General features: G+C 40.0%; 7 protein-coding genes across 7 annotated transcripts; 4 read left to right on the top strand and 3 right to left on the bottom strand.

Moving 5' to 3' along the window:
• Nucleotides 1-9,230: 9,230 nt before the first annotated feature.
• On the top strand, nt 9,231-11,134 carry K441DRAFT_661757 (pseudouridine synthase). The gene is made up of 2 exons (XM_067648923.1): nt 9,231-9,685; nt 9,742-11,134. The coding sequence occupies exons 1-2, from the start codon at nt 9,440-9,442 to the stop codon at nt 10,933-10,935; spliced, it is 1,440 nt and encodes a 479-aa protein (XP_067502914.1). The 5' UTR covers nt 9,231-9,439; the 3' UTR covers nt 10,936-11,134.
• K441DRAFT_565935 (NAD(P)-binding protein) lies at nt 10,946-12,250 on the bottom strand (the record flags this gene model as incomplete). The annotated part of the gene is made up of 4 exons (XM_067643722.1): nt 10,946-11,011; nt 11,065-11,797; nt 11,854-12,053; nt 12,212-12,250. 4 exons carry the CDS (start codon nt 12,248-12,250, stop codon nt 10,946-10,948), a joined length of 1,038 nt encoding a protein of 345 aa, XP_067502913.1.
• An 846-nt stretch (nt 12,251-13,096) lies between these two features.
• K441DRAFT_566138 (MFS general substrate transporter) lies at nt 13,097-14,663 on the bottom strand (the record flags this gene model as incomplete). Its single annotated transcript, XM_067643729.1, has 2 exons — nt 13,097-14,376; nt 14,471-14,663. The coding sequence occupies 2 exons, from the start codon at nt 14,661-14,663 to the stop codon at nt 13,097-13,099; spliced, it is 1,473 nt and encodes a 490-aa protein (XP_067502912.1).
• A 4,609-nt stretch (nt 14,664-19,272) lies between these two features.
• On the bottom strand, nt 19,273-22,302 carry K441DRAFT_687854 (MFS general substrate transporter; the record flags this gene model as incomplete). The annotated part of the gene is made up of 7 exons (XM_067652131.1): nt 19,273-19,527; nt 19,608-20,140; nt 20,226-20,527; nt 20,882-20,885; nt 21,439-21,581; nt 21,632-21,861; nt 22,249-22,302. 7 exons carry the CDS (start codon nt 22,300-22,302, stop codon nt 19,273-19,275), a joined length of 1,521 nt encoding a protein of 506 aa, XP_067502911.1.
• Nucleotides 22,303-43,341: 21,039 nt separating this feature from the next.
• Nucleotides 43,342-45,400, top strand: K441DRAFT_638462 (uncharacterized protein). Its single transcript, XM_067646541.1, has 3 exons — nt 43,342-43,584; nt 43,633-43,779; nt 43,886-45,400. Exons 1-3 carry the CDS (start codon nt 43,519-43,521, stop codon nt 44,966-44,968), a joined length of 1,296 nt encoding a protein of 431 aa, XP_067502910.1. The 5' UTR covers nt 43,342-43,518; the 3' UTR covers nt 44,969-45,400.
• A 3,003-nt stretch (nt 45,401-48,403) lies between these two features.
• K441DRAFT_697243 (uncharacterized protein) lies at nt 48,404-49,761 on the top strand (the record flags this gene model as incomplete). The annotated part of the gene is made up of 3 exons (XM_067652960.1): nt 48,404-48,586; nt 48,686-48,919; nt 49,364-49,761. The coding sequence occupies exons 2-3, from the start codon at nt 48,739-48,741 to the stop codon at nt 49,759-49,761; spliced, it is 579 nt and encodes a 192-aa protein (XP_067502909.1). The 5' UTR covers nt 48,404-48,586; nt 48,686-48,738.
• Nucleotides 49,762-50,508: 747 nt separating this feature from the next.
• Nucleotides 50,509-51,766, top strand: K441DRAFT_697242 (uncharacterized protein). Its single transcript, XM_067652959.1, has 2 exons — nt 50,509-51,379; nt 51,431-51,766. Exons 1-2 carry the CDS (start codon nt 50,823-50,825, stop codon nt 51,750-51,752), a joined length of 879 nt encoding a protein of 292 aa, XP_067502908.1. The 5' UTR covers nt 50,509-50,822; the 3' UTR covers nt 51,753-51,766.
• The last annotated feature ends 19,911 nt before the right edge of the window (nt 51,767-71,677 follow it).

Here is a 71,677-nt window from a genome sequence, read left to right as displayed (position 1 = left end):
ACCGCCAGATGATGAGTCCTCTTCCGGCCTATCCAGGGCTTTGGTCTTTCAGCAGACAGGCGGGACAGTAACAGCACGCCATCTACAGCGGTCTCGTTAGGTGTGGTGTGGGTGCAGGGGAGCTCTCCGAAGGAAAAGCAACACCAGACGCTCATGATTAGGCCTGCTCGCTTAAGTATGGGGGCCGAACGTGCCAGCCCAGCTACAAATGAGCCACCGACTAAGAGGGTGTTCGGTTGCAGCTCTAGATTGAATCTGGAGGCTTCAGAACCGAGTTGATCTGGAGGTGTCTGTTCAGTCAATCTGGCGACTTTCTGGTCTGGAGCTCCTCCAGATCGGTAACCGCGTTAAATTCGCACGCTTTACCGTATATAGTAGTTTAACTTGAGCTCTTGGCGTCAGATCAATCTGGAGCTTTTTTCTCCAGATCAATCGTCAAGTCGAATCTGGAGCTCTGCTCGTGCGTCCGATTGCCCACTAATGCACCAGCAGGCCCTATACGATGTCCTCTTCTTAATTCTTACTGTTGCCATTCAGATCCAACCGGGCAGGAGACATCGCTAATTTTAATCCTCATCCAAGGCCTTTTTATTAGAGTGATCAACCGAACAGTCGGCTTTATTTTAGATTGAGTACAACCACCAGATTAAGCGCCACTAATTATCTACTAATTGACGCCGGTGAAAGCACGGATCAACGTCAGATTGAAAAAGCTCCAGATTGCAACCGAACACCCCCTAAAATCTACTAACTTTAATCTTTTATAACTCTACTACTACTATAGCTATTTAGCTAGAATTTTAAATATAAACTTTTTAAAGTATATATAGTTAAAATATATTATAAAATTTAATTAATATCAAAACTAAAATTAATATTTCAAAAATTACTATATTAACTTAAATATATAAAATTAATTTTAAAAAATTATATAAATAAAAGGCTTTTATATATAGATAGCTACGTTTAAATTTTTATTTAAATATCCTTGATAGGGATGGAGTTATAAAAGGTTAAAGTCGGTACGTGTAAGGGATCTTTTGGCGGCTGCCAAGGCTAGCCCTTGGCACTTCCTTATAAGCTCCCTTGGGCTTACAGCCCTCTTGTCCTCCTCATCGGTTCGTCTCTGTACTTAGGCTATTGCCTACCCTCATTACCATATCGTCCTCTTCCATCGACTCTCCTTGTGACTCATGCTCGGCTTGCCTGCTCCCTACCGTACACCCTGGCAATATGCCTTACAGTACGTTTTGGTGTATTTTGGGGTGGCTCGTTCGGGTGGCTGTTACGTTATACGTACTATGGTATCCGGCCAAAGTTTTCATTTTTGTTGGTCCGCCAGGGGTTATTCGTCTAAACCCTATTAAGATAATACTTTTCCACCAGCAATACCGCCCTTTACCATTTCGTATACCCGCCTTGCGCATTAACTACATCCTGGCAGCGCTGCTGTATAGAATCTATCAGCTCTTGTAACTGCTCCACCGTAATAGAGTCCCAGGCCTGGCGTCACCTAGGTGCTACTAGTGCTGAGGGTGTTGCTGGAGGCATAGCTGAGCTGGATCTGGAGGTATGTCTGGAGGCAAAGGAACACGGTACGCGTGCCTCGCGCGTATACGAAATGGTAAAGGGCGGTATTGCTGGTGGAAAAGTATTATCTTAATAGGGTTTAGACGAATGGCCCCTGACGGACCCACAAAAAACATGCGGATAGTTGGCCCCCCAACTAAAATTTTGACCCGAGTTTGTAATTTAGAGCTTTATTATATAGACTTTAATTAATATATATAGAGATGAGGTTTTTCAGGGGGAGACCCCCTGGGACCCCCCTATATAGAGCTTTTGCTTAATTTAGAAGTAGTAGTAAGACTAAGGCGCCCTACTTAAACTAAGCTTAAAGGTTATATTAGTTACGAATCTAGTATATATTTAGACTACAGAGCTTTAATATAGAGCCCTTTACGTAGGATCTGATATAGTAGATTGTGATTCCAATTTAAAGCTTTATATACTAAATATTTTTAATGCCTAATAAATAAATCGCCGCATAGCTGGAATTAAAGTCTACTACCCCAACTTAATTAAATACGCATGTAAGAAGAGACATAACGGTATGCTGAGACCCCTCCCCCCAACGGGTAGAGGCGGTGCGGCTATAGTAGCGACGCCTAATATGATTGATTAACTACATCGTTGCCCACTAGTTCGGATGTACGACGACGTAATGGCTTGGCGATAATGCAATAGCTTAGCGCCGAGCAATAAGAGGGGGGGAGAGAGGGAGGGGAGGAGATTAGGGGTGGCTTGGCCACTGCAAGAAGGTCGTAATAATGGTGTGGTGTTAAACTTTAAAAATTGTGTCCCGGGAGCTTAATCGACGACCCCTATATAAACCGTTAATAACGTTTAATTATAGAGCTTTAAACCGGCAGATATTCTAGGAATGCCTATTATAAGCAGCTCCGAGTGCAAAATTTAGAATATTTAGTAGTGGTGGAGTACGGGACGGGGTATATATTTATATTTCTAAATGTCGTTATATGACGCAATCTTTAGGTAACGAAAACCAGCCGTTAATGTTGCTCGACTGATACCTACTAGAGGTTTCTCCGTCCTTCCTATCTTCTCCCTTGCCCGTCGTCTCCTTGTCTAATACTGTCTATATCGCCACGTTAACTAATAAATCCCTTAGTGGGGACTAGGGAGGAGTATTGGAGCACCTCTAGCTCCTATAAGGAAGAAGAAAAGAGAAGAGGAAAGTATAGAGGAGGGAGTATTTATAGACGGGAGGAGGCCTGCGAGTATAGGAGATTAGGCAGCTATAATATAGCCAGTAACGTTGCTTAACTAACACTTACCAGAGGCTCCCCTATTCTTCCTGTCCTCTCTCGCCCGTCTCGTCATCCGATGCTGTTTATATTGCCACGTCGACTAATAGATCCCTTAGTGGGGACTAGGGAGGGGTATTAGAGCACCTCTAGCTCTTATAGGGAAGAAGAAAAGAAGAGAGGAAGGTATAGAGGAGGGAGTATTTATAGATAGGAGGAGACCTACGAGTATAGGAGATTAGGCAGCTATAATATAGCTATTATTATTGCTCGACTAACACTTACCGGAGGCTCCTTTGTCCTTCCTATCTTCTCTCTCGCCCGTCTCCTCGTCCGATACTGTTTATATTACCACGTTAACTAATAAATCCCTTAGTGGGGACTAGGGAGGGGTATTAGAGCACCTCTAGCTACTATAAGGAAGATAAAAAGAAGAAAGGAAGGTATAGAGGAGGGAGTATTTATAGACAGGAGGCCCTGTGAGTACGTAATTTGGTAAGTACTAATAGTATAAGATTCTTGTATAGGATGGGCTTAATTGCTTACCAAAATACAGGGTGTCTCTGTTACTACAGTAGCTACTATAGTAGTAGAGACGCCTTAAATATTTAAGGTTAATTTTTAATTCGGTAGAGGTCGTCATTTTTAGAATTTAATAGGTCAGGAAGGGTCTAGGTTAGGGTCCAGCTAGCGTTTTAGTAGAACCTTATTTAGACGTTCAGAACTTTTAATTTAATTCGTTAGTTCGTTCGTCGGTTAGGTACATTTGTCAACTAGGGTCAATCGTCCATTCGTTTAATAGGTGAAGAAGCTTAAAATACTACAAAGGTGGTAGAAGTAGTTTAAGTAAGGCTATAAGGTTAGAAAGAGGGTTCTTAGTTAGGAATTATTACAATTATATATATATTCTCGGAGGTCACATGACTTCTTATATAAGCGACATTTCCGCCCTTTAAAAAAAATTGAAAAATTCTAAAAATCGATTAACGCTATAGACAGCAGCAATATTAATCCGGCAATGCTGTTAATTCTCCCTGTATACTATTGTATGTATATTTAACAGCTCTAGAAGTGGTAAGAAGGTAGGACGGATAGGGGGGTTAAAATTTAGAAAATTGGATTTCGCGATTAAGCTATTTAAAAGTTAGGAAACTAAGACGAATGCTATATTCTCCGCTTACCTCTAAGCTAGTATATAATTTCCTAATTAGGAAAAGTCGTTTATAAGTAGTTGCTACTACCTCCGTACAAAATCTTCCTATTATACCTCTTTAGTCTTACTCATAGATAACTAAAATCGTTTCTTATTAAATCTATATTTAAACATAAGCCCTAAAAGCTTCTTAACTCGTAAGATTGCTATATAGGTTAATCCGGCTATCTTATCCTTTTCCTTAACATTTAGAACTACCCGGTTAAGCGTTAGGCTTTGGCTTTTATATACGGTAAGAGCAAAAGCTAGAGTAATTGGAAATTAACGCCGTAAGTAAGAGCCTCTTATACCCTCCCACTTATAAAGCACAGAAAAGATAGGGACGACTTTCTTACTATTCTACCGAGTAAATAGGGCAGGTCCGTTATACCTATCTACTATAACAAGCAGTAACTAGGGCTGATCCTTTTTAATATCCGCGTGTTCCTTCTATACGACATCTTTAACTATACTAGTAGTACCGTTTACCAAGCCTAGTTCAACCCAGATATTCTATATTAGTATTACTTTCGCGCTAATACATAGGGCTAAATTCTCTATAGTACTGCACTAATTGAAAGTAGCTTTCCGCGCACCTACACTAGTGTTAACCGACTTAATAGCCACTACTGGCTATAAAAGGTCGCGAAGCCGAATAGTATTATACTTACCTATAGTAGCGCGTGTGCTATATAGCCGAATTACGTTGTCGAAGCCCGCAACCTTATTGGTAAATAGGCCCTGCTTATACCTAGTTAAAAGAAGCTTTTAGGTTGAATTACTTATAGAATTACTACGTAACTCCGTGAGGGCGGTCCTAAATATAGAGCTCTTAGCGTTATTACCGCCCTGCCGTATAACTTAATCTAGGACAGTAGTTCGGTTAATCGCCTTATAGGCTCCCTTTTTATAGCTGGCGAGCTCTAACGGCCTAGCGGGTAGATTACTGTATAAGGCTGCCTAACCTATAGGGGGAAGCTGATGGAAATCGCCTACTAGCAAGATATTTAAGCCTCTAAAGTAGTCGTTGTTACGCGTAGGGTAGATCTAACGGAGGCGGCGATTAATCTAGGCTAGATGTACTTGCCTGATTATAGATTTTTTATTAAGGATAAGATAGTAAATATCCTTAAAAGCTTGTTATAGAGGCGTAAGACTGGCAGCAGGTAATTCCTTAAAGGGGCGATTTACTGGCAACCTTAATAGTTCGTATATAGTTCTACCGTTAATATTAAAGGCAGCTACTCTAGTAGAGGCGGCTCGAACCAATGGCGACGGCTTGCTATTAGATATGGCTATATTATAAAGCGTAGTAGACAGAATAGTAATAAGATATAACTTGCCGGTTCCTGCCTCTCCATTAATATTAATCTATAGTGGGGGGGGGCCAAGGCCCACTTGGATCTGCCTATAGTGATTAACTACGATATTATAGATATAACGCTGACCTAGTTGTAAGGAGGACGGAGTTGCTGTTTGGGATAGGCGGCTCCACGGTAGAGGCTATAGCCGTACTTCCTGCTAATAAGTCCTCTTATTAAGCTGCGGGTACGTACCCTAATGCGTACTCCAGTTGTAGTTATAATTAAGCTCCCTATTACTAAGCTTGTTAGGATCCTTAATTTTAACTCCGTTGGTATTTTAAACGCGGGCATATAGGGCCTTAAAGAACTGGTATAGCTCTAAGTCATCTGCGAAATCGCCCTTAAACTTATTAATATTAGCAGTTTCGCGACCTTCCTCTAGTTTCCAATTACAGAAGTAGTTAGGCTGATGCTAATAAGAGTTAACGTAAGCCTAATAGGAAGCTATATAATTAGGAGCCCTAAATCTATTAGTATAAGTAGCCACTTCCTTATACTCCCTCTATGGGTGATAAAGAATAAGCTTTACGCGGTAGAACTTAGGATACTACGGATAGAAAGGATCGCCGTTGTATTGCGGAAAGTATAATATAACTTAAGGCCTTGCTCTTGGTCGACGCTTATAAGTAGAGTAATTAAAATAGAGGAGAAAGTTAAGGAAAGTAACGTCCTCTACCCCATCTGGGCGGCGCTTATATTTCTTATAGTTAGACAGTCTATGCCCTCTTAGTTGCCCATCTGTAAGCTTATATATAGCGCTCTAATTGTCCTCCTAGCGGTAGTTTAAAGTTACTATATTCCTAGAGCCTTTGTAAAGGGGAATGTTAAGAAATAAATAGTATACCTCCTGCGCTAACTAATCGCGTTTGGCAATAAGCTTGTTTATAAATCTAGCCACGACCGAACTAAAGGCATAAAGGCTATTGGCGTGCGGCTGTACTAATTAAAGTAACTCCTGGTAGGAAGTTGACTTCTTCTCTTCCTTACTGCAATATTTGCCTATGTAGTTAACTATTACTAATATGCTTATAGCGAGTGACGTATTAATATTCGCCATCCACGCCAATATTATAGCTGCATTGTAACTATTAAGAAGCTTATTGTTACGCTATAGACAGAATGTTTAATGATATGGATTTTGATCCTTTAATACAGCGGCCTTATTGTAGAGAGAGCGTGGAAAATAGAAGCGGTACTCCTTTACTCCAGTAGAACCTTTCTTTAGTCTTAAGCAGTAAGATTCAGTGTAATTACGGTGCCGTTAAAATCGATTAAGGTAGGCAGTAAGAAGCTTACTGGTGTTAAGCTGCTCTTTATAGCTAAGAGTAGAAGGATATTGGAGATTGGGAGGCCTAGATTAATTAGGATTAATTGTAGATATAAAAGTATTCCAGTACTTAGTAAAAGCCGCCCTTAACTTACTAGCTGACGGATCTGGCCTTGGGGCTGTTGAACTCCATAAGAAGCTATATATATAGCCGCTACCTTATACCTGCCACTTATATTAGGACTAAAAGTTAGTACTATTAAATAGGCCTATAAGCACGTGCTTTCTAAACAGATTAAAGCGGCGATGCAGCTAGTAAGCAGTAATATGCGGATTATTGTTAAGATTTTAAGAAGCAATCCGGTAGCGCTAAGCCTTATTAGTAGCCTTATATTCGTTAAATAGAGGCATATAAGAGTATAGATTATGCTAATGTAGATTAGTAGCGCTTAGTATAAAGAATAGAGACCCGCTTTTAATATTCTTAGTATAGGCCGTAAGCTCATTTCTCTTCTACCTCTAGTAAGGTCTAGTGCCCTTAAGGTTCCGTATATACCGTATAATCTTATTTACTAACTAGCTACCCCTATTGCCATTTATAAGATTACTAAGCTTATCTAAAGATAGACTATTCTTATTTAATTAGCCGCAAAGGAAGCGGGTAGCGCTAAGGGCTTGCTCTCTTATAATCCGATTAAACACGTAGTAGCGGAATAAGGGGTGGCGGCTAAACCGACCGTCCTGATACTTAAGCATATGCTTGGCGTACGCAGCTAGGGTAACTGTACGGCTTTATGGTATATTAAAATCGGCTTTGCTATAAGGAAATAGAGTAGGGAAGGCGCTGCGCATGATAAAACTAGCTGATTGCTTAGAGAGAGGCGTTTGCCGCATAGTAGGAACCTCTAGGCCCGCTCGTAGGTCTTGTTGGTGTTAAACCTCGCGACTTAAAAGCTCTAATTTATTAAGGCTAGGCACCAGATTAGGAACCAAAGTATCCAGTACGTCGTCATCAAATTCGCTATCTAGTATATCACTGCTAAGCTTAATAGGTAGAGGATTAACGATAGGAGGACGTTATATAGGAGCAGAATTGCTTATAGAAGCTAACGCAGCCTGTGACCTAGGAGTAAGCTGAGCCGTTAGGCCACTAGAATCTGACTCCGGCTTGTCGATATAAGGTAGCTAATCTAATATAGAGCCATTTTTGGGTAAGCTGGTAAGTCGGGTGCTACATATTTTAACGTCGCGATAATTAGGATGATTGACTTTTAGAAAGTAAAGCTATAGTGATATAGCAGAGCGCCTTATGGTATACCGTTTAGTGAACCGTTGACTTAAGTATTCGCCACCATCTACTGCCGTAGGCTTTACGACCAGTATATCGAGTTTAGTAGGTAGCCGTGGTAGCTGCGTCTAAGTCTTTGGTATGTTCTAGCTAAAGTAGCAGATATGGCTAGTATAGCGATGTTGCTGGCCGCGTACACGCACGACTTGTAGATAAACGTATACGCGCGTAATTAGAAGCTCCTCCACCGCGGTAAGTATAGGTAGGAAGCTAGAAACAGGCCCTGGATTGAGCCCGTTACTTTCACCAAATAAGGGAGGAAGGGTTGGATTCTTGAGACCATTGGCGTCCTTAATGCAGGCTTTGTATATACCTATATTATTACCCTCTATAGCTAGGCCCATTTGGAACCACCGCTCCTTATAACGACTGTACGTCTCTATACATTCAGCCTATAGTATACTCCTGAACTTCTTAACTCGCTCCCAATTAACAGCCAAAACAGGTAGTGGTGTGGCCGTAGTTGGAGTAGGTATTGGCGGTAGAGTAGGCATAGGAGCTAGTTCCGGAAAGGACGTATTTAGGCCATCTGGAGTGCCTCTTCTGCTGTATGGAGCTTTATCTATAGTATATAGCGGTAGAGTAGGCGAGTGAGCTTCACCCCGCCGATTAAGAATGCGGTGCTCCCGTTATATTGCCCTAATTATCTTCCGCCGTTAAGCTATTTTAGGGGTATCTTGGCTATTCTGGCCGCGAGGCAGGAAGGCGTTCTTAGTATCGTTTTTAGGTAGAGCAGTTCGCTGGCGCCTTGTAGGACGATTCTTAGTAGTAGAACCTAACTCTATAAGAGCTCTCCGCTTATTCAAACTATATTTGGAGGCCTAGAAAAGTAAGCAGAAGTAGAAGTAGTATATAGGGAATACGCGCCTTTGACCGACATAACTGGCATAGCTTTAAAAGCTTCTTTAAAGGGCCATCTTTAATAAAGTTAAGACGGGGCTTATAGATACAGCACTTGCTGCACTTAATTACAGTAAGGTCTGCTATATTTACGGCATATATAGTGGTATTAATAGAGATATCAACAAATACGTTAACAAAAAGGTACGTGTATAATATTTTAATGTTCCAATATTTTGAAGTTCGTCACGTGAATTCTGCCACGACTTACCGTCCGTAACTTTTTTTGAACCAATTAGAAGCAGGCTTGGCAAAGTTTGAAATCTAGGACCCGAATATATAGACCACTCGTACCTTGGGTCAATGAAAACTTTGGCCGGATACCATAGTCCGCTAATCTCAATCTCAAGCCTCGGCTCGGCACTGAACCCTCCGCTCCGATGCTACCAAAAAAAGTTCCCAAATTATCCTCACCACACCAACCCTTCCACCCCCATACAAAACCAGGTATAGCTCTATACCTCCCTTCCCCTCCCGCTGGCTCCCTCCCCCCGCATCCTCGCCTACCTGGTAAGCAAGGGCCGGATCCCAGCGCCCTCGATGGCTCTAATTCCCTCCCCGCGCGAAGCCTTCCCCGTCCCACCACCCGACACCTTCGCCGAGCCGCCCGCAGTTATAATCCCGCCGTGCGATCCCTGGCCGCGGCCGTACTACCTTAAAGACAGGCTACGGAAGGTGTACCCGTATCACTTCACATACAACACGTATTGCAAGGAGCGATGGCGCGGGCGGGAGATTCTAGATATTTTTGCCAGCGAGTTCAGGGACCGCTCGGTGGAATACTATGTAGACCTGCACTGCCTCCAAATTTCAAAGTGCTGGAGTTAACCTTGTTGGCATAGAAAAACACCATCCTGGCCGGCCGCGTCGTCCTGAACGGCAAGCCCATCACCTCGACGTCCACCATCGTGAAAAACGGAGACGTGATATCGCACACCCTACACCGCCACGAACCCCCCGTGACGGCCCAACCGATTGGCATCGTGCATGAGGATCACGACCTCATTGTCATCAACAAGCCCGCCGGCGTCCCTGTCCACCCGGCCGGCCGCTACAACTACAATTCTATCGTCGAGATCATGCGTGCGGACAGGGGGTACACGTTCAAACCTCTGCCATGCAACCGACTCGACCGTTTGACGAGCGGGATCATGTTCATTGGAAAGCACAAAGCGGCTGCGGAAGACATGAGCCAGCAGATCCGTGACAGGAGCGTGAAGAAAGAGTACATCACGCGGGTCGTGGGCGAGTTTCCAGAGGGAGAAGTAGTGTGCGAGCAGCCGATCCTGCAAATCAGCCCTAAGCTGGGCCTGAACCGCGTAAGGGCGAATGGGAAAGAGGCGAGGACGGTGTTTAAGCGCCTGGCGTATTATCCGCCGAAGGAAGGACAAGACAAGGAGGTGTCGACGACAGAAGCTGAGAAGGGGAAGGAAAATGGCATGGCGTGGAAGAGACTCAGGGGATATTCGATCGTGCGGTGCTTTCCGCTTACCGGACGGACCCACCAGCTCCGAGTGCACTTGCAGTATTTGGGACATCCGATTTCAAACGATCCGATCTATTGCAACCAGCGTGTTTTTGGCCCCTCATTAGGACAGGGCGAAGAAGATTCCGAGAACGATGAAGATATCATGACCAGGCTCGAGCGTATGGGCAAAGAAGACATCGCGGAGGCGGTGGCATACCACGATGAAATGGTTGATGAGTACAACAAGCGAAAAGCTGAGAAGATGACTGGAGAAGTTTGTAATGTCTGCCAAACGCCGCTGTACAGCGATCCTGGAACCCACGAACTAGGGATATATTTACACGCTAAGAGATATGCTTGTGAAGATGGCAAATGGGATTATGAGACGCCATTGCCAGAGTGGGCGCTACCTCCACCAGGAATGGAGGGACCTATGGAAGCAACGACAGAAACCGATCCCCTAGCTGTTAATCTAGAGCAGCTGAGCTTAGAAGGAAAGGGGAACGTATCCGGTATACCCAATGGGACTGATGATACTGCCACACCGGCTCTAGCTGCCGCTGGGTAACTTCATAGCCTCATATGGAGTACTTGAGGTCAATCGGTGCACCGTTCTGCTCTCCGCTCTTCAGCATGGCTTCCAGCTGTTGCACATAGTTAGTATCCCGAGCCAATCACCACACTCAGCAGAACTCACGATCTCCAAATCCGCTAAAGCCTCCTCAGGAGATTGTCTTGGGTTGGGTTTCCCAGCCACAAGACCTTCAGCCCACGCCTTGACTTCCGGCATCACTCCACTGCTGTCATCTTTAAACTCCGTGACTTCCTCTTTTCCGTCTTTGGTCACAGTAACCTTCCCCATAGTAGCCGAAACCGTTCCCTGTTCGCATGCCACATCAAGCTCCAGCCCGGTGAATGTCGTACCAAAAGAGACCGAAAAGCTACCGCTAACACCAGACCCGGTCTTCCACGTCGCCTCGAGGGTATCGACGGGCGGGAGGTACTCCTGCAACAAAGCCGAGTATGCACTCAGCCGAACCGGAGTATCAGTAGAGGGCAGCAAGAGCCGCGTACCAGCGACCAAATGCACGCCTCCATCCAGCAGGAATCCGCCCTGGTAGCCCGGCGTCTTGCGCCACGCCGTCTCGAAGTACTTCGAGCCAGGCTTGACCATCGTGCCCAAGCGCGTGCGGAACCCGAAGACCCGTCCGAGCCGCTTCACCTGCTCCGCCGCGTGCACGAACGAGTCCAGGAAGCGGATGTTCTCGGCGATGCCGAAGGTCACGTTCGCCGTGTCGACGTGCGTCCGGTACCACTCGAGCAGCTCGACGGCTGTGGCGATGTCTTTGGCCATAGGCTTCTCGGCCAGCACGTGCTTGCCGGCGGAGAGGGCCTGCTTGATGTAGGCAGGCTGGTTGGGGATGGGGAGGCTGTACGGGAGTAACGATCAGCATTGCGTCAGAACTTGAGGACGGGGCTATCGTACGCGATTATGACGGCGTTGGTGTCGTCGCGCTTCAGAAGGTCGGCATAACTCTTCCCCTCGCCTGCGTCTTCGCTGTAGAGCTCCACATTGTCGAGGTTTTCGGAAAGGGACTTGGCGGACGCAAGAGAGCGCGAGTAGATGGCTTTCAGACTGAGTTCCGGGGTGGCGAGGACGGCGGGCTGGTTTCCGTCAATTTCTGCCTGGGCATGGCAGATCAGGGGAGGTGGTCTAGGGATTGGGTTACCAGGTGCGCTTCTTTCGCAAAGATACCTGTAGAAGCGTGTTAGCATGGTTTCTGGAGTCTTCAGAATCCCCGTGAGGCCTAAAGAGGGGTTGTCGTGCATTAAGATCTCTTCACAAACATACCACTGCCTATTATCGCAATGCCAATGGTCATGGTGAAATCTATTCGGCTCAATTGTTTTGCTGTCAATGTTTGCGTGTGAGAGGTAACGCCGTGAGAGGTGGGCGTGGGGTAAGAAGAAATAGTTGACTGCCAGCTCGGCGGTGGGGTAAGAACCCCGAATGACGCCAATGGTTCAGCACCCGTAACGCGGCGCCCCAGCACATGTCACGAGGTAGCCTAGTCTGGTGTTAGGGATTTAACCCTAGGTATGGTTCCACAGCAATGGAATAAAGCAGAGGCCCCGGCGAACCTCAATGCCCGGGACGATGCTTATTGCGTGCATAAAGAGAAGGTCTTGTTCATATTGTCCTCATGGGACGTCTTCTCTCCACCGTTCTTCCTCAGGAGGACCGCAGTGGATTCCGCTGCCGTGGAAATGTTCCACGGCCTCAACATTGTGTGCCCGTCACAAGAGACGGAGCAGATCAGGTCGAGTTAAAATGGAATCACATAAGGCTTAGCGAAGTTAGCGGAAGGGTTGCCATATGGAGCAAATTCGAATTGGTAGGGGTAAGTACTTTGGTAAGGTAACGCTGGTTGTTGGGAAGAGTGCGCCTTGTTTTTGGAGGTGCTATGGAAAAGAAACTGCATCCTCTTTAAAGAAAATAGAGACGCGACCTCAGTCGCTGCCAAAAAAAATTTTATTGGCAATATACAGTGAAGGGAGCGCAATGCATAGGATCTATCTAACCCAGCAGGTCTTCTCTTGCGTAAATCCTGCTTCTATACCTGTATCCAGTGCCCAATTAACTCCGATCAAACCATGACTAACGAACGCCAGGATTTAAATAACCTGAATTTCGCCGGGCTGTACTCCAAACACATATACAACAGTTCTCATTTCGTTTGCGCTGCCGCTCGTCGTTTTGTAGTTAAAATGAATGTTCCAGCTATGAACACCCCAAGAGCGCCAAGGGCCACAGAAAACCAATATGCGGCTCTCAACCCTTCCAACCTCGCCGCAATAATCTGAGGAGCGGTAACAGACAGCGGAGATTGTCCTTTCAGCCCATGCTCGTTTGAGGCTCGTTCAATCGTGTAACGGTGGATCGATCCAGCGAATCCGAGGCCACAGCTGATCGAATAGTTCACCATGGTGCTGACGAGGCTGGCGGCGATGCCTTGTTTTTCCTTTGGAAGCGCTGAGGACAATAATATCGTCGCGGCCGGGAAGGAAAGATTCATGGCCCCAGGCATAAGCAGAACAGAAAGAAACGTTTGCGTCCAGTAGGTTTGGTGCAAGGGAGCAGTAGCCATCAATATCGAACCCATAGCAAAAAAGAGCATCGCAATTAACATGACATACGAGACAGGTATACGCCGCAGTAGCCAAACAGTTGAGAACGCAAACAATACGCCTGTAATAGCCACAGGCGATGTTTGCGCAGACGTGAGTAGGGCGCTGTGACCCCGCAGATGTTCAAGGAAAAGATAGAGGTAGTAGGCCCAGATGCCATGGCTGCCCCAGCCTGCGGCAATGCAAGCCAGAACAAAAACAGCATCAATTTGGAGCCCGCGAATAGGGATGAGAGGATGGGCAGTAAGATATAGTTCGACCCAAATGAAAGCAACAAGGAAGAGCAAGCCTAAACCTAGAAGGGTGGCAATGTAAGGCTCGTCCCAGCCTGTGAGGGGCGCTTGGTTGAGGGCGAAGTTAATGAGGATGAGGCCTGTGACACCAGTGATGCAACCAAGATAATCGAAGGTAGGCCGATCGGCTGATCGCTCTTGATACGAGACATCTTCGGGGATGAGGAGATAGGAAATTACCAACATGCAGGCACAAACAATGGATAAAATCCAGAAACACCATGGCCACCATGCCAGCTCAGCGATGAGGGCAGCGAATATGGCTCCAGATGCTGCTCCTGTAGGGCCAGCAGCACCAAAGCATGCGAATACGGTGTTTCGTTTCACGCCGAGAGGGAAATTCCTTCCAATAAGCGCGATGGCATTCGGAACAAGAAGTGCAGGGCCCATTCCTTGGAATGCTCTACATACCCCGAAAAGTATGACGCCGGATTTGCACGAAAAGCCGGAGATAAATGACCAGAGGGAGAACCAGGCCCAGCCTAGCAAAAATACCCTCTTATGGCCGTACATATCGCCCAGTCGACCTGATAACAGCGTTAGCATAGACCAATAGCAAATTCGGGGATATAAATTACTTCGATCCGGCCTTTGCTTCGGATCATATGTGGTGAGACTTACCAGCGGGAAGTATAAATGTCCCTACAGTCATGCTGTAGGCAGCTGAGAACCAGCTCAGCGTTCCGTAATCACGGATGTTGAAGTATTCAGCTAGAATCATGACGGGTGCGACTGTCTGGTTCATTCCACTGAGGGAAAGGAACTGGGCCAGACAGATGATCATGATGAAGGCGATCTCGTGTATTTGAGACATCCCCGGCTTCCTAGGTGGTCCATCTTCTGAGCCTGACGAGACCGACTCAGTTGACTCTGGAATCTTTGAGACATTATCGAGATCCTCCTTGGTGTCCGGTAAGGAAATTGGAGACTCCAATGTACTGCCACAGACATTCTTTTCCTCCTTGCTTGAAAGCGATGGATTGGAGTGGGCTACTTCAAGCGCTCTGGACTTTGCTAGCTCTGCGATCGTGGGAGCTCCAGTTTCTATCCACATANCATGGGGTTTTGAATCATTTGTTTCAATGAGAGGGACTGCTGTCGACGTTATCTGCACGTTCTCAAAGGGTTCTCTACGACTCAGAGATTCATCTGTACCGATGTTCGAAGGCATAACTTGCTACAAGCAAAGTCAGTCACTATTTCAACATGTATTCAGGTACATGCTAACGCTCACCTTCTTCGAGTTTAAGAAAAGCTTTAATAGTAAAATCAATGAAGGCAAGACAAGAGAAGGACCGAATGTCGATGAACCTGAGAGAGCTTGCAGTCCCTTACAGCGGACCGCCCGAAGGTACTTGAATCTCAACGCCTTGTAGGTTAAGGCGATAGATATCGAGTACCAATCAACAGATACACCTACATCATGGCAGAGCACGCGTCTGCTGCACGACAGTCTACTTTCCGCGCAGATGTGGGCCTTGTAGGTAACCTCCGGCCTATCATTTCTGCAACGTGATGGCGTCTGTTTCCTACGATGCTTGCAATAGCGGAGAGCCGAAGGGTCAGCATTAAGAGAGCTCATGGAACGAGAGCTTTGTTGGCGTTAAGATCCTTGCATGCCCTGCCAAGTTCGTTATCCGTCCGGTTCGGAGAAGGTGCATACGCCCACAGGCACGCCTCGCTGCAAGCTCGGTACAGAAAGTTTTAGCAGGCCTTTGGGGTTGATTTGAGTTTATTATGATGCTCTTAGTGTTTTCCAGATTGAGACTATCATTGTTGGATGGAGTCGAGTCAATAGAGGAATGATTGACATCAGACTATGACGCGCAGGGCGGCGAATTGGTTACTGTTTAGCGATTATTAAGCAAGGTATTCGACCGGGCAGCGGCAGAGACTTCGGGCCTTCAAGCATGGAGATAATCTTGCAGCTGGGCATCTGCGAGGACGGCACGAAGGCGTTAGCGGCGAGGTAGTCGTAGCGTGGTTCAGGGCGGGGAGTGATAGGAAACGATGCGCAACGGTGGCTTATCATGGTCGTCAGGTACGGTTTGGTTTCCTGCCGGCGCAAGCGGCAGCCTTCCGAGATAAGGCCTTTTTTGTCGTTGATCGCTCGGCAAAAAAGCCACCAGCATCGCCTCTACCGTCGGTGCAGACTGCCACGACCGCATGAGCCAACCCTCACACAGCGATTAATAACGCCCGAGAGACAACCTACGTTGAAGGCCCCGACAACACCAGGCCATGAGCAGGTGGCTTCATCAGAAGAGCAGACGTAACTGCCGGTTCATTATTGCTGGATGCGTGCAGGTAGTCGTTCGTGAGCCGCCGTGTGCCTCTGTACTCTGCACGACTCCTTCGAAGGCGCGCATGAGGTGAGTGGGATCATCTTCTTGGTTTTACTTGGCTTCTTCCGTTTGCATCCAATTCTCCTGGGCAGTGCAGAGGGCGGGGCGGGCTGCGGGCTGAGGGCTCCTGAGCTCCCCTTGCTCCGTGCCGTTGCCAGAAGCCAAGACTGCCCGGATATTGACCCCATGCCCAATTGGGTGGGAAGTGGAGGAGCTCTGACGCCAACCCGGACACAATGAAACCCGCTGTCAATTGTAATGACATCACGTGATCCCGCAGAGACGGGCCTGAGCCCCCAACGCCAAGGCCTTAGGCAAGCCCTCCTCTTACAAAGTCGGCGTCCCTGCGTCTTACCGCCGTCATCAAACACAATAACAGTCATTACACAGCTCGCTTACGACTCTGCCGGGTCCACCCAGCGATATTACGGGATAGCGCGATCCCTTCGAGGCCTCAGCTGTGGCACAGCTAGGTAGACCCCTGTGTCATCCGTCTGTAATTATGCCAAGCTGCACTTCGTCCTGTTATACTTTCCCCGCTAGCACCTCATCCTTCAAATATGGAACTACGTCTTTCTTCTCCTACAATACGAGACCTTATGCTATTCTCTTATATTGTAGTTCTTCCTTTCAGGTTTAGAGGAAATAATAGCGAATAGTAGCGAATCGTGCAAATTACAATGCTATCCCTTAACCCGTTGACTCTGGCGCAACGATATCGATAGGGATTAGCCCTTATTCGAACCTTTGTGATGAGAACTGTACATCTGATACCGGTGTTCATGCACGAGCCAGCTTAGCGTTGCGTCAACAAGTTAAGGGATACTCGCAATATCAAGCCGGGAGTCGGGAGCGACATGATTTTGTCACTTTCCTTCGTCTCGTAGATCCTTGTTCAATTCCACGGCATAGCTGAATATCTCTCATAATGTCTGCCACGCAAGCTATTCTTTACTTTAGGGGTCGTTCGGTTGCAAAAGCGTCAGATTGAATCTGAACTGAAAGTCCGGCAGAAAGAACGCGTTCCTTCCCGATTTGACACGCGTCTGTGGCTCTACGGGTTGCACGGATGTATGCAATTAAAATAGAATCTAAATATGGAGTTTTAAGCTCCATATTAAAATAACGCCAAGAGCTCTATTTTAGAAGCTAGGCGTATACGGTAAAGTTGCCAATGTTTTAGCGTACTATTCTGGCGTTTTGCGAACGGTGAGAGGAACATTAAACTTTTGAGGCCGTGCAGACAAAATCACTCCGAATCAACAGATTATGAACTGAATCTGAGGCCTCCATATTGCAACCGAACGACCCCTTATATGATACAGCAGTTTAGTATGTTCATCGCCATTACTAGATAACCGTAGGAGAGAATGCTCGCCCACCCGTTATCGGCTACGAACTGCAAAGTAGGTAATCAAGACCACTTCATGTCCGAGCTAACTGCGAAACTGTATTGAAGCCCTGGTACTAATCTGAGCGACCCTTCGAATAATTACTACGGCGGCTACCTGCGTCAGAACGGCACTTATTATGATGTGCGCTTGCCCGTCTCGTTATTAAAATCTTCACTATCATAATCTTCTCGGGTGCCACCTACGCCATCTCAACTCCCTATGTCTAACATCGCAAATCTCCCGCAGGTCGAACCCTGGAACCTCCGCGAAGACGTAATAAACCTCGCGCCGATCGAATTCACCCTTGCTCCAGGCGCATCGGCCGATCAGTACGAACTCCACAAATATAACCCCCAGCTCTTCCAGGCGACCCTGTTCAGAAACTCGCCTACGCCCCAGATTTTGCCGATGTGCCCAAAGATCTCCCCGCCGAAGCATCCTTTCTTCTAGTTTCATCATCCGATTCGCTACCGGTAGGATGGAATGTTGATTCCTGGACCGCAACAGCAGACTACTAGGGGTGTCAAATGCTCAGGGTGGGTAACTACATGTATCGCGATCTGTCCGTCGTAACTTCGCAGAATAAATGGGTCTTCGCGTGCCAGGCATGGAATAAATACACTTACTGGAACTCTGCGGATCCAAATGGATGCTTTGGAGGTATATGCTCTGCTGGAGTGGCTGACGGGAACCGCTTCCCAATTTGCGGGGATTGTTATCCCTTGACACGGCAATTTTGGTCCTTAGGTTATCGATAAGAATCAACTAATCGGAAAAGTTGGGTTAATATAAATATCTAATTGAATCCAGTCGCGAATATAAGCGACCTTGGTAAAGGACCCTACCGTGTCAAGGGATAGCATGCGGAATTATCAGTATTATAAGTCATCTTTTAGCTCCAACAAAACTTATAAAGACCAGGAGACCAAGAATGATGTATTTGGATGTAATTGGGAATCGAGACTAACTGAGTGTATATTTAATGGAGTGCTACGGCGTTCCAGTAGAGATTAAGGTTGCCGAAGTCCGGGATTGAATATGATTCATGAAATTCCTGGGAACAACACAGTTTTCGTCTACGAGGGTTAAGCATGGTTGCATTGGATAGAGCATTGGCATGACTACGATTGATATGAATCAACTATTGCGCCTTCTCTCTACCTTTTCAGTCATTAGGACATTCGTATTCATTCTTTTTCTTTATATTTAGAACGCTGATATTCGCTTTCCACACTTCGTTTAGTATTACATACGCACAGGTCGTGTGTGAAGGTTCATTTCAACATCGAACTTCCGGCATCTTTTACCATCAAATTCCAGCACCGGATTAAGCCCTACCAGGTCCTGATGACGGAAATGTCTAGACTAAGAGACTCAATGCATTCGCAGAGACCTGATTGAAATTTCAAACCCTTGTAAGTCAGCTATGCTAGGCTATCGAGCCCATTCCCTACCTACTAGTATATCATTTTCTAGCGCCACTAAAGCCCCCTGTGACCTTGAAATGAGGTTACGCAACAACAACCATCTATTCACGTTTTCGACCTTTTGCGCCCGCTTTTGGGAGCCCGGTATCTTAGTTTGCGTGACGGAGAGGACGGAAATCCCGAATATATTCGCCAACTCGCGCGAAAATAACTTCCGATCGAATCTGACGCAGCCGCGAAGCATCTATGCCCAGCGTCTACATTTTAATCTGGTACTTCGGGTTCGTCCTGATGCGCTCGCCGTACTTGTAGAAGAACCACGGCAAAGGGCACATTGCCAACGCCATGAATCCCAACAAGGAGTTGCCCCACCCCAACCCAATGGTAGAATACAAGCTACGGCCCGCGAGCGGAAGCAAGGCTCCGATCAGCGATCTCACGGCCGTAGACGCAGCAGTGGCGCTGGCCTCGTAGTAAGGGTATGCGTCGATGAAGTACGTCGCAACGCACATCTGATATACAAGTCAGTCGTGCCTCAGGATACTCAGCTCCAGTCGACTGAGCATCTTCGCTAGAACGGAACAACACTTACGAAAAGAACGGTCAGGCCAATCCCGATGAACATGGTCCCCAGAATCGGCACGATCCAGTGCGTGTGCGCTTGCGCCGACCAGCCGTACCAGAACAGGCCGATGGGGATGAAGAAGCACGCGGGGATCAGTGGCGGCAGGCGGTATTCTGGCTTCATGACGCCTTCGCGGGTGAGCTTCTTCAGCAGCCTGTCGGACACTGCGCCGGCTACTCCGAGCCCGATTAGAGAGCCGACGCCGATTCCAAGGTATGCGAGGCCAACTATCCCTTGGGAAAAGCCGTACTGGTATTGGAAGATCAGGGTAATGGTGGTGAATAGGAGGTACAGGTATCCGTAGATAATGCCCTGGTATATGGACAAAGTGGCCACAATGGGTGACCGGAAAAGGAGATTGATGGGACGGATGATGGAGCGTGCGAAGACGTGCGAGGCGCGGCGGTCGGTGTCCAGCACAGAGCGGAGTCGTGTGTTGCCTGTTTCCTTCTGCAGTCGTTTCGCTTTCTTCTGCAGGAGTACCGGAGGGTACGATTCGTCTTAGAAAATAAACGCAGCAACAGCGCCGACGCCAGACTGAACAGGTATGTTAGAGATCAAGAAAACCGGCATGTTTTGATCGACTTACGGCAATAGAAAGAAGCCATAATACCCATCGCCAGCCAGCGTTCTGGCCTAGAAAGCCACCGGCCACAGGACCGACCACGGGACCTAGCAGAGGACCAAGGGCCCAGATTGCAATGATTCCACCGCGGTGTTCTTGGGCAATCATGTCTCCGAACGACCCCGCGCCAATCGTGATGGGACATCCGCCAAACGTCCCTGCCAAAAAACGAAAGACCACCAGCGAACCAAGGCTATCCGACGCAGCACACGCAATGTTGAAGACCGTGAAAAGGACATTGCAGGTGAGATATACAGGCAGGCTTGCCAATCATTCAATTCAATTCAATCGATGCCTCGAGTTGGTTGAATTGAAAGCTTTGTAAGCAGAGGGCTTAATTGATTGAATTGATTGAATCAATATTGCAATGGTTGCAACTGAATTCAACTGACGTAGTAGTTAGTAACTATTACGAGTCTTGGCATGGTGTTAATGCAGGAGGACCTACCTAGATCGTTTTCTGCCGGCGTTCCTTTCGCCCCTGCCCTCAATATAGGCCTATCGCGAGTCTTGGTATGATGTTAAGTCACCTTCCTACCGTGTATGTCCTGTTCCTTCCTTCTGCGGGCGCTTTAACTGTCCATTTACTATATCAATTATGCCTTCCTTGTCCCACAATCCTACCGCCATTAAAGCTCCAATTATATTAGGTCGTAGTCGCTTCCAGTCAACATCTGCGTACTCATCTGGCTGGAAATCGGTGGTAGACGCGTCGGTATTACCGTCCAAGCTATAATCTGAGGCGCGTTGGAGGTTTGTAGGTTTGTAGGATCAGAACGAGCAGCAGAAAGAGTTGAGGCATTATCTAACGCGTTAGAAGCCATAGGGCGAATCTGGTAGTAAAACTCTGCTTTTTGTAAAGACTTTAACGCCAATATGATGGTGTAAATAACGGGTAATGCTCGGGTAACCCTTTTTTAGTGAGGAACACTAATAAAAATAAGGTTTAAGGCATTACTGCATATAAACTTTAGAATATTATATGATATCAAAGGCTTCAATATTTTTCAATCAATTCAATTCAATCAGGACCTCCAGATTGAATGCGTTGCCAAGACCGCGAGCTCTCAGTTGATTGAATTGATTGAGTCTTGGCATTCAATTCAATTCAATATTGAAGCCTCGTTGAATGATTGGCAAGCCTGTATACAGGCAGCCGGCCGTATAGTTCACTTAGAGGCGCGAGAAATAGCGGGCCGAAGAAGTATCCTAGAATAAATACAGACACGACAAATGATGCGAGTTGGGGGTTGCTGGAGTGATAGGTCGCCATGACCTCGCCAACGGCCGGTGCGAAGATGGTTGATCCCAGGGGTCTAATAGCGTCAGCATTGGAGCAAGAGGGTTTGAAGAGGGAGATGCGAACGTGAGGAATGTGCAGTAGCAGATCACTATGATGTTCTTGGCCTTCCTGCTGTTTTTCCAGTTCATAGGCTTCTTCGGGTCATTCGGCCCGTCCCAGTCAATGAGATCTTCATCGTTCACAGCTATGGTAGTTTCCGCTACCGCAGCGTCATCCTGCTGCTTCTCCAAGTCGTCCGGGAGATCTGATACGTTGGTTTGAGGTTCGGATAGCCCACGCGAAACAGGATCAGCCTTCACAATAGTTGGATCAGCTAAATCCTCCTCAATGTCTTTCAATGGTATTGATCGATTTGCCTCGTCTTTGGAGCCCGATTCTGAAGCTGTTAGACCAGTCACGATGCGGAGACTTTCTGGTGGTCTTTGTAGAGATAAAGAGAAAGTATAATTTTGAAATCCGAGAATGAACAGCGCGGATTTGGAAACCGTATACGAATGCTGGTGGATGCAAACTTGCCACAGTTATGAGCTCTCGTCTATAAAATCACAAAAAGATGGGCGCTGGAGCGAAGTGTCATTGCAATGCTGGAACGAACGGCGCAAGATACATATCGAAGTGAATTGTTAGGAGAGCTAGCTACAGTGCGGTTGTATATCTATCTCGTCCAGAAATTAGCAAACCTCAGAGATGGCGTCCCGGACGAAGAACGCATATTTGGGTCTGGGAATGGTCATGCGGAGAAGCCAGGCTAGCGGTACGCACCAGGCCAACTTTTGAACAGACTGCAGCAGAGGCTAAATAGACAGTTTTCCCCCCAACCACTAGCTTGACTGACAACCGTACATGGTTTGGCGTAGGATTTGCCCCTACTTCTTCCCTGTGGAGCTACGGAGGTCGCTGACATCTAATTTTGTACCTTCCTAGTTAGGAAAATCGACTTACCACCCTCCAGCAGAATTTGCCTGCAGCCTTGACTCCTCCATTATACCGACACTAGTACTACTAAAATTACACAATCGCATAAAAACAGCTTATATAGCTCTTCTAAAGCTTTAATATTATTAAGCTAACTATAGTCTTCTATTAGATCGCGACTAGGGCCTAGGCCCTAGCTATAAAGGCTATAGGAGCTACCTCGAATTAAATCGAAAATATTGCCAAAATTAAACGTCGATCGCTTTAGGGAACGTTCGGTTGCAAGTACAGATCAGAATGAGGGCTTCAGAATCGAGTTGATCTGGAGCCCCGATCTGCGGGACGTCTCGGGGCAGCACCATCCCACAGCACCGCGCACAGACGTCTGCACGTGACCCTGCACGGACCACTATCGTCAACTTCATACTCGATTTTGAAAAACCAGGCACTATTTACAATTGTAATGCTTATATAGTTGTCCGTTAATCTTAACAGAATCCTTCCCCTTCTTTTGGCCACGCGTCCGCTTAGCCTTAGGCAACCTAATAGCAATTGCTGGGGCCTTTAGAGCCTTAGGCGCATCTATAGAAACCACCTATCGCCGTCGCTTTAAAGTTAACTAAATAACTACCTCTTCTAGCATAGGTTCGTCCTTAATTACACTAAAAATAGACAAAATTAACCTATAATCGCCAGCAGCTAATTAAGTATAGGTCCGCTGAGCTTTAGTGCGCGCGGCTCTACCCAATTAATAAAGCAGGATAGGTTTTGGCTCTTAATGCTTAATAGGTTCCTTTAGGGACGCGACTTTAATTTCCTTACTACTTTCTTTACTAAATATGTCTAAACGAGTCCCTATAAGAACCCCCGAGTTATTACGCTATATATCTTTATCCTCCCCTAAAATATTAAGCAATAATACTTCCTTACTACCCCCTATAACTTTATTATACGCTATAGTTAGATCCTAATTATTTATATCGCCGTAGTCCTTATTATTCTTATCTATATTATTAGGCGGTGGCCGTCGAAAACGGACTCTGCACCTGTACGTGGTGACGGCTACGAACCTGGTCTTTGAAGTTCAGATCTAGAGCTAACGCAGAGACGTCGCACAGCGTGCGGACAGGACCTGGTGGTGGTTGTGGGCGTTAAGGGCGGTGGTGAAAGGTTTTCGGATGGTGAGATCTTAAAAACCACTACTGTTGGCCCTCTATAATACGACGACTACTACTGTTCTCCTATCCAGGGCACCTGTACGATCCAACATGGATATATAGTATTTAATAGCATCCCCCAACCCCTAACAGAAAGCATTAACAACCTCTTATATTAATAAATGAGCGAACGTAAACGAGCAAACGAACGAGTAAATATACGGCCCCTCCTAACCCCTAGGGCGATCGCCCGCGGAGCATGCGGTTACTCGCCGTACTGCCATAATACTACTGAAGCGACAGCCGGATATAACCCCGTATGGTTTTCCTTATCTCCTCTTAACGGAGTAGTGCCCCTAGAGAGGGCCTAGTAACTAGGGCCTAGGCACAAAAAATACCCAGGTACATACATCCCGCTTTCGGCTTTTAGTATTAGGATAGTAGAACGGATAAATCCCCCTTACGCCTTTAATAGGCCCTAGGGGGGGGAAGGTATAGCGTATATAGTAATGGTTAAATAAGAGATAGTATATAGGGGATGGCCAAGATATAGGAAACAATAATAATACAGCAATTAATTGGCAAGGCCTAGCTGGGACGTAGTAAACCCTAGCTTAGATAAGCTAGAGAAGGAAGCAGTAGTTTCTAAAAAGTTTAAATATTTAAGGAGGACAGGATGTAGCCGTAGGCCCGCAGGGCCGCCGCTATAGACGGACATGGCAAATCGGGGTTTTTTATCCTACTAAGGTGGCTTATAGGGTTTTTCCTCCCCCCAGCAGCAAGGGTTTTTTCCCATTAATATTACTTTTCCCTTGTGTACGGAGTAGTCTGCGTGGGGCTAGATAGCATCCGTATCAGACGTTAATTAAAGAAGAATTATTATTAGGCGGTTTTTTATTTATAATACCGTTATTGCTAAGATTAACGTTAGCACGTGGGTTAGGAGGCATTAGTTAAACAAACCTACGCCACTTCTTCTCCTCTTAAGCGTCCTTTTAAAGCTCCCTTATAGCCTTATTAGCTGCGTGCTCTGTAGTCTCTGCGCTTGTTTAACTACGTTAATTGGCCTTACTATACTGCTTAAGAGGTAGTGGCTGCTAGTAAGCTTATAGTGGAACTAAAAAGGGAGCGCCTTTGGGTAAAGCTTAAAGCGTTGCCCGCTTACTTAAGAAGGCCGTTTATAACGCCTTAAAGGCTTTAAATTAATCTGCAAATAGGGTAATCTTATCCTCTAGGTGCTGTTTAATAAGATTAATAATATAGAGGGCTGATAATTGTATTCTAGTAAGAGCTTTTAGCCGCTTAGAAAGATTTGTTAGTAATACCTAGCTTTTAATATAGCTTAGCCTCCAGTTAGATTCCGCTAGGATTGCGGTAGTAATATACTAGTAAGGGTAAATAAGCGTTAAAGGAATAAGAAAGCGTTTAATATAGCTGCGTATAAGAAGATATTAATATAGGAGGCCAAATTAATAAGGATCCTCGCACTTACAGTTGCCCGACTTCTACTCCCTTACCTCCATAATCCTCTCCGTATCTATAGGGTCTTTTAAGGCTTCTTCTGCTACTAGACGGAGTTAATTAAAGATCTTCCTTACTGCAAAATGTGTTAACTTGCCGCTTAAGGTTATAAAGTATAGCTTAAACGCAGCTAGGGTTAGCTCTTAAGGAATAGCTACCTTAGATTTATATTTATACTAAATTAGTTTAGTATATTTAGCTAGAATAAACTTCTTAATCTAAACTACGCATTCCTTAAGACTAAGCTAGTAATTAGTAAACGCCTTAATACCCTAGTTAAGCGACTCTACCCGTTAGGACGTATATACGCCTAGATTTGGAAGCTTCCTATATATAAGTAAGAATTAGGAGCAGAATTTAGGGGTAAAGGATATCCTCTTTATTTAAAAAATATTACTAAAACTTACTTTATATAATAGGTAATAAGCTACTATTCTACACGAACGTAGTACGTCTATAGATAGATCTTATCCTTAGCGCTTAGCTTATCTAATAACGCCTACCTATTAATATTAAGGTCCTCTACCGTTACGGATTTTAGGTACGGCCATACTAACGCCTTTAGCTCTTTTCGTTCCTCCTCCAAATAGCCTCTTAGCCGCTTTACTTTCGTCTTAACGCCTTAATTAATCCTCTTCTTAATAGCCTTAGCTGTATGCTATTGGCAGAACTGCTAGAAGGCGCTTAAGAGTTATTCTACCGGAAGAGCTACCTTAAGGCCTTTATTAAAATTAGTAATAATAATGCGCGGAGCACGCTCCTAGAAGCTTATTTACGCGTGCTCTAAAATAAATTACTAGTTTTCTTCTAATTTGGATTTTATAAGCGACTAAAGAGCTAGAAACGAGTGGCCTGTATTTATAACGCCTATAATCTGGCCTAGAAGAAGCTTTACTTAATTAGTGTTAAATATAGCGTCTATCTAATACGCAAAGTCGGGTATAAACCTTCGGCTAAGGTTCTCCTATATAGGCAGCTAAAAGATTAACTGCTAGAGGCTCTAAGTAACCGCATAGCTAGTCTTTGGGCTTATTATATATAAATATTAAGCGTAGTAGTTAAAACTATGCTCCTGAAGGAGTAGTTTAAGCGCGCCTAGGGTACGATTTTAGCTACTGTTTTTAGGAGGAAGGCCGCCAAGACCCCTATATAAGTTGTAATACTTCTTCCTGCTTATAGCTAATTTATAGGTATTAAGCTAACGTATTACTGTTAAATAGGACTCCTTTGTAGCTCTTAAAGTGTAAGCCCTAGCATAAGCTTCCTGGGCGTTAGGTAGTTGATCCTTATAGGCAGTAAACGCTAAAGGATTAGTGATAAAGGCGTGCTCCTTTAAAGGACTCTTACTATATAGAGGATTAGAAACAGTAAGCCGCTATATTATACCGGATTAAATACTACCTTTCCTATATACCTAGGATACTTATAGACGATAAGGATAGCCGCGCTAGCTAGTAATAGTATACTAGCGCTGTCGACTGCTTCCCTCTTTAGTAAAATCGTCTAAATTTTGGTAATTCCGAGTGTGTTTACTATGGTGCTTATAGGTAAATATTTAATGGGGTCTCTTGGTCCCTATAAGGTTACTAAAGTATTTAATAATTAGGAATCCCTTTATAAACGTATAGTTCTAAAGTCTATTAAATACGGCCTTAATTAAGTTAAATTCTTCGCTAGTTTTAGGGGGGAGAAGGTAATAGGTAGGTATCAAGTTAACGACCTTTTTTACCACTACTACTAAATCTAGATGCAACTGTGGGTTTAGCTTCTACTTAGGGCGCTTAATTTTAACTTCTAGTGACGGCGATCGCAGCTATAGTGCGTTATAATCCTTAGTAGGCTATATAGAGGCCGCGCGACGTTTATAATAGGTAGGGGGTAAAGTTCTAGGTAGTAGAAGAGGGGTAAAGGATTTCTGCAAAACCTCCTACACAAAATATTTATCCTACTTAGGATAATTCTCCTGCGGCCGGCGGGTGCGCTTAATTAACTAGGGCCTACTAATCTAGGGCGAAGCTTATAGAGCCTTATTTAAAAGAGTTTAGGTAGGGGATAGTGTATCTAAGACCTTAATTAGGTTACTCTGGCGATTACCAGGCCTTTAAATTGGAGTATTAAAATAAGCGGTAGAAGAAGCAGTAGGGACGGCTATATGGCGGAACCTAGGCTGTAGGAGCACGTTAATATTAGGAAGGGACAAATTAATATCAGAAGAAGGACTATCAGCTATGTTAAGTAGTAGAAAGTTAATATAGCCTTTAAACGTTAAGAATTCGGGGCGTATTTATAGGCAAAATTTACAAAAAATTTAAAGTCGCTGTTATTTAATATCGGGCCTTAATTTCTTGCCCGATATTAACGTGTACTTTATGCGCTGTTTAGGGCAGTATCCCTATATATTAGACTATCGATTTGGCGTATTAACTCTATCTATTTACTACGTGGTGGTTATTTTATCAACGTACGCAAATCGTCGCGTCGACATATAATTTTGAAGATCTTATGCGTTGGCGATAGTGGTCCGTGCAGGGTCACGTGCAGACGTCTGTGCGCGGTGCTGTGGGATGGTGCTGCCCCGAGACGTCCCGAGTTTTTGATGTTCCTTTGACCGCCCAAAAAACACGCTAAAACTAGACGCACTTTACCATATATGGAATCTGAACTGAGGTCTTGGCGTCAGTTCAAATCTGGAGCTCGAAGCTCCTTCTTTGAACTCCAGATTGAATCTGAAGGCTTCAGATTGTGCACGTCCGTGCAACCCGTAGAGCCACAGACGCGTGTCAAATCGGGAAGGAACGCGTTCTTTCTGCCGGACTTTCAGTTCAGATTCAATCTGACGCTTTTGCAACCGAACGTTCCCTTAGTATTTGTTTTAAAAAGCTACTAACCGCGGCTAGAATTCTACTATAAATCCTCTTATAATTAGCAGCTATATTATTAACGCTCCTTAGTCTAGTAGAACAACTAAATATACGCGCGAATTTAAGTAGCGAATCCTTAAGAAGGTTACCTCTAATTAATATAGTAGAGAGAAATCCTATGCCTATATTGCTACTAAATACAACTACTCTACTTAAACAGTCTAGCGAGTTCTTTGACGTTATAGGTATTATAAAACTAAGCCTATATAAAAATCTAGCCTTATACTAGCTATTAAAGAAGTTCGCTATTAATTCGCTTTACGGTATTAATATTAGATAATTAAGGATTAAAAGGTTATTATTTAGAGCGATAAAAGAGGTAGATATAAAGTCTAGCGTTTAGCTAAAGAAAAAGTTACTAAATAGTCTATTCGGCCTCGCTAGAAGAAGGCTTCTAACTTTATATTATAGGGTTACTTCTTATACAATTAGAAGGGTCCTTACTATTTTTTTTAAAAAAAAAAGAGACTAAAGTACAGGCTTGCCAATCATTCAATTCAATTTAATTGACGCCTCAAGTTAGTTAAATTAAAAGCTTTGTAAGCAGAGTGTTTAATTAATTAAATTAATATTATAACTGTAACGGAACCTTATAGCAAGAACTACGGTAGGCTCGTTATTAGGCTAGGTATATAGGTAATATAAGTTAAAGTTAACAACGTAATAACAACTAGTGGAGTGGTTGCCTAACAGATTAACTCTAATTATATTCTAAGAATTACTATAAGGAAGGAACTATCTAGGTAGGGACTAAGGGTCCTTAAATATATAACCGTACTCCTATAAAATTCTTCTTATATATAATATACGTGTGCTCTATTTACTTTATTACGGATTATATAGATTTTATAGATTATATAGATTATATTATATAACCTTAGTTACTATTCCTTATTATATAGCTCCACCGGCTCTAGCTTAAACCGTATTTATATTAACTAACTAGCTTCTTCTAACTCTTCCCTAAATAGTTATAATATTATACTTAAAGCGTCCGTAATACTATCTCCCTTCTCTTTATCTTTATCTTTAAAGATTTTTAATATCTCTAAGTTATTTACTAGAGGTATAATATCCGTCTAATTAATTTAGTTAATATTATTACTTATTATACCTAAAGCAATTTCTTCTTCCTTAACTGCTTATTATGCTCGCACTATCGCTATAATATTATCTTTTAGTAAGATTATACCGTCTCTATATTCTTATTATTTAAAAAAGGGGTTAGTTTATATTATATTAGCGAGTCTATCTTCGCAATAACCGTTCTTTTACTTAGAGTATACTAAAGCAAATATTTATTTATCCTATAATATTTGCTTTATTTTTAATACTAAATATATATAACCTATTACTCTTAATAATTATCTAGTTCCCTAATTAATTAATTTTAGGGTCTTATATTTAATCTACTACTATATAGCTAGATAATAAACTGTCTATTACTCTAGCGGAGTTATACTATTTCTATAATATTAAATAAGAGGCTACTAAAGCTTAGTAACGGGCCCTTAAGTCTTATCTTACGGCGTTTACTTAATTAATCTGTCTTAAGAAGGTTTATAAAAAGGTTTATTTTAAAAAGTAGAAACTTATAAAATAGGGTTTATAGGAACTTAGTAATAAAAAAATAGATTCTTTTCTAATAGAGAAGGAAATAGATTTAAGTAGTTTAGTAACTACTCTTCTTAGGTCCCCCTTAGGTAACTTATTCTTTAGCAATCCTTTTTTATTAATACTACCTAACCTAATCTCTTTTAATACTCCTATACCTTTCCTATAGCATTCTTTAAATTCTTTAATAGCTTCTAGGTAGTCTTATTATAGCCTATCCACTTAACCTTATACTATATTTTATTATTAATATCCTTATAACTAATAATCTTTAAAACTTGCTATTTATCCTCTTTCTACCCTCTATATATATCTACTTTATAAACTAGTAGCTTAATATTCCTATATACTAGCTCTAGCATTATAATATACTATATAGGGTAGATCTTTATTTTAGCTAGTAAGTTTAACTTAAATATAACTAATAAAATCTTCTATATAATTTTAAAAGGTCCTAATCTAATATAGTTTAACTTCTTACTTAGTTGTTAACTCTTAAAATTTTTATATAGTAGCTATACTTTATCTCCCTCCTTAAGATCTAGTCCCTTAGATCTCTTAGTATTATAGTACTTTTTTATTCTCTTTTATACCTTCTTTACTAATTCTATAAGGTTTATATAAAGATTTATTAATATCTTTATCCTTTCTTTAGCTATACTACTTATTTTCTTTACTTATTATAGTAATAATAATATTTTTAGCTTATATCCGTAATTTACCTTAAATAGTAATATACCTATTTCTTTTTAAGGTGTTATATTATATATAAACTATATAACTAATAATAGCGATACCTAATTATTCTATATATAATTAATATAATGCCTTAGATACTGCTTTAGTATCTAATTTAATCTTTCCATTTAACTATCTATCTGCGGATAATATATAGTAGAAGTTACTACTTTAACTCCTTATTCCGCCAAGAATACCTTTTAAAATGCTGCTATAAATCTTAGATCTCTATCTAATATAATCTTACTTAGTACTCTATATCTTATAAACACTTCTTTAATACAGATTCTAGCAATATCTTCTACTAAGATTTCTTCTATATATGCTATAAAGTATCCCCACTTTATAAGCTTATCTACTATTACTAAGATTACGTTATAATCTTATCTGGTAATAGGATCTCTTAACTTTAATAACTTAATAATAAAGTCCTATAATATAACCTCCTATAGTCTCTCTAGTATTTTAATAGATTGTAGCCCTCTATATAGCTTATACCTTATTAGTTTATTCCTTTAGCAATCTAGATATTTCTTTATTACTTTTCTTATAATATTTTAGATTCTATTAATAATATATTCCTTTTAAAGTCTTAATACTAAGCCTATAGCTCTATTATATCCTTAAGTTAATCCCTTATAGAAATCTTCCATAAATTACTCCGCTATGCTCTTTAGGATATACTTTACTTCTTAATTTTTATATATATCCATCTATAGATCTTCTAGTTATACTTTTAGAATTCTTTATATCTAAAAGCTTTCTAGTATCTTATAGACTTTCTTTAGTTTATTACTCTCTTAAGTTACTATAATTTTTAGATAATTATACCTAATTAATCCGTCTATATCTTTTTGCAGTAAAGCCCCTAATGGCTTTTTGTTATTCTATAGTTTAGCCTTTTAACTTAGAGCGTTTGCCCTTATATTATTTATACCTTTAATATACTAAATTTTAAAATAGTATTCTATAAGTATCTCTACCTATTTAACCTATTTTTAGTTAAGTTCCTTTATTATTAGGAATCCTATTAGGTTCTTATAATCCGTCTTAACTATAAATAGTCTCTTTATACTTTATAAAAATACTCTTTATTCCTTTAATACTATAACTATACCTAATAACTCCTTATTATAGATATTATAGTTTAACTCTAGTAGTATTATTTTTCAACTATAATATACTACTAAGTGCTATCTATTTTAATATTTTTATATAAAGTATGCCCCTAGTATATAGTCTAATATATTTATTTTTATAACTATCTTTAGTCCTAGTTAATAGATCTTAAGAACTAGCTCCTAGGTAAACAACTCCTTAGTTTTTCTAAAGAGTTCTTACTATTCCTTTCCCTATACCTATAGTTCTTCTTTCTTTATTAATTACGTAAATAGCTTAATATCTTTTAACTACTATGCTATAAACCTTTTACAGTAATTATAAAACCCTAGAAACGATCTTAACTATATAATATTCTTTAGTTTTTACCAATTTACTATAGCCTTAATCTTCTTTAAATCTATATTAAGTTAGCCTAGTTTAATAATAAATTTAATAAAATTGGTTTTCCTAGTAAAGAACTTGCATTTCTTAATTACTACTAGCATCTGTTTTTTTTATAGTCTCTTTAAAACCCATTTAATATATTCCCCGTATTCTTCCTTAGTTATTAAGTAGATAATAATATTGTTAAGATATACTATAACAAATTTATTTAAGTGTTCTCCTAATATGTTATTAATACACTTTTAGAACGTTACTAGTATATTTATAAGCCCGAATTATATAACTAATAGTTTATATAGTTCTTTCTTTAACCTAAAGGCTGCCTTCTATTTATTGCCTTCCTTAATCCTAATCTAATAGTACGCCTATTTTAGATCTATCTTCGTAAAGATTTGCGCATTACCTATTCTATCTTAGATTTCGCTAATTAAGGGTAAAGGATACCTATCCTTTCTAGTAATACTATTTAGCTATTTATAGTCGATACACAGCCTTAGTTTACTATTTTTCTTTAGTATAAATAGTACTAGATAACCCGCTAATAACTATAATAGTCTAATATATCCCTTTTATAAATTTTCCTAAATAAACTCTTTTAGTGCTTTACCTTCTTCTTTAATAAGCTTATAGATTAGAAAGAACCTTAGACTTATTCCTAGTTCTAATTCTATCCTATAATCCCATACTATATACTCTAACAGCTTTTTACTTTCTAGTAACTATAGTTTCTTACTATACTTATAGTATCTCTTTAGTATATAACTTAGTCCCTTTTCTATTTCTTTATAAGTTGCTCCTACTTAGTACTATACTAATTTGGCTTATTATTATATTTTACGGCGTTAAGTATCTCTAATATTAACCTAACCTATAGTCTAATTAATCCTTAGATTGTATTCCTATAACTAAGGCATCCCTAATACTACCTTATCCTATCCTAATAGTAGGATATTAAAAGACATCTTAATTTATCTCCCTTTAATAGTTAGTTAAATAGGTCCTATTTTAAGACTAATAATCCCTCCTCTATAGGCTATTAGATCTCCTAAAACTGTAACTAATAGGTAAGGTTATTCCTTCTATCTATAAGGTAGCCCTATTCTCTTAACTACTACTAGTAAAATATAGTTCTACATTGCTCCACTATCTATTAGCGCTTTAAACTGCTAATCTTACTATTTTACTTATAAATTTAGGTGTTATCCTTAAATTCCCTTAAGGGTCTAAGGCTCTACTACTAGCTCCCTCTAGTCCTATAAGCCTCTACTTTTCCTAACTATTAGCTACTTAATCCTGTTTATACTTAGTCTAACTTAGGCCAATACTTAGTTTGCTTTTTATCTTTAATATACTATAGACATATATTCTCTAGGCATTCCCACTACTATTATCCATTTAGGTATTTTTCCGTAAGGAATTTTCCTAGTTAAAGTATTAAGTCTCCTAACTCCTAAACTTTTACTAGATGCCAGCCGTGTATATACTTAGTATTTCTATATTATTGCTTATCTATTATCCAATACATCCTTATAGAGTATTTCCGATTCTTTTCCTTTAAATTCTTATATATGTTATATATATCGTCTACGTATACAATCCATAATAACGTATAGTATACTAGGTGCTTTAGGTTAACTCTTAGTTCGTCTTTATCCCTAAGTTTAAACCTTTATTATATTAATCTAAACGTTATAACTTTATTTGCAGGTACTAAGATACGCCTTTTACTTCTCTAGTCCTCTAATTATTCCTTTAGATCCTTTAACGTTATAATTAAGGCTCCTTTAATATAAGTTATAGCCTTTTCTGTAATTAGGTAGTCCTAGATAACTTTCTCATCTAACTATATATAGAAATCTTCCTACTTATCGTTATACCTTTACCTATACCACTTTTAGTATAGCTACTAGAGTATATACGGCTTATCTATAAGGAAGTATCTTCTTATTACTATATCGTAATAGCCCTTTATATGTTGTTCTTCAAACCTAGTTAGAATCCCTAGATCCTCTTCTTATTCTAGTTTAGTAAGCCACTTAGCTCTTAGTATACCTGTCCTAAGCCTATTAGTAATTCTTTATACTAGCACTCTATCCCTTATACGTCCTAATATACTAGATCTCTTATCTAGTTTCTGTTCTTACTATGCGATAATTCTCTGCCTAAACTCTTCTATAGTTTCTTTTAGTTTACGTCTCGTAGACTAATTCTTAAAGTCTTCTTACTTCTTAATCTTAGTATTAACTTTTTAATCTTTAGGCCGAACACTATATTCCCCTAGTAAGTCCTCTAGGTCTATATATCTGTCTCCTAATCTAATTACTGTTTATACTATAAATTCTCTAATCTATAATAAAGCATCTTGCCTCTTACCTATAGGTGTCCTAATTCATACTCCGAATTCTTAATCCCTTAGATTCTTTAATTCTAAGCTTGCTTCTAACTTAAGCCTTACTCTAGCCTTAGTCTAACTAGGCCTACTTAATGTTTTTATCTTGTCTTAAAAGTCTTAAATCTTACTTATCTCTTCTTAAGAGTCTTATACCTATAGGAAACTCTATCCCAAGCTTATTCGTATATCTTTAAACTAAGCTACTACTCTACTCTATCGGTTATCGTCCGTTATAGGTCCTTAACCTTACCTTATCTTGTCTTAAGAATCTTAATCGTCTCTTATCTTATCTTAAGAATCTTAAGCCTTTGGCCTTTTACCTTTATTAAGTGCCGAAGTGGTTCGCTGTCCTACTTCTCTTGCGTCTTATAAAGCAATAGATATTATATCTAGTAGGGTCTTAATCCCTACTAATATTCCCTATTCTATAGTAGAATCATCCTCTACTTCTAGTATAATATCTCTAATAGCTATATATTCTTAGTAAACCGCCTCTATTACCTTATCGTTATAGAATATTTCGCCTATGTTAAATTTATCGTCCTTAATATCCGATCTACAAACTAGTTTATTAGTTCCTCTATATCCTATAAATACTAGCTCCTATAGCCAATAGCTTACGCTATACTTAGCATCTTTATAAATTTGGTATACGTTATTATAACAAAACGTAAAACTTTTAATTAAACATTCTTTTGTTCTTTATAGTACACTATTATCCCTCTATATATATATATCGTCTACTACTAGTCTAGTTCCCTTTATTATATAGTATCTCTAACCATCTTTATAATCCCTCACGAAGTAACCCTATTTTCCGCAATTTATATAAGCTCTATCTTTAAACTATTAACTTTGCTATAGAGTCCGCCTAAACGTCTTCTACTGCTAAGATCCCTAGTTTAGCCTCTACTCCTTAGTCCTATAATTACTAGATCCTTAACCTCTAGGTTTCTACGGTTTTTTACTCCATCTCTTATAGGCTTCTTTAGTACTACTTAGGTCTATTAGCTCTGCGCTATACCATAGTTTTTAACCTAGCTTTAGTTATTGCGTACTCTACGCCTTATATAACTATAGAACTCTATCCTAACCTTTTTTAGCCTATTCCCTTTAGTAGATTTAATTATTAATTGTCACAGTACGTGCGGACTGTCAAGGTACGATGTACGAGGTGACTGTATATCATTGACAAACGATGTCGTGTGAGGATCTATGTAGGAGGTGAGGTGGTATATATACACGTCGCTTAGGGGTCAGGTCCGTGCTTATGTATACGCGTAGCCATAATAACGCGTCAGGTTAGTGCCGTGACAGTATATCCCTCCCTAATAAGGCAAGCTCCTGTGAGCCAAGTAACGGCAGTAAAAACATAGAGGTAAAAAAAATAGACTATATATCCTCATCCTTCCAGTCCTTAAAGGTTCTCGTTCTTCCAGTCCTTAAAGGTCCTCGTCCTTACAGTCCTTAGACCCTCCTACCTATATCCCTACTACATCGCTCTCCGCTAGTGCTCGTTTTGAGCACTAAATAAAGCCGAAGGCGAAGGGGTAAAACAGGGGAGACGAAAAAAAATGTAACCGCGGGGCGTATTGCGGATATTGACTCTTGAAAGGCTTGGGGGTTATGGAGATCGAGGTTATTGCGTAGACTCAAAAGGCTCGGGGGTTACGGAGATTGAGGTTAAAACGTAGATTCTTGTTGCGGTAAACTTGAAGTACTATCTGTGCGAATTTGAAGACGGAGAGACGAGGAGACGGAGAGACGAGATTGTAACCCATAGTCTTACACTGTAATTAAGACATGAGGACATAGCCCGTAGGGTGTCTCCCTGCAGCCGGCTTTAGAAACTCGGGATGTGAAGTAGAAGCATGGCTAGATACGGAGACTTGGAGACTGAGATAGAGAAATCATAGCCCGTAGGGTGTCTCCCTGCTGCTAGCCTAGGAAACTTAGACTAAGAAGAGAAACTATAGCCCGCAGGGTGTCTCCCTGCTGCTAGCTTAGAAACTTAAAGAGGAGACCGGTTTGAATGGATTTAACGTGTAGAGATTATTGTAGAACGAGGGTAAGAATCCCGCCCGGGGTAGGGTTGTAGCTTTAGAATGGAGCTTTGGAACGGTGGAAATAAAGCCCTACCGGGGGCGTATAAGATGACACGACATACTGTCACAGTACGTGCGGACTGTCAAGGTACGATGTATGAGGTGACTGTATATGATTAACAAACGATGTCGTGTGAGGATCTATATAGGAGGTGAGGTGGTATATATATACGTCGCTTAGGGGTCAGGTCCGTGCTTATGCATACGCGTAGCCATAACGACGCGTTAGGTTAGTGCCGTGACAGTACATCCCTCCCTAATAAGGCAAGCTCCTGTGAGCCAAGTAACGGCAGTAAAAACACGGAAGTAAAAAAAATAGACCATATATATCCTCATCCTTCCAGTCCTTAAAGGTTCTCGTCCTTCTAGTCCTTAAAGGTCCTCGTCCTTACAGTCCTCGGACCCTCCTACCTATATCTCTACTATATCGCTCTCCGCTAGTGCTCGTCTCAAGCACTAAAGCCGAAGGCGAAGGGGTAAAACAGAGGAGACGAAAAAAAATGTAACCGCGGGGTGTATTGCGGATATTAACTCTTGAAAGGCTCGGGGTGCGGAGATTGAGGTTAAGGCGTAGACTTGAAAAGCTTAGAGTATAGAGATTGAGGTTAAGGCGTAGACTTAAAAGGCTTGGAGGTTACGGAGATTGAGGTTGAAGTATAGGCTCGAAAGGCTTGGGGTGCGGAGATTGAGGTTAAAACGTAGATTCTTGTTGCGGTAAACTTGTAGTATCTGTGCGGATTTAAAGATGGAGACGGAGACGAGATCGTAACCTATAGTCTTACACTGTAATTAAGACACGAGGATATAGCCCGCAGGGTGTCTCCCTATAGCTGGCTTTAGAAACTTGGGACGTGAAGTAGAAGTATGGCTAGATACGGAGACTCGGAGACTAAGAAGAGGAACTATAGCCCGTAGGGTGTCTCCCTGCTGCCGGCCTAGGAAACTTAGAGACTAAGAAGAGAAACTATAGCCCGTAGGGTGTCTCCCTGCTGCCGGCCTAGGAAACTTAGAGACTAAGAAGAGAAACTATAGCCCGTAGGGTGTCTCCCTGCTGCTAGCTTAGAAACTTAGGTGGATGGAGAGAAGATCGGCTTAAGAATTCGGATAGATTTGATAGAGATTTTACTGGGTCGGCATTGTTATATGGGGGTAAGAATCCCGCCTGGGGTAGGGTAGCTTTGGAAACGTGGCTTTGGAAACGAGGCCCTACTAGGGGCGTATAAGATGACACGACATACTGTCACAGTACGTGCGGACTGTCAAGGTACGATGTATAAGGTGACTGTATATGATTGACAAACGATGTCGTGTGAGGATCTATGTAGGAGGTGAGGTGGTATATATACACGTCGCTTAGGGGTCAGGTCTGTGCTCATGCATACGCGTAGCCATAACAACGCGTCAGGTTAGTGCCGTGACATTAATCTTAATTACTTAATCTATTAGTTTTCTTAGGGTGTCCGCATCTTTTATTAGGATAATTATATCCTAATCTAAGGATTAATTGGACTATAGGTTAGGTTAAATATTAAAGATACTTAACGCCGTAAAATATAATAATAAGCCAAATTAGTATAGTACTAAGTAGGAGTAACCTATAAAGAAATAGAAAAGGGACTAAGTTACGTACTAAAGAGATACTATAAGTATAGTAAGAAACTATGGTTACCGGAAAGTAAAAAGCTGTTAGAGTATATAGCATAGGACTATAAGATAGAATTAGAACTAGAAATAAGTCTAAGGTTCTTTCTAATCTATAAGCTTACTAAAGAAGAAGGTAGAGCACTAAAAGAGTTTATCTAGGAAAATCTATAAAAGGGATATATTAGACTATTATAGTTATTAGCGGGTTATCCAGTACTGTTTATACTAAAGAAAGATAGTAAACTAAGGCTGTATATTAACTATAGACAGCTAAACAGTATTACTAAAAAGGATAGGTATTCTTTACCCTTAATTAGCGAAATCTAAAATAGGATAGGTAATGCGTAAATCTTTACAAAGATAGATCTAAGATAGGCGTACCATTAGATTAGGATTAAGGAAGGCGATAAATAAAAGGTAGCTTTTAGGTTAAAGGAAGGACTATATAAACTATTAGTTATATAATTTAGGCTTATAAACGTATTAGTAACATTCTAAAAGCGTATTAATAATATATTAGGAGAATACTTAGATAAATTTATTATAGTATACCTTAATAATATTATTATCTACTTAATAACTAAGGAAGAATATAGGGAATATATTAAATAGGTTTTAAAGAGACTATAAGAAGAATAAATGCTAGTAGCAATTAAGAAATATAAATTCTTTACTAAAAAGACTAATTTTAATTAAACTAGGCCAACTTAATATAGATCTAAAGAAGATTAAGGCTATAGTAAATTAGTAAGAACTAGAGAATATTACGCAGTTAAGATTATTTCTAGGGGTTTGTAATTACTGCAGAAGGTTTATAGCATAGTAGTTAAAAAATATTAAGCCATTTACGCGATTAATAAAGAAAGAAGAACTATAGATATAGGGAGAGAAATAGTAAGAACTCTTTAGAAAAATTAAGGAGTTGTTTACCTAGGAGCTAGTTTTTAAGATCTATTAATTAGGACTAGAGACGGTTATAAAAATAGATATATTAGACTATATACTAGGGGCGTNCTTTATATAAANNTATTAANATAGATNGCACCTAGTAGCATACTATAGTCGGAAAATAACACCACTAGAGTTAAACTATAACATCTATAATAAGGAGTTATTAGGTATAGTTATAATATTAAAGAAATAAAGAGCATTCTTATAAGGTATAAAGAGACTATTTATAGTTAAAATGGATTATAAAAACCTAATAGAATTCTTAATAATAAAGAAACCTAATTAAAGATAGGTTAGATAGGTAGAGATACTTACAGAATACTATTTTAAAATTTAGTATACTAAAGGTATAGATAATATAAGGGTAGACGCTCTAAGTTAAAAAGCTAAACTATAGAATAACAAAAAGCTATTAGGGGCTTTATGTAAGAGTACATATATTGGATCCCGCCACGCTTACGACAAGTTCGTAAGCACTCTCTGTCTTTTTGGCCGTATGGCGACGTGCGGGCGGGACACGTTACAATTGTGCTTGCGAACTTACTGGAGCCAGGTATGGTCCGTCGCTGGGTGGGTCGTAGGTTCGACTCCCGACGGTCGTATGCTTCGCTCTGGTACAGTCTAACGCGCATCCGTGCGAAGAGGCGTCGGCTGTGTCCGATACGGCTTGAGTTTNAAGCGGCCTTCGTTACTGGGGACTCCCAATATATNGTGCGACTCTTAGTGTGTGGACCNCCTGCGGCTTGGCGTTCGAGGACGAACGCGCAGAGGGGAGGGCAATTGTAAGAGTACATATATTGGATCCCGCCACGCTTACGACAAGTTCGCAAGCACTCTCTGTCTTTTTGGCCGTATGGCGACGTGCGGGCGGGACACGTTACACTTTACTATAAAAAGATATAGACGGATTAATTAGGTATAATTATCTAAAAATTATAGCAACTTAAGAAAGTAATAAACTAGAGAAAATCTACAAGATACTAAAAAGCTTTTAGGTATAAAGAATTTTAGAAGTATAACTAGAAGATCTATAGATAGATATATACGAAAATTAAGAAGTAAAGTATATCCTAAAGAGTATAGCGGAGTAATTTATAGAAGATTTTTATAAGGGATTAACTTAAGAATATAATAGAGCTATAGGCTTAGTATTAAGACTTTAGGAGGAATATATTATTAATAGAATCTAAAATATTATAAGAAAAGTAATAAAGGAATATTTAAATTGCTAAAGAAATAAACTAATAAGGTATAAGCTATATAGAGGGCTATAATTTATTAAAATACTAGAGAGACTATAGGAGGTTATATTATAGGACTTTATTATTAAGTTGCTAAAGTTAAGAGATCCTATTACCGGATAAGATTATAACGCGATCTTAGTAATAGTAGATAAGCTTATAAAGTAGGGATACTTTATAGTATATACAGAAGAAATCTTAGCGGAAGATGTCGCTAGAATCTATATTAAAGAAATATTTATAAGATATAAAGTATTAAGTAAAATTATATTAGATAGAGATCTAAGATTTATAGCAGTATTCTAGGAGGTATTCTTAGCAGAATAAAAAGTTAGAGCAGTAACTTTTACTATATATTATCTGTAGATAGATAGTTAAACGGAAAGATTAAATTAGACACTAAAGCAGTATTTAAGGCATTATATTAATTACGTATAGAATAATTAGGTATTGCTATTACTAGTTATATAGTTTATATATAATATAACACCTTAAGAAGAAATAGGTATATTACTATTTAAGGTAAATTACGGATATAAGCTAAGAATATTGTTATTACTATAGTAAGTAAAGAAAATAAGTAGTACAGCTAAAGAAAGAATAAAGATATTAATAAATCTTTATATAAACCTTATAAAATTAATAAAGAAGGTATAAAAGAGAATAAAAAAGTATTATAATACTAAGAGATCTAAGGGACTAGATCTTAAGGAGGGAGATAAAGTATGGCTACTATATAAAAATTTTAAGAGTTAATAACTAAGTAAGAAGTTAAACTATATTAGACTAGAACCTTTTAAAATTACGTAAAAGATTTTATTAGTTACGTTTAAGTTAAACTTACTAGCTAAAATAAAGATCTACCCTATATAGTATATTATAATACTAAAGCTAGTATATAGAAATATTAAGCTATTAGTTTATAAAACAGATATATATATAGGGTAAAAAGAGGATAAATAGTAAGTTTTAAAGATTATTAGTTATAAGGACATTAATGATAAAATATAGTATAAGGTTAAGTAGATAGGCTATAATAAGACTACCTAAAAGCTACTAGAGAATTTAAAGAATGCTATAGGAAAGGTATAGGAGTATTAGAAGAGATTAGATTAGGTAATATTAATAAAGAAAAATTGCTAAAGAATAAGTTACCTAAGGGGGACCTAAGAAGAGCAGTTACTAAACTACTTAGATTTATTTCCTTCTCTATTAGAAGAAAATCTGTTCTTTTATTACTAAGTTTTTATAAACCCTATTTTATAAGTTTCTATTTCTTAAAATAAACCTTTTTATAAACCTTCTTAAGACGGATTAACTAAGCGGACGCCATAAGATAAAACTTAAGGGCCCGTTACTAAGCTTTAGTAGCCTTTTATTTAGTATTATAGAAATAGTATAACTCCGCTAGAGTAATAGATAGTTTATTATCTAGTTATATAGTAGTAGATTAAATATAAGACCTTAAAACAAATTAATTAGGGAACTAGATAACTATTAAGAGTAATAGGTTGTATATATTTAGTATTAGAAATAAAGTAAATATTATAGGACAAATAAATATTCGCTTTAGTGCACTCTAAATAAAAGAACGGTTGTTATAAAAATAGACTTGCTAACGTAATATAAACTAATCCCTCTTTTAAATAACAAGAATATAGAGACGGTATAATCTCACTAAAAAATAATATTGTAGCGATAGTACGAGCACAATAAGCAGTTAAGGAAGAAGAAATTGCTTTAAGTATAATAAATAACAATATTAACTAAATTAATTAGATGGATATTATACCTCTAATAAATAACTTAGAGATATTAGGAATCTTTAAGGATAAAGATAAAAAGGAGGGAGATAGTGTTATGGACGCTTTAAGTATAATATTATAACTACTTAGGGAAGAGTTAAAAGAAACTAGTTAGTTAATATAAGTACAGTTTAGGATAGAGCCGGTAGAGCTATATAATAAGGAATAGTAACTAAGGTTATATAATATAATCTATATAATCTATAGGATCTATATAATCCGTAATAGAGTAAATAGAGCATACGTATATTATATATAAGAAGGATTTTATAGAAGTACGGTTATATATTTAAGGACCCTTAATCCCTACCTAGATAGTTCCTTTCTTATAGTAATTCTTAGAATATAATTAGAGTTAATCTATTAGGCAACTACTCCACTAGTTATTATTACGTTGTTAACTTTAACTTACATTACCTACACACCTAGCCTAATAACGAGCCCACCGTAGTTCTTGCTACAAGGTTCCGTTACAGTAATTAAGTTAGAGCTTTATTAAGTATAGGCGCTTACTACTAATATAAGCCGACTAGGGCTTATAAATAAGCTAGGAAGGAGGCTTTTATTCCGCCTTAATAAGAAGACTAGTACTTTTTAGCGTAATAGTAAAAAGTGATGCATTAATTAATACTACTATTTTATAAATATCTATAACGTTTCCCGCCCCAACGTCGCCATTCGGCCAAAAAGACACGGAGTGCTTGCGATATTGATCGCAAGCGCGGCGGGATCTAATATATGTACTCTTACAATATCCTTTTTCCGAAACTTATTCTATTTATAATTAAGTACTAAATTAATTACCTAGATATGATTATATAAGAGTATATATGTTAGATCCCGCTTTAGTCGCGATAGATTCGCGAGCACTGTCTGTTATTTTAGCCTTATAGTGGCGTAGAACGGGACACGTTACAATAAAGCCCTACCTTATATATTAAAGCATTAGTAGATCTACTTTAACGTAGTAAATTTTAGCGATTACTCTAGCCTAGTAATTTACCTAATTTAAATATAATTAAACTCTACTAGAATTATATAAAGCGAGCTACTATATAAAATAGAGTACTATAAACTTGCGCAGAAACGAAATGAGCGGCCAATATAATAACGTACCAAGAAATCATTCCGTTCAATCAAATTGTCGCTTCGGCCTTCGCTAGCAGGGGCCTTCAGCCACAGCTAGCCGTCTCTGGTTGGCAAATGAAACCTCAAGTAAATTTTGCAAAGGAACGACGTGTTCTCGCTTTCGCTTTCGCTATCGCTTTTCTTCACTCTCCATCCTGTGCCGCACCAGTGCACTGCGCTGTCCACCCGCTCGACTCCATCCACTTAGCGATAGCTCCAGCAAATCGTAGACGAACCCTAGGCGCTTTGCCAAAGTAACCCCGAGTCGATTGGTGTCATTAGCTGAGGCTCACATAAAGCTTCATCTGCCAGATGCCGCGTCTCGGACACAAAAAGTCCCGCAACGGCTGCGCACAGTGCAAAACGAGACACGTTAAGGTGAGTAGGAACTGCTTTGTTGCATACTGATACTCATTCAACTACCAGTGCGATGAGAAACGGCCATGCAGTGGTTGCTCTAGGCATGGTGTTCGCTGCAGCCTTGTCACGTGGGGTTCGGGAGATATTGCTTTATTAGATTCGCAGGCGTCGCAATCAGGCAATGGGACAAGTCGGAACTCTGGACCTCTAAAGGTACGTAGCAGTATGCTTAACTAGATAAAGTGCTGTCGAGGCGTAATTTTCATGGTCGTCGCAATGCTATGCACGTTCCAGACACGTCACTTACTTCCGATGCCAGGGCTCCGGAAATGGATCCAGTAGGCGGGAACTGTCCGAAAACCAGACTCCTATACCCTTGTTGGTCAAATCGAACTTCAGTCAAACACCTGAAGACGGCCCCAAAGTATCATCGAGCCCTGACCCTTTTCCCTATTTTGCCAGATTTGTCAACGAATCAGAGTCCAACGAGACCCATACCTGGATAAGAGATCTTGAGTTAATGCACCAATGGACCACAAGTACATACCAGACGTTAACCAGCCTGGAAGAAGTAAGACAGATTTGGAAATTAACAATCCCCAAAATGGCCTTTGCTCATACATATTTGATGCACGAAATCCTTGCGTTATCAGCTTCCCATCTCGCGTATCTTCAACCCGACCACCGCCATGCTTATTTTATGCTCGCTACCCATCACCAAAACATTGCCATCAACATAATGCGGATGGAGTTGTCGAGCATAACGTCAGAAAACTGCCATGCTCTCTTCGTTACATCATCACTAGTAGCACTCACAGCGTTTTCATCTCCTGATAGTGTCAACCCGGCAACGCCAATCGATGACCTCGTGGACATCTTCCTCTTGATGCGTGGTATGCACGGCATCCTCAAGTCCGCCTTCGAGATGATCAAGGAGGGACCGCTAGGATCTATTCTAGACAGCGGACCGGCTCCTCCTCCAACATCGCTGCTCCTCATGCTTCTATCTCGACTCGGCGAGCTCAGCACCCTCCTCACTACCCGGGAACCCGACCGCGACGTGAGAGAGCTATGTAGCGTAGCCATCTCAAACTTTATGGAAACAACCGCTCTAGGCATTACCCACACGGACGATCGTGAGCTGCGAGTCGCGTTCATATGGCCGATTGGAGTCTCCATGGGTTTTATATCACTGCTCCGTCAGCGGAACGGGGTCGCGCTGGCGATTCTCGCGCATTATTGCATTATCTTACACACTGCCGAGCACAACGCTACGCGGAAGAATTGGTTCTTAAGCGGATGGGGCTCCCGTATAGTCGAGTCTATTACCAGCACCGTTGATCCGATATGGCAGGATTCAGTTCGATGGCCCATGGAATGTATTGCTGGGTCTAAGCAATAACGCCGTAGGTTGAGGAGGGGCCGATGTAGTTTATTATACATCATATGCGCTGTGAATTAAGGACTGAAGGACTTTAGAAGCTGATCCGGAGGGCATGATCGGAGGAGTTGATTGGATTGGCGTATATATGGAGGACAACTAAACACGCAGCCTAGTGAGAAGTGAGACACAACTCATCACACTTTATCACACCAGCGCATTTTAGACCCTACAGACTTCGAAACCGTGCCACAGCAGGTCTTCTGGAAAAGTTATTAGATTGAAGGCGAAGGAGTATAAAAGGAAATCCTTTGAAATTGATGCGGCCCTTTCGGTCATTGTCGCGGCATATACAACTGGAGCGGAGTTTGGCAAACCTCGGCAAGGGATATATAGATTTGGCATCTTCCGATTCTTGTGAGGAAAGGCTTCTAATATACAGCCATTCGCGAGGGTCGAAAGTTCCTAGCCCTTCATTGGGTGATTTCTGCTCCCCATACTGTGAGACCGCCCAAGGGTGCCTAAAGTGCCACCAGAAAGGGCATCGGAAGCGCCCAATATTTGGCTTCATACAGGCTCCTCGACCTGCGCCGCGTTCCGCATCGCATCGAATTATGACAGGGGGATCGCCCCACCTGCCGGATCAAGACTCAGCCCTCTTGGCATTTGGCTAATGCCTTCGCCCAGCATCATTTCTTTATCAATTGAGAGCCATTCTGCAATAAAAGATATGGCTGCCTGCTATGAATGGAAGAAACCCTTTATTAGTTGCTCATTCTCCGATCAACCAATTCAAACTTCCTTCGACGTCTTGTTCCCCACTCATTAGGTGTGGCAATGGGTACATCCTTAGAGAACCTCCCATTGGAAATACTCGGCGGAGTTTCCGATGAACTCCCTTCAGTGAATCAAAAAGCGTCAGGCTTACGTCCAAGAAGCTCTGCAATGCTGTGACTAGATCCCTCTTTTGTCATCTGAGTCTCTATCCTACAAAATCGAGCCGAAAAACGTTTTTCAAGTCCCTATCTAAGGCCATGTTCGATAACTTTTTTTGGCCAGGTCGACTCCACCAGGTGGGCGCAGCCAGGTGGACAATTTTAAGGCCCACATGGGCGCAATCTTTAGGATGTAAGCGCCTCTTCTAGACGCCAAAGCAGGGGTGCTTTCCACCTGGTGGAAGGCGTTCGTTCGGCAGGCGATTCGCCAGAACGGAGCGTCGCCAGATGAGGCTAATAGTTATATAGAACGACCAGTTAGAGCCTGTCGATATTATGGCCAATACAATAAGGCTTTAGGGCTCGCGTCGAATTAAATCACGTGATGGGGAGAATAGGTTAAAAATATCACGAAGAACGGCAGAATCGATCAACCAGGTCGTGTCGAGGTGTCAGCGTCCCACCAGGACCCCCCCTTCAAAACGGCAGGTCCAGGTGGAATTCGCCCAGGTGGACAGCCCAGGTGGCTCGTATTGCTGATTAACCACGCCGCTATAACGTAGTCGGCAAGCAAGCTGCCCAGGCAAGCATCCTGCCCACCCCACCATACGCGCGACACGCTTTGCAACTATAACCTTAATGCCTACGCCACAACAGCAAGAGGCCCTCTATCGAGAGGGTAGAATTAAGCTAGCTATTAATGCGCACAAGCAGGATAAAACTATAAGTTTTTGAGCACTTACTAATGCGTATAATGTGCCCCGGAGCACCGCCTGGCTACGCGTTAAGGGCATCCAGCTAAAGCGTAATTCTCCTGCGTCTAATTATCGTCTTACCCCTGGACAAGAGGAGAGCCTTAAGCAATAGATCCTGTTGATAGATTAACGTGGTATACTACCGCGTATTATAACCGTACGACAGATGGCCAGCCTGCTAGCTATGTAGCATCCTAGAGCGCAACCTATTGGCGAGAAATGGGCATCTAACTTTGTTAAGCGCCACGACAATCTATAATCTAAATAAAATTATAAATACGACTATAAGCGTGCTCTCTGTAAGGATCCGGTGCTAATCTGGGGCTGGTTTAAGCGCGTCTAGGACATAAAGATATAATATAGGATTATAGATAATAATATCTGGAACTTTAATAAGACTAGCTGCTAGATAGGTGTTATTATAACTATATAAGTTATTACAGGAACCAACCGAGCTAGATAACCTCGGACGGTGCAGCTAGGCAATTAAGAGTGAGTAATAGCTATTAAGTGCATTAATACATAAGGGGTTGCAATTCCACCGCTTATTATCTTTAAGGCTATAATGCACTAAGCTGCTTGGTATAAGGATATACCAAAGAACTAGGTAATTGGTATTAGCGAGAATAGGTGGACTATTAATAAGATAGGCCTAATCTGGCTTAAGGAGGTGTTCTATAAGTATACAAAGGATCGTATAGTTAGCACGCATCGGCTGCTTATATTAGACGGGTATAGCAGCCACGTTAACCCTAAATTTAATTAATTCTGCCTGGATTATAATATTATCATTATCTGTATGCCTGCGTATTTATTGTATCTGCTATAGCCGCTTAACGTAGGCTATTTTTTAGTGCTTAAGTAAACGTACGGACGGCTTGTTAAACAGATTATAGGCCGTGGTATTAACCACATTAACAAGCGCGAATTCTTACCGCTGTATATATAGGCTAGGCAGGCAGCACTGCATCGCGATAATATATAGGCAGGATTTGCAGCTACTAGCCTAGTTCCATTTAGCCCCGAGCGCGTACTGGATTAGATACATGCTGAATATTAAACTCTATCACCTTAACGTTATCCGCGCTTAAATAAATTCTAGGTAGCTATAACGCCGCATAATATTACGCAATTAAAGCAGCAAACAGAGCTAATTAAGCGCCACCTTAAGCAACGTACGTGTAGCCCACCGAGCCTAATAGAGTAAGCCCTTACGTAGCTGGTTAAGGGGTGTAAAATAGCGATGTCTAGCGCTGTGATGCTTACGTGCGAGAATAAGAAGCTATAGATGGAAAACCATCGCTAGAAAAGGAAGAGGGCATAAAAGCGCACCTATATAGCTAGAGGAGGAGTGCTATTAGGCGCTGAGGGGGCCTCTCGGGCATCTGCTGCTGCAGGGGGGGCTGCAGAGGGGGCTGCAGAGGGGGGTGCAGCACCCGCAGCACCTGCTGCAACTGAGCCACGACAGCGAGCAGCGCCTAAATGCAGCATGTGCACGTCAACTGAGCATAACGCACGTACGTGCCCTAGACGGCAGGCAATTAGCTAGAGAATTCAATTTGTGGTGGTTGAGCAATTTGCTGCATTGTGCTCAGCAGCTTGGTGGGGTGGGCAGGATGCTTGCCCGGGCAGCTTGCTTGCCGACTACGTTACTAGATTCGGGAGCGCAATCGCGGCTGACGCGAACGCCTCCACCTGGCCAGGTGGAACCTCCTTTTTAGCTGCCAAGACGACCGATCTGCCCAAAATCCACCTGGGGCGTCGAACGGACAGTAACCACCAGGTGGATATCGATATAGGTGGCCCGTTCGCGACCAAGTGGACCCAGGTGGCCCCAGGTGGTTTTTTTAGAGCGCCCACCTGGTGGAGTCGACCTGGTCAAAAAAAGTTATCGAACATGGCCTAAATACGTTCGGAATGTACATCTTAATACGGAAGAAGAAAACTTCGTGAGTTACACCTCGGAATGGCTATCCTAGAGTTATTGAAGGCCTTTCGAAGCCGACTTTCCGATTTACGTGCTGACATCAAAATCTCGATATCGTAAGCAGAGTGTAATGTAAGAGAGTCCAAACTTCCAAAACACTTCATTGAAACATTCATGAAGGCTATTGAATTCCCAAATCCTACCACAATAACCCTGGCATTCGGCAAGTATTGCCGGGGCTGGGAAAATGGTAGGTTGTACGACCCAACTTATGCGGAATCTCCAGAATTCCGTGCAAAGGTCCTCAAAATGCTCCTCGACATACTCGACGATTCAGAGAAGCCGCAATGGAAGGGTATCCGCAGTCTTTCAATCAAGAATTTGCAAAACGACAACGATCCGAAGATTGTCTCGTCACCCCAATTTCTTGAGTTGCTCAAAGAGGCTATGCAAACTACGGCTTTTCATTACCACTGGGCGGGATGAGGCAGCTCCAGAAAATGGGATTGACAAGTGGGATGTCCATCAGTTCGTGATTGACCCGCCATTTGTGTGGCTTATACCAACGGCTGTCAAGCTCACCCATTTGGCTCTCTACATGGATGAATACTTCGGATACGCTCCTAAACTTGATCTGCGGGAAGTTCACTTCCCAAATTTGCAGTCTCTTGAATTCGGGAGTTATGTCTTCTCTCACGACGGCAGTTGGACTGGATTGTTCATCATCCCCAGACTCTACAAAATCTTTCCCTCGATGGCTGTCTAATTTTATTTGAAGCTCTATGCTATCATCCTCTAGACTCTAAAGGTTATCCGCAGTTTACGAAGGCTCCACCTCCAATAGTACGCGGCTCACCCAATAGAAAATTGGGTAAATACGCTTGTGGATGGTTTCAAGTCTTCGAAAGATCTCGCACGGAGCTTGGGGTGCTGCGCATGGTCCACTTTGGTCGTAGTAACTGGGATGATGGTGATCAATTCGGGGATGTTCTGGAATGTCCGAACAAATACATGGCGTCCGATGATGGAATCGGTCCATCGCAATGGGTTGAAAAGATTATATCCACTGAATACGCTGGCATGGAAGCGACCCCACCGCCCAATTGTGATGAGGAAGATAAAGCTGCTCTCCTCGCGCTCATGAAATCGATCGGGCAGCCAATACCTGCAGATGCTAATACAAATGGTGTCTCTTAACCCAGTTCAGGTTGTCCAATATCATTTGCGGAATTTCAACCAGTGACTGAGAGATTTTATCGTGGTCGAGAACATGCGGGACTTGAAGGAGGTATCAAGGTAAATGGATCATTGCAACCTGGTGGGTTCATTGCGTCTGGTTGCGATGATGGTCTAAGAATTTTCCGCATCATAGTGCTGCCAATCTCACAAATACGCAATGTTTGGGGCTGTCGGCCGAGCGCCGATCACGATCGTCGTCCTGCACTAATTTAGCTTTCCTATATCAAGTCTAGATCAGGGGGTGCCTGTTGCCCACCTACCTATGGTACATATAGAGGCTCCAAAGCCTCATTTTAATAAGACAGAGTTCTCATTCTAGATCGTCCGGTCAACAGGGCTAGTTCACAAGGCTTTTTTCCAGCTGAATCGTAGCTCTATTATATTACTTGTGACACCATAGCTTCATATTTCGCTTTAGAAGCTTGGCGCGCGGTGTGGAGGTCTTGGCAGATGAAGATCATTTCCACACTGTCCTTTCTCCGCGATCTTTCCAGCCTGTCATCTGCGTCCCTGCGTCTTGCCCTGCTCAGTTAATTAGGCCTGCCAATCCGATACGCCACTCTGGCCGTTGAATAGCTCCCGCATATCCTCCCGCAGCCACGATCCTAGTAAGGCTGACACGATAGTGCATGGAACACGAGAAGTTGATCTCTTTTAGTGCGAAAACTCTAACCGTGTTTCTTTTAATAGAGACTCATGCACTCTATCAATTACCTCCTTTTCGTGGATTTCTCTGTATGTCTGCTTGAGTATTTTAACTGCTATGCCAGTATCAAGGTTTGCTTGATCTTTAGGAATTCCCTGCTCTTCTCATATTTTTATTCTTCATGAAACACTAAAAGGCCGCCTATCACTAATCCGACTCCCTCGAGAAATCAACGGGAACCTCAAACATCACATACCAGAGTCTCCCGTGTCCTCACCCTATCCTAAATACTAAACACACGTTCTGGCCACGCACTCATACTCATCAAGCGTTTTCTTAAGCAACCGCGCAAAACACAGAGTCAGACATAACCATGGCGAAAAGGGAGAAAGGCGGGTTTTCTCCCCTGTCACTAGTTACCAATTACGACGAGCACCCGCACGAACTACCTCAGGCCTTTAATTCAGATCCGAGGGAAGGATTGCAGGCCTTTGATGTCGGATCGTTGATACTGGCAGACGACAAAGGATCCAGCGCACCAGAACACGTCGAGCTTGGCCAAGATCCCATGATTGTCGTCTCGGAGGATGACCACAATGGCGACGCGCAAAGGAATAACTCCAACAACACAGACGGATCTGGCGGTGGGGAGTCTGCGAAGGAAAAGGGTAAAAGGACGTGTGGACTATCACCACGAATATTCTGGCCGCTATTAGTAGTTTTGTTCTTAATTGTTGTCGGTGCTGCAGTTGGAGGAGGCGTAGGCGGGTCTATAGCAGCGGATAATCGTAGAAAAGCACACGCAGCCAGTGTGAGTCTTGCTTCTGCTATCGCTGCATCTGCAAGTGCCGCATCTGCAAGTGCCGTATCTGCAAGTGCCGTATCTGCAAGTGCCGCATCCGCAAACGCAGCAGCAGCAAGTGCGTCAAAGTAAGCTTTCGCCTTCATAATAATCCAGCCAGTCAGCGCTAATCCTCATAGGACTGCCTCTTCGACATCATCAGCTCCCTCAAGTACCTCCACTCCAGGGTACGGTAATTTTACTGTCGAGGTTTTCAAGGGACAGAACTTCACAGACACACATCAAAACTACTCGAGCGTTGGAATTTTTTCACTCCCTTTCACTGCCAATAGTTACATCTGGGATGGGAGGCAGAGCGGTTGCTGCGTTACGTTTTGCAGCAAATCAATATGGATTGGTTATAGGTGTCAGAGCGATACGTATCAGCCGAAAGTAAATATGGATAAAGTTATTCTCAGCTGTGGAGGTCCAGCCGCAGAGTCTAATAGCACATGTCAATGAAATTCAAAAGCAGGTACGTTGTTAGGATGATGTTTTCCATCTCTAGGTGTGATTTGAGTGGATGACTTGCTCCAAGATGTTATCCACGTAATTGCAATATGTTTAGCAAGTGAAGCCTCATCATCACTATCTCACTTCCACAGCAGAGATCGTCTCTTTGACTTCACAATACGCGACATAGCAGAAAGCCTAATATGCATCAATATCTTCTGATTTCAAACCACCTTGGCCGTAATGTCGGATTTCTATATGAACCTCACATCGCTTTTTCGTCAACGTGTTCTTACAACATTTTGTTTGTCTACACCACGTCTAACACTCCTCAAATTCTGGTGCTGTTAATCGTAAAACCAATAGCAGCTTCCATCGTGAGATTTCACATCATTTATTCCAGCATCCGCATCTCTACCATGTTCTAGCCAAGAATAGCACGCTATGAAGTCTAGGCGAAAAAAAAGAGGTTTTGTTCAGTCATTATTTCCACGAATGGCACTCAAAAAGATCCTACCAAAGCACTCCTTACCAGAATAAGCTATGAGACTGGCCGGCGAATGGCCCTACGACTTGTATCTCTACCTCTTCTACTGGTAGCACACATGGACGCGGAACCCCTACACGCCCTGAAGGAAGACAAACCGCTCATGCTGCCGTGTTAGATAGAACTCTCCCACAGCTTCGACTACCGTTTAGGTCTGGCGATGAAGTGCTCCGGTGCGGACGAGGACCATGTGGACCCAGATCAGTCGGAGGAGCGCAGGCTCGATATTTGTTCCCGTCATTGTGCATTGTCTCGACTGTTTCTTTCGCAGAAGCAGGTTAAGGTTAATTTGGAGGGCGCTTTTTCCCTAGCACGTGAGGCCTGCGCACAGAACGATTATCTTTTTGATAGGCGCGTGATGGCATGCCAGCGTAATTGGATGTGGCTGTGTTTGGAGTGCTGGCAGATTGGGCTGGATGAGCTGATCACTGCTCGAGACGAATGTGCGTCGGATCACGCGGGGAAATGCCCAGCCCGTTCGCGGCCGGCGAAGACGATTAAGGAGGGGGATGTGGTGTGCCGTGCTCGATGCCGGAAGTTTCGTAACTTGCTTCAATAAATGTAGTCTACTATTGAACTCGGCCTTAGAAACTTTACCCGAAACGATTTTTGATATCATTTCATCTTTCGGGAAGTTCAGCGTCGATGTTTTCTTCTCCCGTAAAGACAAAGAGACATACAGTCGGATACTGGATGCTTCTAGAAGCACAGCTTCCTTTATCCGAGTATGATTTGTCTACCATACATAATCAAATTTTAGATCTATGTCAAAGAAACTAAACAAAGTTAGAGTGCCTTTGAACGCAGCCGTTGCTATAATAGAAGGCATGCCTACAAACTCAGTTTATCTATGATCTCTTAATTCAGGGTTGTTTTGGATAATGCGAATAAGCGAGCATAAAATATCCTTTATCCAATAGAAAATGCATAAAATATCGCAATCGATAAGGATAAAGGTGCCCTGTGCGGAGCTTTTCTACCCCAACTAGGTAGAATAGGACTCGGTGCTGGCAGAATTCGGTAGAATTTAGTAGACTTAGTACAGTCGCTTCGGAAAAGGATGGGTTTAAGTCAGAAACCATGATCAACCACAGAAATTTACTGAATCCTCACCTGTTTGAACTACTTTTCTGTACCCGCGCATGACACCACCCATCGCCTTATTATTATCTTATATTTAAAGCCATAGGTAACCCTGCCTGGTTAACTGAATAGAAGTCAATTGTACAAGCTCTAATTAACCTTGGCTGCGATAACTTTTATATAGAAGTTAAAACCCGCGTTCCTTACTCTACTCTTTAACACTAGAGGGCGAATTTAAAGAGGTATGGCCAGATTGATCCACCGATTAGGGGAAATAGCAGGCCACTACTGCTTATAGATGATGCTCTAGATGTATAACGTTAGGTGGTAATATTAATGTTAATTTTACTAATAAACGCGTACTAATTAGGGCCTCCTTAAATTCCTTATATATAGTCCAGACGCCTATTTTAAAGAGATGCTCTAGTTTCTATATAACGAATATAATATAATAATAGCACAAAGTATATTATTGGCTGGATTAAAGCGAAGAAAATAGAGTAGAAAGGTTATAAGGATGATTATGTAATAACGTAACCTAGGCCTAAAGGACAACTGGATTATTTAAATCTATGGCTATAGACGTAATTAGTTTATCTTTGTTAATAAATTAGCTTATAATAAGAAGATAATAGATAGGAAGTATAGATAGGCGTTAATTAATAAGCCTACTAAAGGAATATTAGAATTAAAGAGATCTAAAAGATGGAGCTTACTGCCAGCGTATACCTATTAGGGCTATATACCTAGCTAGTTAATATACTAGGGCGCTGTTGACGGGCTAATGTTTATTAAATAGATAAAGAACAAGGTTCTTACTTGTATGCAGTTTTATCTATAGCCTTATTTAGTTTTAGTAATGGATAATATATTAATCTATCGCAATGAGGTATATAGTGTCTATAAAGGATAGGTGTTTAATACTATTGCTTACTTAAACCTAGGAAGTTTAACGCCTCTATAATGCTACTAGTGTTAGACTTAAATATCTTCCTCCTTATTTACCCAATTTTAATCTAATTAAAGCTTCTTTCTATAACTTAAAGCAGTAGCTGCGTGCTTATCAATTTAAAGCTAATCTATAGAATAACTTTAGTAACTTTTTAAGCCACACAGTAGAGCAATAAGGATTTAATAAGAGGGCAAAAGGCCATTTCTTACGGGTAGGAATTAAGAGGTAGTATAAAAAGGATAAGGTCTGGTCTTTTATAATATATCTATATAGGGTGCTTACTAATTAAGACGTTAAGTAAGGCCTCTGCTATAGTATTAGAACGTCGCTAATCTATTCTAAAGTCTTCTAAGTAGTTTACTATACAATTAATAAGCCTATATATTAAACCAATCCTATACAGCTTTATATGGCCTATACTACTATTAAGTAGCGCGTGCTTAAGTAACTTAAAGTTATAGTCCTCCTTAATTAAAATTAACTCCGCTTTAGTAAAGGCATTAGTAATAACTAGGTAATGGCTTTATAGCTATTTAGTAAAGGCACTAAGCTTACTATTTAATTATTTAATATTGCTACGGGCGGGGCTACTAGGTAGTAGGTTTGTAGGTATAGTTAGGGGTAAATAGTAATAGGTAGGCGTTTTAGAGGATGAAGCTGGAACTAATAGAGCGCTTTATAATAACGGCACTAATAAGGATCTTATATTTAGTATAGGGTCTACTATAAAATAATTATTGGCGATAGTTAGTCGTACGGAAGGAGGTATTGCCGCCTATATAGTATTCTGCACCTATTATAGCATCTACTAGTTCTGCTGCTGTATCTAGTTTATTAAAACTATTACTGCTACTAATTAGTCTTGCTGCGGAATAGGATTGGCTAGTAATTATATAACTATAGTATAAGCCTCTCCTTATCGCCGCCGTTGTCTTAGAGGGAAGCTTATTAATTCGTTCGTGCTACTAGAGTTACCTTAACGGTACTTATAGCTGTCTAACTTTATATCTTTTTTATCCTCCCTATCCTATATACGTTTACTATACCTAATCTTTAATAGTAGCGGTAGATCTGGGAAGTTAAGCGTAGCTTTTTTTTGTTTAATTGCTTCCAACTAGCGCGCCTAGTGGTAAGTATATAATAGGTAGTGCTTTAATTTAAATTTAAGACAGTATATAACACTATGCTTTTTATTCTTATAGTGCTGTTAAAGGCAGTAATAACGTTTAATTAGCGGGTATATATGCTTGCCTTTAACTTCTGCACGGTTATATTGTTTAGTAACCTCTTTCTATATTTTAGTGGTGGTAGTTAATCTCTTCTTTTTGCTAATAACTTCCTCTACTATACCTTTGTGATTCTTACTAGAGGACCCTATTTTCTTACTAGCCGCTGCTTTGGTTAGAAGACCTACTGCTTAAAGCGCTGCCTTAACACGCGTATTAACAGCCGCATTAATAGCCGCAGCGATTTTAGCATCTTTGGATTTAGTAGACGCGTTAACAGCCGCAGTAGCGGTCTTATATCTAACTGTAAGATTAACCCAAAAAGCCTTCCTCGCGTACTTTAATTATGTCTCTATTATTCCCTCTACTTTACGCTATTTATCTACGTTATTAACTTCTTTAGGTATTATAGGATCCTTTAGACTCAATATAATAACAGCAGTTAATTAATTAAGCTAGAAAGAACGAAGGCCGTAATATTTACTGGCTTAATGCGTATTTTTAGCAATAAACTCCTAGAATTTAAAGACTCCGAACAAGACAGGTAGAATATTACTAGATAGCATTATGCTATTAGCGTACACGGCTATACTTAAAAGAAAGATTTAAGAGCCTTTAGACTGTTCTATAGTAGTAGAAGGCATTAATGTAGATTTAACGGTAAGGTCTACTTCTTAAGGCGCTTTAGAAGTATTCTTTATAGTATTCTTAGGTGCTTTAGCTCTCCTCCTATATACTATAGTGCTAACTGTAATAGGTAAAAAATATAGGCTTTAAATAGCTTTAAAAAATAGGCGACGGCGATGTATTAGTATGGAGGATGGGTGGTGTCATGCGCGGGTATAGAAAAGTGGTTTAAACAGGTGAGGATTCGGTAAATTTCTGTGGTTGATCATGGTTTCTGACATAAACCCATCCTTTTCCAAAGCGACTGTAGAATTTAGTAGACTTAGTAGAATTTTGCAGATATTGCAGATATTGCGGATATTACGGTACCTTTCCCCCCTAACTATATAATAGCTAAATACTTAGAGAAAACCCACCTATTTCTCTTATAGTTCTTCTCTAATGCTAATTATAAGCTTTGCAGTGTGTGGAATTGAACGAGCAACTTTCTTGTAAATCTATGGAAATCAAGTAGTATAAATACATGAAAAAGGTGCAGGTAATAAGATAAAAGGGGGTACTAATGCGTAGCTAAAACAGGGTGATACGTAGTCGAGACGGGGTGGTACGCTGGTGAGACAGCGTACTGTTTTGGCAGGGTACTGATACTGGTAGTCGGTTACACTAATTCTTTAAACACTCTGTTTTCTTAAAAGTTTTAGGATCTATCTATATTCTCTCCTATAATACCATATAACGTCCTCCTAAAAAGACTCTTTCTGGTTTATTACTTATTACTAGAATTAAGAGAATTTTAATTGCTATAAGCGAGAGCCGTGGCTAACGCTTTTATTACTATTTTTAAGACTACTACTAAAGTATAGTTGTTAAAATCTTATATAGCGTCTTAGAGATAAAGTCCTTATACTTATCTTAACTTTTTAGTTAAAATATTATACTATTAAAATCCTTAGTAATCTTATTAAACTTATTAAGGTCTTAAGCTAGAGCTAGCCTTTTATATAATAATATACTTCTAGGCGTAAAACTCCTATTTCAATATCTTTTCTAAAGCTCTTTAACGCCGTTAAGTATAGGCTTACGCTACTCCTTTTTTTAAACCTAATTAATATATCTTATATAATAGGCTAGATAAAAAATAAGTGTAGCAGTATAAAGGGGCTATTTATTTATTTTATAGTAATATCTATTAAAGGTATTCTAAGCATTTTTAATATATTTAGAGAACTCCTTTATTAGCAACTTAGTCAATCAAGGCATGGGCACGAAAAAAGGGACGCGTAAGCCTATACGATTGGATTGTCTATAAACGAGAATCTAAAGCCAGGGAAAGGAAAGGAGAAGAAGAGTAGCGCCGTTCGATGTTTTATAAGATCTTCGCGTCACGTGACCGCAATATGCGGCAATCTGTGGCAACTTGCCGGTGCGAAGTTCTGCCAAGTTTTGTCAGTGCTGTAACATCCTTATTAGATATATACTTCTTCTATTATATAATATTAGCTAAATTAAGAAATAAAAAGGGGAGATAAACTAACCTAGAATTTATTAAGGTGCTTAATTATAATATCTATTATAAAGAGTATATTCTTAAGCGTTGCTTTATATCCCTAGCATTTTAGGGTTACCTAGTAGAATATTTAAAGAAAACTTTTTATTATATAAAGCGCCTCCTAGTCCTTTAGACTAAGATAGTCCTTTTTAAGTATATTAAGGGCAAACTTTTTCTAAATTACTACGCTAAGTATAAAATACTAGCTATTCTATCTTATATAATTATTGTTACGGCACTGTTACAGACCCTAGTTAGGGGCTCGGCCAAGCCTTGGCGCTATGTATATAGACGTGTCCTTTCCTTGACCTTCTTCCAGACCTTGTCTTGGAATTCTCGTTTACTGGCTACTAATGGATTCTATTCTTTTGACTGAGCCTTTACAATTATTAAGCGGAATTCTTCTCCCTATAAGACTTTAAAACTCCCTTATACGGCTAGCTAAGTTATAGATATATATAGTAATATTATAAAGCTTTCTAAGTGCGCCAAGTTTCTAAAATATATTACTTTTCTCTTTCTCCTTTTTTAGATCTAACTCTTTTCCTTTTACCTTATCTTCTTTATATAACTTAATATTATTAAAACTAATTAAGTTTTTAAAGAGGAAAGCCTATATAGTAAGGTTAAGAATATAACCCTAATAGCAGATCTATTAGTAGATAGGATTTTATTTAATTCCTTCTTTCTAAAGAAGCTAGTTACTTATTATATAATAGAGCTTATTATTTATAGTATAGTTATTGGATATAACGGCACCCAGCTTTTATATAATTTTATAGTCCTTAAATATTAAAAGGAGAATATTTTATTACTTATTTTTATTATAAGAGGCTACTATACGGAGGCTAAGAAGAGCATTTATAAGCTTTTCCTAGCTATTAGTAAAATGGCCGTAAATTATAAGGAGAAGGTAATTATTTAAAGAGGTCTAGATATTAATAAAAAGATAAATACTTATTAGTATAGACTATAGCCTCTTTTATATAATATCCTTTTATAATAGCTATAAGTTATAAATCTTTTTACTAACTACTAAATAGGCTATAGTTATATAGCCGTCTACTTTAGGATTAATTAACTATAGAAGAATATAGAACTTTGGCTACTTAACTATCTAAAATAGTAGGTTTTATATAATAATTAATATAATAAGGGCCTTATTAATAACTTCCTTCTTTAAGACTACCTAGGGTATTTTTAAATCTAGCTCTTTTATCTTATTTAAGATAACGCTTTAAGGTAAAGGTTTTTTTAATTAATCCTATATTACTTCTTTTATATAACTAGTTTTAGGCTTAACTATAATACTATACTTTAACGCTAAGTAGTTTTAAAAGTTAGAAGTTAATTATATAGCGTATAACTCTATATAGTATATATAATAGAATAAAAGATAGGCTTTTTTATTTTATACGGGCTTATTACTATCTAGTAGATAGGTATACTCCTATATTAAAAGAGCTAAGCAACCTTTTATATATTTTAATTTAGAGGTATTAATAGAGTTAAGAGCTTTTAATTCTACTTCTAAAGCTATATTTTATATAATAATAAAGAAGAAGGTAACTAAAAATTTATTTAGGGTATGCCAAGACTTATCGCGATAAGATTTATCCAAAACAACCCTGCTCTTAATTGAGATCCATCACGACTCCAGCCAAGAACTCATAGTAACTGCCCCGCGCCTCTGCAAGGTCTAGCTCTGGAATTGATCTAATTGATTACATTCGATTATATAGTCACAATATCTCTGAACTCCCTTTCTATTGCAAATCTCTCTCATATTCACTAAGGCAACAAGACTCACGGTCAATTGTGCTGCTGATACTCCTGAGAATTGGGTAGTTAGAATGCTTCTATCTCGACATTGCGAACTGTCGACCTGAATCTGATTTACTTGTTACCGTCTTACTATTGACTCGGTCACCGACTCGGTCACCGACTTAGTCTACCATCACTTCATGTATATATTGTCTCATTTTCTTCATAGGTCAATCTACACATGAGTCCGTTCGACACGAACCTCGATTCTGTTTTCATGTCCGAAATTTTACTTCTATGATTCCCTGCACAAATCACCTAGGATACGCTGTATAAATATTCTCCTTGCATTGCCATTATAATATCTTTTTCATACTTGTTTACTCTCTGCGGAAAAGACCTACATCTCAGTCTACAATTACTAAATTACTCGGGCAGTTCAGCTTCCGAACACTCTACGAATACACGTTCATAGCTCACGACGACAAGAATGTCTTTCTGTCGACCGGAATTTGAGGCTATATATTGTCCTGATTGGTGCTGCCAATGGGATCGGTCATTTTGGTGCCAGTCACCTACACCTTGTTTCTATTGCCACCCCCCTCCCCCCTTTTTTTTTCCTATTGCCTACATCTTCCTCATGTATGTATAGAGGCCCTAGAGCTACATTCAATAGACAGAGTCCTCATTCTTTGGTATTCCGGTCGACAGGAGTAATAATTACAAATTGTCGTCAGCATTGTCGTCTAGTGTGGTTTTTAATTTCAATATTGGCCGATCAGATTGACCAACATTGTTACTAATTAATATTGGCGAATACTGGCGAATACTGGCTATATTTATAATATTTACAGATCTTCTTGGCACCCTTTAAAAAAAACCTTTAATATCGTACGGATAAATTATTAAATATTATAGCTTCTAAAGCAGACTTGTTACTTTTTATACCTATATTAGACTCCCCTAATATAGAAGAGTCGTTAAACCGCTAGTAAAAGAAGAATTCTAACCTATAGATATATACTTAGGCTCCGGACGAAGATAAGGATATATACTATAAGAGAATAAGGCTTATATAGTATATTACCTAAAATCTGCTATAAGCTTTTGGAATTACCTAAGAACTAAGTATAATATCTATTTAGAAAAGTAAGAGGGCCCTATTTATATAAAAACCCACAATTAACTTTAATATCTCTCTATATAGCTCCGCGATATAAAGCAGTTAAATAATATTAATACGCTTGCCCTTTAAAACGCCCTAAATTAGGAAGCTATTACTATAGCGCTTATTTCCTTAATAACCGCATAAAGACTCCTATTTAGAATAGTTAAATAGCTAGAGTTTTATGTGTTTTATACGGTCCTTAGTTTAGAGTTAAGGGTTATATTATAACAGCTTACTTTATTGTTAATAATATAGTCTAGAATATATTTATAGCGCAAAAAGATATTATATAAAAGAGGCTTTAATTAGTAATATCTAAGGTTTATCTCTTACCAGATATCTAAACGTCCCTAAATTAATATCTTTTACTTAAGGTTTATATATACTTTATAGATTAAAATTAAATATTAAAAAGAGGCCTTCTTATACTATACATAACTCTATTATATAGCGGAGAGAATTAGTTCTAAACGCTGCTTCTAATACTTTAGGACTATAGTATTGTATAGAGACTTAGTACTATTATCGCCAATAATATATCTATAAACGACGTCCTATATTATACAATTTAAAAGAAAATTATAATATAGAGTGGAAATCTATATACTAATAAATCCAAAATAATAGCTATATTATTTACCTTATTATTTAGGCCTTCTTCTTTTAAGACTTAATTTAAGAAGGTAAGCTTATACTACATATAATACTAAGAATAAAAGAGGTGTTAAAGTTAATCTAAACTCTAAGATTAGTTAATTTTAAGCTCTTAGTATACTAGGCAAACTCTATAATAATATTATATATACTTAAAGCTTACCTAGTTATATAAAAGACTTCGTTACTTTTACTTAAAGAGGAATTTTATTAGATAATTATATAAGATGGAATATCTAGTATTAGATGCTCTAGGTTGCCTTGCATTAGGAAAAAAATTTTTAGGCACGTTGTTGCAAACGAAAATCGGGGTCTGCAAAACCTGCGTAAGTCGCAAATTTGGCAATTTGCGGCGATTTGCAGCAATTTGCTACAAATACATAGGCCACCTATGCACGCGCCTGCCTTATCTATGTGTTTGTAGCAAATTGCTGCAAATCGCCATAAATTACCAAAATTGCGACTTACGCAGGTTTTGCAGACCCCAATTTTCGCTTGCAATAATATGCCTAAAAAAAATCCTAATGTAGAGGCTCTGCATGAGGCTCTATACAAAGCTCTGTATAAGGCTTTATATAAAGCTCTATACGAAGCTCTGTATAAAGCTCTGCACGAAGCTCTACACGAAGCTCTATACGAAGCTCTATATAAAGCTCTATATAAAGCTCTACACGAAGCTCTATATAAAGCTCTACACGAAGCTCTATACGAAGCTCTACATAAAGCTTTACACGAAGCTCTATACGAAGCTCTATACGAAGCTTTATATAATACTCTATACGAAGCTCTACGTATAGAGGCTCTATACGAAGCTCTACACAAAGCTTTATATAAATCTCTACACGAAGCTCTATACGAAGCTTTACACAAAGCTTTACACAAGGCTCTATACGAGGCTCTATATAAAGCTCTGGGTATAAAGGCTTTGCATAAGGCTCTATATAAAGCTCTATACAAAGCTCTACACAAAGCTTTATACGATACTCTATATAAAGCTTTACATAATACTTTACACGAAGCTCTGCATATAAAGGCTTTATATAAAGCTTTATATAAAGCTTTATATAAGGCTCTATATAAGGCTCTATATAAAGCTTTAGGTATAGAGGCTCTATATAAGGCTCTATATAAAGCTCTATACGAAGCTTTATACAAAGCTCTATATAAAGCTCTATATAAAGCTCTACGTATAGAGGCTCTGTATAAAGCTCTATACGAAGCTCTGTATAAAGCTCTATATAAAGCTCTATATAAAGCTCTATATAAGGCTCTACGCGAAGCTCTATACAAGGCTTTACGCGAAGCTCTATATAAGGCTCTACGCGAAGCTTTGTATATAAAGGCTCTACACGAAGCTCTATATAAAGCCTTTATGTATATACGCGCGATATACTACTATTAGGTCCCCGCTATATTCCTAATAGCCTCTATATATACCTCTACTAAGTATACCCCCTATATACACCTAGGTAGCTACCTTATTTTTTACCCTTCCTTATATCCTCCCTACCTAGGAAGACACTAGAATAATAGCTAGTAGATAACTATCGCTAGAGCTAGACGACTGTCGCTAGAGCTAGACGACCGTTAAAGCTAGACAACCGTTATTAGAGCTAGACGACTGTCGCTAGAGCTAGATAACCGTTGCTAGAGCTAGACGACTGTTAGAGCTAGACAACCGTCATTAGAGCTAGATAACTGTTGTTAGAGCTAGACGACCGTTGCCGGAGCTAGATAACTGTTGCTAGAGCTAGACGACTGTCGTTAGAGCTAGACGACCGTTATTAGAGCTAGACGGCCGTCGCTAGAGCTAGATAACCGTTGCTAGAGCTAGACGACTATTGCTAGAGCTAGATGACCGTCGCCAGAGCTAAACAACTGTTAGAGCTAGATGACTGTTGCCGGAGCTAGATAACCGTCGCCAGAGCTAGACGACTGTTATTAGAGCTAGATGACCGTTGCTAGAGCTAGACAACCGTTAGAGCTAGACAACCATTATTAGAGCTAGACGACCGTCGCCGGAGCTAGATAACTGTCGCTAGAGCTAGACGACCGTCAGAGCTAAATAACCGTTGTTATCGCTATATAACCGTCACTAGAGCTATATAACAACCGTTTAAACGACTAGCCAGCGAATACAATAAACGATTTAATTAATCGATCGAATCAAGGTGATATAGATAGGTAGGCACAAACAGGTAGGCATAGATAGGTAAGTATAGACGGGTAGGTATAGATAGATAGATAGGTAAGTAGGTAGGTAAATAGGCAGGTAGGTAGGCAGGTAGATAGGTAGGCAGGTAGGTAGATAGGTAGGTAGGTAGATAGGTAGGCAGGTAGGTAGGTAGGTAGGTAGGTAGGTAGGTAGGTAGGTAGGTAGGTAGGTAGATAGGTAGGCAGGCAGGCAAGTAGGTAGGTAGATAATTTAGAGCCTCTGTGAGAGGCTTCCCCTTAACGCCTAAAGTAGATAGCTCTACATTTTATATAGTTATAATATAAATATATTTAAAAGTATATTATAGAAATCTATAGAAATATGTAATAATTTGGTTATTATATAATATAATTATAATTTATATAGTTACAATTTATACAGTTTTTATAATTTGTATAATTCGTACAATTCGTATAATTTGTACAATTCGTATAGTTTGCGTACTATTTATTTATAGGGTAGCATTTTGCCGTAATTTGCTATTAGGTGCTATAAATTTGTTATAAAACGCGCAAATTGCTATTAGGGTGCTGCAAACTTGTTGTAAAACGTGCGTTTTGCGTAAATTGCTATCGACTATATCCACCTGCCGCAACCGTACGGTTTGTGGCAATTTGCCGCAAACCGTAATAACGAGCCCTAAAAAAAATTTCCTGATGTGGAGTATAAGTTACTAATAAATTTTTATATAAAGAAGTATACTAAGACCTTAGGTAAAGATTTTATAACTCTATAGGATTAGACTTCGCTTTATATAATGTATAATTTCCTTTAGATCTTTAAGAGGGTAATATTAGAGACTTAGGGTTATAATGTAATAATCTTATAAGAATTCTCTTTACTTTTAAGAGTTTTTCTAACGTTGTGTAATAGGAATACTATAGGAATAATAGCTACTTTAGTAAAAGGATTTAAATTAGATAGAGGGTGTTTAATAAATCCCTATTATACGCTACGGTAATTATCCTTTATCCTAAATTCTGTATAAAGTATATCTAAGTAAATCGGAAAAGGAAGTAGTAAAAAGCTACTTTTAAAAAGGTTAAAGGACTTTTAGGAGGATTACTAATCGTAAGCTCTTAGGCCTAAGACTTTTTCTACTTTTTAGCTATTAGTTTTACTATATAGGCAAGTCTCTACTAAATAATAATCAGATTATTAAGGATCTTAATAAGTTTACTTAACCTTAAAGCCAAAACGAGTACAATAACTATATTACTAATCCTCTAAGTTAGATTAGAAAGCTTTTTACTTTTAAATAGTAGTACTAAGAGTAATACCGTATATAATGGGCATGACTATTACTACTAGCTATTTCTATTTTATTAATTCTAGTAATAGGTAATAAACTAAAACAATCCTTTTTAGGAGTACGTTATATAATTTTATTAGAGAGGATATAAGTAGGTATTAAGAGTTTTAAAAAAGTAGAATATTTAAAATAGTGGTATTAAACTAAGCTTTTACTTAAAGTAATTTGGCTTATTTTTCGTATAAAGCTTTTAATTTAATAGTGTTTGTTTTAATAATCTATATATATACTAATCTATTTTAGTTTTACTATATAAAATAACTACTTAGCTTATAAAGTACATTAAGCTATAGATTTTATATAAGTGCCACTAATAATCCTAATAGCTAGATATATACTAATATATACTAAATAAAAGTTCGTATATACCTTATATAAGAATAATTATATTTTAGGCCGTAGCCCTAGGCTTGTTATTATTAATTAATAATAGTACCACTGCTATACCATCCCTACTATTGTGTTGACCTGAATTGAAGTTCCTTATTACTATTGTAATACTGTCTGACGACCTAGATCGTCTATATAAACTATGCCCCAGTTATCTCGTATCTTAAGCTCATATGTCTTATTAAACGTCTCATTACTTATTTCTCTTAACTATGACCTACTACATAATAACGTCGTTGTCATTGTATTTGGACCTACTTAATGTATATAAGAGAGCTTCTAGAGCCCTCTTTAATAAAGGGAGTTCTTATTCCTAATCGTCTGTTTAACATATTGCTACTAAGCCCTACCTATAGTAAGTATAGAGGTCTATCGTTATTACCTCTATCCTTATTTTATACGGAGTAGTGGAATATATAGTTACGCTATTTATAATTCCTATATATTCCGCTAAAGTGCTTAAGTACTTAATAGTATAATAGAAATAGGTAGTAGCCTAAGCAAGCGCCAAGGTATATAGCGTATAGATTACCTACTACCCGACTCCAAAATTATATAAAGATGGTGTTAATATATAAAGACTGGTACGAAGTTATTTAATAAGGGGAGATCGCGCCTTATATAAACTCTATATCCTATTTTAGGGGGGCTAGTAATATATAGCTTTATAGACTATAATACTAGGGAGCTAACTACTACTGTCCTATAATAAGGACGGGGTTAGCGTTAGCGCCAGTAAGGGCGGCAGTGGCGGTGGTAGCGTTATAGATAATAAAAGCCCTAAGTTAATATTAGCTTCGTATAATCTTTCTAGAGGATATATATATATTATTATTGTTACTATTAGTAAGGCAAAGTCAAAGTCAAAGTAAAGAGTTAACGTTAAAAGACTGTACGAAGGCGCGCTATTATATAATTATATTATAAAACTGCTAATCTATGCTAATAATTTGTATAATATTTATTTTTGGAATAAGTATATTTCTATTATAATAATTTTGTCTAAATTATTGCTAGTATTTGGTGTTGACACTGCAAATATTAACAAATGCCAATATTTTATTGGCTGGAATTTCTTATTGAAAACCACGCTGTCGTCGTCAGTCTTTTGCCACGTACCTAGTGTATATAGTGAGGCCCTAGAGCCTCTTGCAATGAGACAGAGTCTTTCTCACCTCCTCTGGCCTGCATCGGATCGAAATTTTGGGACTGGCGGATCAGGGAGCCGGTGGGCGAGCGTTATACAATGTTAAGAAATATGCAACTCTATTTCTGGAATATCAGCGCTATAGAAGAAGACCTAGCTTCGCTCAGCCGGCCAGGGTTGTTTTAGATAAATCTTATCGCGATAAGTCTTGGCATACCCTAAATAAATTTTTAGTTGCCTTCTTTTTTTATTATTATTATATAAAATATAGCTTTAAAAGTAGAATTAGAAGATCTTAACTCTATTAATACCTCTAAATAAAAAAATATAAGAGGTTGCTTAGCTCTTTTAATATAGGAGTATACCTATCTACTAGATAGTAATAAGCCCGTATAAAATAAAAAAGCCTATCTTTTATTCTATTATANATACTATATAGAGTTATACGCTATATAATTAACTTCTAACTTTTAAAACTACTTAGCGTTAAAGTATAGTATTATAGTTAAGCCTAAAACTAGTTATATAAAAGAAGTAATATAGAATTAATTAAAAGACCTTTACCTTAAAGCGTTATCTTAAAATAAGATAAAAAAGCTAAATTTAGAAGTATTCTAAGCGGTCTTAAATAAGAAAGTTATTAATAAGGCCCTTATTACATTAATTATTATATAAAACCTACTATTTTAGATAGTTAAGTGGCTAAAATTCTATATTTTTCTATAGTTAATTAATCCTAAAGTAAACGGCTATATAACTATAGCCTATTTAATAGTTAGTAAAAAGATTTATAACTTATAGCTATTATAAAAAGATATTATATAAAAGAGGCTGGCCGTTAAAAACGGACTCTGCACCTATATGTGGTGACGGCTACGAACCTAAGTCTTTAAAGTTTAGACTCAGAGCTAACGCAGAGACGTTACACAGCGTGCGATACGACCTAGTAGTGGTGGTTATAGGTATTGTAGGCAGTGGTGAAAAGTTTTTATATAGGATGGTGAGATCTCAAAAACAACCACTGAGTGCCCCTTATAGCAATAACAATAACACTATTCTCCTATTAAGGCACCTATATAATCCAACATAGATACGCGGCATTTAATAACATCCCCTAACCCCCAGTAGAGAGCATTAACGACCTCTTATGTTAATAAACGAGTGATTATAAATAAGCAACAAGCAAATATACGGCCCCTTTTAACCCCTAGGGTAATCGCCCGCGGAGTATGCGGTTACTCGCCATTAACTATTAAATACTACCTAGCAGCCTGGATAACACCGTACGGTTTTCCTATCTCCTTTTAAGGAGTAGTAACCCTTAGTAAGGGCCTAGTGACTAGGGCCTAGGCATAAAAGATACTCAGGTATATATATCCCACTCGCCTTTTAGTATAGTAGTTTATAGATAAATCCCCCTTACGCCTTTAATAGGCCTTAGGGGGGGGGGGAAGGTATGGCGTATATAGTAATGGTTAATAAGAGATAGTATATAGGTGGTGGTTAAAATACGGAATACAACTATAAGTGTACAGCAATTGAACGGTAAGGCCTAGCTAGGATATAGTAAACCCTAGCTGGGATAAGCTAGAGAAGGAAGTAGTAGTTCCTAAGGAGTTTAAATATCTAAGGAGGACAGGACGTAGCCGTAGGCCTATAGGGCCGCCGCTACGGACAAATATGGCAAACTAGGGTTTTTTATCCTACTAAGGTGGCTTATAGGGTTTTTCCTCCCCCAAACTGCAGGGTTTTCTTCCTGTAAATTATAAGTTTTCCCCCTGTGACGGAGTAGTCTGCGTGGGCCTAGATAGGATCCGTATTAGACATTAATTAAGAATTACTACTATATAAAAGAGGCTGCAGTTTATACTAATAAGTATTTATCTCTTTATTAATATCTAAACCTCTTTAAATAATTACCTTCTCCTTATAATTTGCGGCTATTTTATAAATAGCTAGGAAAAGCTTATAAACGCTCTTCTTAGCCTTTATATAGTAGCCTTTTATAATAGGGATAAGTAATAAAATACTCTCTTTTTAGTGCTTAAGGACTATAGAATTATATAAAAGCTAGGTGCTGTTATATTTAATAACTATACTATAAGTAATAAGCTTTATTATATAATAAGTAACTAGCTTCTTTAAGAAGAAGAAATTAAATAAAATCCTATCTACTAATAAATCTACTATTAGGGTTATATTCTTAACCTTACTATATAGGCTTTCCTCTTTAAAAACTTAATTAGTTTTAATAATATTAAGTTATATAAAGAAGATAAGGTAAAAAAAAAGAGTTAGATTTAAAAGAGGAGAAAAAGAAAAGAAATATATTTTAGAAACTTAGCGTACTTAAAAGGCTTTATAATATTACTATATATACCTATAGCTTAGCTAGTTATATAAGGGAGTTTAAAAGTCTTATAGGGAGAAGAATTCCGCTTAATAATTGTATAAGATGGAATAGCTAGTATTTTATACTTAGCGTAGTAATTAAAAAAGAGTCTACCCTTAATATGTATACTAAGCGTAACCTTAATACGCTTAAAAAGGACTATCTTAGTCTAAAGAACTAGGAGGTGCTTTATATAATAAAAAGTTTTCTTTAAATATTTTACTAGGTAACCCTAAAATGCTAAAGATATAAAGCAACGCTTAAGAATATACTCTTTATAATAGATATTATAATTAAGCACCTTAATAAATCCTAGGTTAGTTTATCCCCCTTTTTATTTCTTAATTTAGCTAATATTATATAATAGAGGGAGTATATATCTAATAAGGAGTTCTCTAAACGTATTAAAAATGCTTAAAATACCTTTAATAGATATTGTTGGACTTATAAGGGGATATTACGTAGCTACGGTTCGTAGATAGTATAATGATTGTATATTTGATTAATTCTAGGAAAGGGTAAGGGAGGGTGAGGAGCTTAAGGCTCCTCGCTACGCTAGTGCCGCGGCGACATGTAATGGTAACTTACTATTACGTGATGGTAAATTGCCGTACGTGACGGCAATTTGCCTTATTCCCAATACTAGCAACTCTTCTTTTGTGGTTACCATCTATATATAAATACTGCTTAACTATTATAACAAATAGTAGTAACTCTTTAATTAACGTTTGATACAGATCCTATCTAGGCCCACGCAGACTACTCCGTTATAGGGGGAAAACTTATAGTTTATATAAAGAAAACCCTGCAGTTAGGGGAAGGAAAAACCCTATAAGCCACCTTAGTCGGATAAAAAACCCTAAATTGCTATGTTTGCACGTAGTGCGGCCCTATAGGCCTATAGCTACGTCCTCCTCCTTGGATGTTTTGAACTCCTTAGGAACCACTACTTCCTTCTTTAGCTTATTTAAAGCTAGGGTTTACTACGTCCTAGCTAGGCCTTACTAATCAATTGCCGTACGCTTGTAGTTGTGTCCCGTATCTTAACCACCCCCTATATATTATCTCTTATTAACTATTACTAATACGCCTTGCCTCCCCCCCCTAAGGCCTATTAAAGGCGTAAGGGGGATTTATCCGTTCTACCATCCTAATACTAAAAGACGAAAGTAGGATGTGTGTGTGTGTGTATCTGGGTATTTTTTATGCCTAGGCCCTAGTTACTAGGCCCTCTCTAAGGGCACTACTTTATTAAGAGGAGACAAGGAAAACCGTACGGGGTTATCTAGCTACCTTTTAGTAGTATTACGGTAGTATGGCGAGTGACCGTATGCTTTGCGGGCAATCGCCCTAGGGGTTAGGAGGGGCCGTATATTTGCTCGTTCGTTTATTCGCGCTTGTCTATTTATTAATGTGAGGTCGTTAATGCTTTCCATTGGGGTTTTTTAGGGATGTTATTAAAAACCGCTTATCTATGTTAGATTATATAGGTGCCCTGGATAGAATAGTGTAGTAGTTGTCGTATTGTAGAGGGCCAACAGTAGTGGTTTTCAAGATCTCACTATTTGAAAAATTTTTACTACCGCCCTTAACGCCCACAACCACCACCAGGTCCTGTCCGCACGCTGTACGACGTCTCTGCGTTGGCTCTGGATCTGAACTTCGAAGACTAGGTTCGTAGCCGTTACTATATATAGGTGCAGAGTCCGATTTCGACGGCCTATTATAACAAATATAGATCCTCCTTACTTACTATTGCCATTGTAATATAAGTCTCGCTATTCCAAAATTTGCCTCTTAGCACGTAGTGCTTTCTTGCTAAGGGGTTATAGGTAGGTATTGGAGGTCCGGGTTAGGCTTGGCATAACCTCGGGTTACGCACGACCCCCTAAAGTCCGCGACATATCGTCTAAATATTACCCCCCCCTTTTGGTGGTGGCCCCTACTTTTTGGACGCGTTTTTAAGGCCTAGGTTAGTACTAGGTTAGTATAAAGGACTTTGTCGCGCGCCTTTAACCTCATCGTCGCCTTAATAATCTATTTTTTGACCCTCTTCCTATTTTTGTGCCCGCGCTGGCTTCTGGCTCGCGTGGGGCTTCTAGTTTTATATAGAACGGCCTACTATAATTCTAATTCTATAATATAGAGCTCTCTTCTTCTCCTTTTTTATTGATATTTACGCGTTCGGTGGCTTTATTTACCTGTACCTGCGCCGCGCTTACGCGTCTTCCCCCTAACCTCTTACGGAGATAGAGTCTTTTAAAAATCTTCTTACCCTACGGTCTACTTTATAGTCAAAGGAAGCCCCCCTAGCCTCCTCCTCCCCCTCTTTTTATAGCCTCTAGAATGAATTTAAGGCCCAGATGGCACGGCTATACAATATTCATAAGGCCCAGCGCTTAAAGAATACTATGAGGGCGTATAAGCTAAAGCAGAAAGAGTGGGAAGACTAGTGCGCGAGACTGGAAGGCAATACGGACGGCGCCTGGGTAATAGAAGATAAGCTTTACCTATTTTTAGAGCAGTAAGTTATTAACTGAGAATTATGGGCTGCTGGCTATTAAAAACGGAAGTTAAAATGGAAAGAGATATGGAAAGATGGCGAGCGGGCGAAGAAGAGGCAGAAGATGGTCAAGCAAACAGGGCAGCTAGAGGGGAAGTCAGCCGCAGGGGTAGCCGTAGGGGCAGCCGTAGGGGCAGCTGTAGGGGCAGCCGCAGGGGCAGCTGTAGGGGCAGCCGCAGGCACAGGGGAGGAAGCTGTAAAGGAGGAAGGGGAGATATGGGACGAGGAGGCCCTAGATGCCCTATTTAACGAGACGGTCTAATACTCAGTTGTAAATAGCTACGTCTCCGCTATTACTGAGCTTTACGCATGGCAGTTAGAAGGTAAAACCTTATAGCTATTATA

The sequence above is a fragment of the Cenococcum geophilum genome (genome assembly GCF_001692895.1).
Source record: "Cenococcum geophilum 1.58 unplaced genomic scaffold K441scaffold_27, whole genome shotgun sequence".
Classification (NCBI taxonomy): Eukaryota; Fungi; Ascomycota; class Dothideomycetes; order Gloniales; family Gloniaceae; genus Cenococcum; species Cenococcum geophilum.
The sequence above is the reverse complement of the archived record's forward strand: the minus strand, read 5'-3'. Positions and strand labels throughout refer to the sequence as shown.

Coding starts and splice junctions, on each gene's coding strand:
- K441DRAFT_661757 (XM_067648923.1), top strand. CDS start 9,440: ATGGCTCTAATTCCCTCCCCGCGCGAAGCCTTCCCCGTCCCACCACCC. Junction 9,686..9,741: donor ACCGCTCGGTGGAATACTAT/GTAGACCTGCAC, acceptor TTGTTGGCATAG/AAAAACACCATCCTGGCCGG.
- K441DRAFT_638462 (XM_067646541.1), top strand. CDS start 43,519: ATGCCGCGTCTCGGACACAAAAAGTCCCGCAACGGCTGCGCACAGTGC. Junction 43,585..43,632: donor GCAAAACGAGACACGTTAAG/GTGAGTAGGAAC, acceptor TTCAACTACCAG/TGCGATGAGAAACGGCCATG. Junction 43,780..43,885: donor GGAACTCTGGACCTCTAAAG/GTACGTAGCAGT, acceptor TTCCGATGCCAG/GGCTCCGGAAATGGATCCAG.
- K441DRAFT_697242 (XM_067652959.1), top strand. CDS start 50,823: ATGGCGAAAAGGGAGAAAGGCGGGTTTTCTCCCCTGTCACTAGTTACC. Junction 51,380..51,430: donor GCAGCAGCAAGTGCGTCAAA/GTAAGCTTTCGC, acceptor TAATCCTCATAG/GACTGCCTCTTCGACATCAT.